Source organism: Dermacentor variabilis, chromosome 1 (genome assembly GCF_050947875.1).
Source record: "Dermacentor variabilis isolate Ectoservices chromosome 1, ASM5094787v1, whole genome shotgun sequence".
NCBI lineage: Eukaryota > Metazoa > Arthropoda > Arachnida > Ixodida > Ixodidae > Dermacentor > Dermacentor variabilis.
In genome coordinates, this window is record NC_134568.1 from 127838012 (window position 1) to 127899886 (window position 61875).

The 61875-nt window shown below is 46.7% G+C and overlaps 1 protein-coding gene across 1 annotated transcript; it reads left to right on the plus strand.

The window, feature by feature from the left end:
- Window positions 1-4452: 4452 nt before the first annotated feature.
- On the plus strand, window positions 4453-51215 carry LOC142584662 (solute carrier family 25 member 35-like). The gene is made up of 4 exons (XM_075694843.1): window positions 4453-4581; window positions 4742-4912; window positions 38550-38864; window positions 50838-51215. Exons 1-4 carry the CDS (start codon window positions 4453-4455, stop codon window positions 51213-51215), a joined length of 993 nt encoding a protein of 330 aa, XP_075550958.1.
- Window positions 51216-61875: the final 10660 nt, after the last annotated feature.

Here is a 61875-nt window from a genome sequence, read left to right on the forward strand (position 1 = left end):
CTTCTGCAATAACGCCGAGAAAAGAAGCGAAATAGATATTTTAGGATTATAATTTCGATTTTACCGCCAAGTCACCATGGGTATATTGATTTGAAATAATATTAGACATTCGTTGTGGCAAACAAGCATTTTCACATTTCCCAGTTGCACACAGTTTTTTTTTTTTTTTTGCTTACACAAAGCTGATATCTAACGGAGGTTAAGGCAGCGTCAGCATTCTTTACAAAGGTGTCGTAACCCTAACTCTGGTATTTCTACGAATTCGTGTTCACTTTTTTGCATAGTGTTTAAGTTTCAGTAGTATAGAAGTGTAGGTTAATTGGTGTAGCGTCGTCAAGAATAAAATAGCGCAATACAGAGGAAGCGGTCGTGCTTGTTTCGTTTTGCTCTCTGTTCTGTCTATTGTGGCTGTTTTATCCTCGGCAGTGCTTGCGTTTTAAGAGTTACCAGAGAAGACGACTCGTGTAGGTCGGAGTGCAGGCTTATTTTAATTAAAAATGAGACATGGAGATGCTACGCGACTACGAGTTTGAAAAGCCACCCCGTTATATTTTTTTTTGTTCTCTGTGATCGCAGTCACCCAGCCTTAATTGCTATATATTGCGGTATACCATTTATGAACAATAATAATTGCCATACTGGATACCTTACTTCTTAAGAAGACGAGTTACTTCACGAGAAATCTTCAGGTGCGCGAAAACATTTTCGGATGGCAGGCTAAGATAATTTTTTTTTGCGCGGTTAAAACGATTAACCTGGTTGAAAAATTAATCGCGACTGAGCCAAAAAACAGTTATCGACTGTTATTTGACAAAATCGTCAAGCCCTAAAAAGTGGGCCTTTCATCGCAGGTTTTCAAGTGACGTTATAAAAGTTATCTGAGGCAGGTGGCTACAAGTGATGTATGTGGGAATTCTCTCTTTACATAATAACCACGTTGTGTAGTTGTGACAGAGAACACGCCGAATATAATTAAATGCCTTGAAGAGTGCGTAGCAGCCCCACAATATTAACGGAGGACGGGAGACGAATCGAAATGGCACATATACAACAGTGTGCGACAGCACTGAAGCATTAAAGCATAATATAATATCAGGTCGGAAATAATATTTTGCGTAAGTACGAAGGGTCAGAAGTTACGACTATAGAAGAACGATGGTGGCCGCTGACTACAGCTTACAATATAGTACAACACAGTGCGCTCAGAATAGCAATCAGAATGACATCAATCGGAACGGATGGACCTACCGCATACACGCCTCACTTGTGTCACATCAAAAGATGAACGTCCCCACGTTGTAGTTACTGTGATATCTTCGACAGTTCAGTTTCAATTTCAGTTTATTATCCATTCAACAGCGGTTCAGTGGAGGTTGTTATCGTATATAAAATATCCCCAAAATTGAGAGGACGCTTCAGCTTCGCCTTTAAAAGTGGAACGCGATAGCTTCAAAGATCCCTGTCTGCTTCTCACGCTTCCCGGAAACTGCACCTTGCGTAAAGGCACGTTTATAGTCCGACGTTATCGGCGCGCGGGCGAGCGTCGTTCGCGGTCAGTCACGCTGGTCACGCTACGTCGGTGGCGCTGCGCCAGCCGAGATGCCATCCCCTCTATACTTCAACGCGCGCCTGCGGAGTTGTGTTGGCGCCTTTTTCTTCGCCCGCAATGCATTGTGGTACGAGAGTTCCGCTGACTCCGACGCGCGAATGGCTCAGGAGCCATATCGTCGTCGGGCCCGTCGGGGCGCGTCGGAAGCCGCCGGTTACGTTGGCTGCGCCGGTGCGCCCGCATGCCGAGCGAATGAGTGGGCGGTGCGAACGGGGTGCGATAACGCTATCGCGTTCCACTCTTGAAGGCGAAGCTTAAGCGTCCTCCAATTTTTGTCTCTGTTTCTTGATTGGCTGTCTTCCTGGTTGATATGACCTGTGTGTGATTGGCTGCCGCCAGAAAGGAGGATTGGAACAGAGGCGTTATAATAACGGTGCGGAAAGAAAAGCTGCTCTGGGCCATTTAAACGAAGCTCGTCCAGATGCTCGTTGCTAAATACTTGATTTTCTCTGTTTTTCCTATTCAACGATGTAAATAAGCTTTGTCCAAGTGTCAGTAAACCTGTTGGTTATCGCTTTCCCAACTTGCGAGCTTCCGATTTCTTTAACGCGAAGCCTCCGCCACGCTACCATATGGAGCCGGGTTCGAGACATAACCTAGCGCGGCAACGGTCCACACAAGCACACGCGCTGCCCCCGAGCTGATCCTGGACTCGAAAGGGGGAAGCAAGTAGACTAGACACATTGTTTCTACGACGACCAGGCAGGGGTCAATGACGAAAGCTCGCCATAAGGTAAGACCACTCCTTGTGCTGCAATCCTTAGCTGAAGTTCTGGGAAACCTTGCGTCGTCTCGTTCTCATGACGAACCCCACCAATTTGCCTTCACTGAAACACGCACAAGCCTCAAAAAGTGAGCTTCACAATGTGACGCACCTTCCGCGTTTGGTATTCCGCTAATGCGCCAAACGTAACAGTGTAGATCGCCATGGATTCTTGTCGCAAATAGGGCAGAAAATGTCTTATTATTATGCGCACTGCTTCTTAAAAGGCAACGAAAATGCTCCCACTTTCCTTATTGCATGTGCTTCTACAAAAGCTGCAGTTCTTCCCTAAAGCATGCTATGCCCATTTCCATTGAAGAGCGGCACATGCCCAGTTGCACATACCGAATAACCCAACTTGGCATGAAAGAGGTCCATTGAAGAGCTGCGCATATCCAGTGACCCAAGTTAGTACGTGGATTGGCTTCGAACCCTGTTCCCTTAGCACCACAGCTCGATGCTCTTCCTATTAGGCCCAGTGACCCAAGTTTGCGTGAAAGAGGTTAGCTGAGGACAAACGGACATTTAGAAATCTGGGTGAAGTTCCCAAAGAATGGTCATCACATTAAAAGGAGATGACACTAACAACACCACTTAAAGGGACACTAAAGGTTATAGAAAGTCAAGTTAAAGTGATAAAGCAATGCTCTAGAACGTCTAAGGCGTCAATATAATCGCAAACAGAGCTTTAGTAACCGAGAAATTGAGGTAAATGCATGACACGATTTGAGACCCCCCAGCGACATCCCGGTACTAGCCCGATGACGAAAGCACTCCTCATCATAATTTATGTCACTAGTACTCAACTACTCGTATTAAAAAGATAATTTCATTAGATTATAAGACGGAAAAAATGCTACTTGTCTACTTCTATTCGATTCTAAGAAAAATAACATTTTGACGTTACTCTTGAATAGCATGGGTGATCGAAAGGTTTCGTTTTCGCTCGACTCTGCGCGCTCGACTTTGCGCCGCGCGCGCTTTGGAGTTTCAGTTGTTTCTTTATCGCGTCGTGCTGCGGTGGTCCTGCTGGCTCGCGAAACTTGTATTTGGAACAAGCAGCGAGAATACCACGTCCATGTGATGTCCTGGGATGCGCGAACGGTCCGCGGAACTTGGCCAAGGGCAGTTGCAGCGGCGAATCCAATGTTACTTATCACTGTGTGCCAACGACTGAACCTCTCCGTTCGAAGTGGTTAAGTGCCGTACCTCTGCCACAGCGCGCTGACAAAGAGCCGAGAAATCACGTAGTGTGCTCGCTGCACTTTCCTCCAGAGTACTACGAGTTCAGCGCCGACTTACTGAAGTCGCGTGAAGTGCCTTTCAAAGCAGGCCGTCGTCGTAGTAGTACGCAACGACGCCGGCAGCGCGAGCCCTCAACAGCTGGTCACGTTCACCAGTGCTTAAATCGCTGAACTCGAGCCCAGCGTCGCAAGCTGATGTGTCGTTGTCAGGGTCATCCATTGCAACGAGCGTCGAAGTTGGCGTCATAATATAAAGAACCAGCTTATCGTCGTGCGCTTTCCCTTCCACTAGCCACCACAGTTCCGCTATCGCGCTACTGTCGGCTCTGTCTTGGCTCTGTTTCTGGCCGCGCATTTGCGTTTTGTGCAGAAAAGCCGTAGCGCCGTCTGCGGGAGGCGTTTTACTCACCGATGGCGCAACGTCACTATGAGACCATGACGTCAATACTCCTCGATCGGAGGGCGGGTGATTTGAACTGCGCTAGAGGTACGCGGACCCTTCAGAACGCATTTTCTCTTAAAATAAGTATCTTCTTCGCACGAAGCAAGCGTTTCGAGGCTTCTGGGATTGTATTTCAACAGTCCACGTTGACTTAATATTAACCTTTAGTGTCCCTTTAACACTGACGTGGAGAAAAAAGAAACACGTCTCTTTGTCTCACGCAGGAAATTAAATAGGGCATCGCACATCTTCGCAAGGAATCAAGGAAGTTTTAAAACACAAAATTTAAGAACTCCTTGAAGATAATCCCGTGCTTAGGCCCCAAAGACAGCCAGTATGAGCGATGCGCGCCTTCGCGGAGGAAAGAGGAAGAAGACGAGGGAGCGGCAGCAGGATGGTGAAACATGAAGCTCAGCAACCTCTCGCGGTAGATGGTTTGCGCAACCTGCTTGAGGGCCTGGTTGGACCAACCGTTGCGACGCTGATCATGCACCCTTTCGACATCACCAGGACTCGAATGCAGGTACAAGTCTCTGAAATGAAAGTTGCGGGTACTTGGCGAGTATTGCAGCTGAGCACGATAAGTGACAGGGAACTTCATGAGAAAGCAACCAGTGGCAACCACGCTGCTTGCGCTTTTTGTGTCGTCTGCGGATAGAAATCTACTCCCGAATGGGCCGCAGGTGCAGGGCGAGCTTCTACGGCGAGGATACTACGTGGTCATATACCAGAGCACGATCCAGTCGCTGCGCATGATGGCGCAAACCGACGGTCCCGGGAGCGTCTACCGGGGCCTCATGCCCAGCATCGCCTACCGGCAGGTCACGCATGGATTACGTCTTGGATTCTTCCAAGTAAAAAAACAGTGTCTTTTTTTAGTTTTTTTAACCTGTACTGCAGTACGTGGCTCAATCCATGCACTTGTATTTTCCTCATTTTCTGCCTGTGTCGTGGTCGTCTCTTGGTCCCCTCACGCCTCCGTAGAATTAATGTATACGGCATATACAGTAACTCGACGACGACGACGACGACGACGACGATGATGATGATGATGATGATGATGATGATGATGATGATGATGATTTATAGGCATCCCCTTTAAAACGGGGCTGGGACAGTCACATAGCCTGCTCGAGCTAATCAGGTATGTTATACGTGGTTTCTACACTGGCACATCGCCTTAATCTTTTTATTGCGGTAGCAATTATATGGACACTCCAGGCGCATTTCGTATGAGTTAGTTAATTCGGGTTTAATGGCGCAAAAGCAACTAAGGCCATGCTGCGCCAGCCATAAGATATTAAGAATTCAAATGTTAAAGCAGTGGAAGGTGCGTTATATTAGAGTCTGTGTAAAAAAACGGTTTCTTCTAGATGAGTGAAATCGTGTGAGGGTGAGCCGACGAACGCGGTTCAATCTCACGTGCGCGAGCGAGGAACGCGGCCCGGATGCGTGCCTTCTCCTGTGGCGCGCGAGGCAGGGAGGTCAGGCGAGGGAGGAGGGGCGTTCTTTCCCGGCGGCTGCTAGGGTGCCTCAATGTCCTCCTCGCCCGCCGCTCCGTACAGAGTAGAGACAACCGCGGCGTATACTACGGCGTACTACGGTCACGCGAATCGCGGACGCCGTAGGGACGCGTTGCCGGCGCTCGTATGGCTTGAAAGCGATCTGCAACGTGGCCAAAGTGCGCGCCCGCGCGGGCCTCATCTTCAAAGCGATTTGCGATGTTTTGAGAGTGCGCGTAGAGCCGGCAGCTTCGTATGCGCTATGCTTTAGGCGTTTCGTTCGCGTTGAAGCGACAGATGTACGGAGGTCAATTGGCTTGCGGCTGCTGCCGCGATTCCTAATTTCAGAATTTTCACAGCGAGTTTCCGCGTTCATAGAAAGATATGTATTCATGTTTACCTGTGCGCGCGTGACACCGTGCTGGTTAATTTAGTTAAAACACGTTGACGGGCTAGTTGGTTTGAATCTATGATAGAATGTGTAAGCGCGACTGAACAAGGACGTAGAAAGAAGCAGACACAAAGACAGCGCTGTCTCTGTATGTCTCTTTTTACATCCTCATTGAGTCACGCTTACATATTCTATCATTGTTAATTTAGTTAGTAAGCGAGTGTTTACAAGTTTATACGGCGGATAAAACTAGTATCCTTACTTTGTACAGCTATGTACTAATTTGCCATTGGAATCCGTGCTTCGCCTTTCGGGCGGAAATGCGAATCATTTTTCTCTTTCCTAAACTTCTATATCTACCTTGACGCCTCAGTGCCTCTGAACACACTCTGCTATCCTCTGGAATCACTGGGCAATATTGAGAAGTTTTGTACACTCCCGCATGCCCTCGTGACGGCCCCACAGCGAGGTAGCTGCTGCGAGCCTGCAATGCGATAGAGACGTGACCGGAAGCGGTCTTTTTACAATTGCTAGTAGGTACAGCTAGGCGTGGCGTCTCTCACGGCGCTCGACGTTTCTGCGCAGGCGCGAGTAAGAGCGGGTGCGAGAGAGCAAATCTGGGGGACTTTGCTTCTTGAATGTGTGAGCCTGCCTAGGCGCTACCGAGGAGGTTTCTTAGGGCGTGTTGTATGCGTTTGTCCCCTACACATGCTGGCATTGCGGAGTGCGGTCCAGTTTACACTCCGCCGCTGGCTGCCGGCGCGGTAAGGCAGTGGGCACGGACGCCTCATTTGGTGATCACTGTGCCTGAAGGGGCAAAGTTCTGACTGGTGTCGTATAAGTCGCGGGTCGCTTTTTTCGTCGCGACGATAGATTGCATTCTTAACAAGCACTGCTCCAGGAGGGCACATGTAGCCGGCAAACGGAGGTCTCAGGAGAGCACCTGAGGTTATAATAAAGGCAGGCGGCGCAGGCCTCCAGGGCACCCAAGGGGTAGCGGAGGGATCAAAGCTGGAAGCAGGGCGACCCGTGGGTTGGGGCCGCGGAGGCCGAAGCGTGCAGCCGATCTTATGCAACCCTGGCACGCGCAGGCCTCGGCGGGCCCCAACCCACGGACCAGTCCGGGTTCCAGCTTTGATATCCCCATTGCCGCTTTGGTGTCCTGGAGGCGCCGCCAATAATGCGAAATAATGACACGTTGTTTCAAGTAGTACAAAAGACGATTGCATAAATATAATTGCGTCCAGTCACCAACTTGCGACGCTAAGTTCAGCACTACCGCGCCCCGCGACTTCTGCGGCACGCCTAGGGACAAACGCATACAATACGCGCTAAGAAACTTCTCCGTAGTGCTATAGGCAGAGTCGTATATTCAAGAAGCAAAAGTCCCCACATTTCCTCTCTCGCATCCGCTCTTACTCGCTCATGCGCGCAAACGTCCGCCGTCTGTGCAAGTGCCACGCCCCGCTGTACCTACTAGAAATTGTAAATACGCACGATGACGTTGGCTCGCTGCGCCGGCAGCTTTCATATCTAGGTTCAGGGTACGGCGGGTTTTTCAGAACAAAACAAGGCGTTGCTCCTTTCTTTCAGAAGAACCACTGTATATGAACTTGATTTGATACAAACCGTCACCAACTTCCTACTACAAAAGTTCATTCAATGAATTTGTCATTAGCTATAGTTCCAGCGTCAATTCAGCTCCGAAAGCATCTGCATGCGTTCAAATGTTCCTTATGAATTATGCTCACCGGTTCCACAATGACTGCCTTCAAGGAGTCTTCGGCGTTGTGAGGTTGCTTATTGGACTCTCTTTTAACGACTCCTCATACATAATAGTCCATCGGGTTCAGGTCCGAAGAGTTAGGGGCTATATGTTCAAAGTGACGTAGTCGTAAGAATTTCCAGCCAGCCACTCTTCCTTGATTGAATTCGTGCGCACCAACGCAGATAGGGTCGCCCCTGGTCGACTACTTCAATCTAAGGGTTTACCACCATCTCCAGCACTTGAACACAAGAAGCAATGTGACTCTGGGGAATTGAGGGAAGAAATTGAACGGCATATGGCTCGCTGAAAATCCCCAAGACCATAACCGACAATGAAAACTTCGAGTGCATGACAGTTGGAACACCTGTAAGGAAGCTGCAAAGTCATCTGTCATTTCTTTCCACATCTATGAAGCGTCGCAATCTTTGAATCGTTGCGGTCGGCAGAAAGTGTAACAGCACATCATGCCGTTTCCTTTCGTGCGTAGGGCTGGAGGCTTCAAATCGAGCACGAAAGTAATAGACAAATGGCCTGCATTTGACTACCAGTTATGGCGTCACGACTGTATGTTCTCAAATACCTACCGCACCCGATAGAGTGTCAAAATAACTGAAAGCGAGTCTGTCAAACTCTGGACGCACGCATGTTTTTTTATTCTTGGTCCTGCGAGTATTGTATCAGAGCAGGCGGAAAATAGGACAAAAACGTCTTCAATGCAAAAATCTTATCCAGGTATCAAAATTAAATAAGAGAAGCAACAGAATAAAAAAATCCGAGGACACCTAAGCACTTCTTATAAGTTGTGAATGCGAAAAAAATTATGCGAAGAATTACTGTCCAGTTGAATACCGCTGAGCGGTCCTTCGAGTTATGTGCTCCTCGCGGGTAAGCGAGCGCGTTGAGACGCTTGGCGAACGCCTCCTAGACAGCGCAAAGACGGTGTACTTCGATCCATGACGTCATGCTACCTCGTCGGACTGCCATAGAATCTAACAGGGACGCTCTCGAGTAAGCCGCAGTGATTTTAACTCGACAGCGTTAAGGAGCTCGTGTCACAGAAAAGCCGGTGTCGTCGGCGTCGGCGGCCGTGAGCGAAAAATGTCGGAAGGGAATTCATAAATAAAAACAACTTTCAAGGTAGTCTGGGGGAGAATCGAACCACGGTCTTCGAAGTGTGAGACGGAGACGCTACCACTCAGCCATGAGTTCGATAGTTCAAAGCGGGACAAAAGTGCCTCTAGTGAATGCGGTGTTGCTTTATAAACGTGCCGTAGAAAGTTATACGGCGGTGTATATCGGTAATTATGAGCATGTAAATTACAGAAGTCACAGTTAAATGCGTAGCGAAGTACGTATCCGCTACATTTCTTCTGCGCTTGCCGCACACGCAGAGCCCTCTTGCGGCAAACACAGAAGACCCCCCTCCTCGCAATGTACGGCGTTGCCCCGACAGGTGGCGCGCCATTCGCCCGCTTCTCGCGGTCGTGCGGGGACCGGTGCGAGGCGCGTCGCGGCCCGGCTGTCTGTGCCGACCACGACGTTTGGCTCGCGTAGATCGTTTCTCCCTCCGAGACACCGAGTTCTTTGGTTCGTTCCGCTTGCTCAGGCGCACGTTTCGTAGCCGCGCCGAACGCTGCGTTGCTCGGCGCTCACCGCGTGATTGGCGGGTGCAAAGTCCGATGCGGGGCGCCTCGTAAGTGATCGCTGCGCCGTAGCGCATTGTCTTACACCACTTGGCGGATCGATGGGAACGCTATCGCGTTCCACTCTTGAAGGCGAAGCTTAAGCGTCCTCCAATTTTTGACGTCACCATTTTCGTCAAGCCGGGCTTGGCAATGAAAATTTCGGTCCAAGTAGTATGTGAACTTGTGAACATTTGGCATATTACATGAAAACGTCTCTGAAAACGTCTCGTGAAAAGGAGGAAAAAGAAAAGAGACATTTTCATGTAATACCATATGTTCACAAGTTATCCCGTAATCTAAAGAAAGTGTCCAATAGGTACCAAATCAACTTAGTGTTTTCCGCTCCCTGCAAACTTTCGAAATTATGCAATGCTATGAAAAATCGGAAACGCCAGAAATGCATCACGAATCACGAGAAAAAATTCACCAAGTGCACTTCTGACATTGTTTACGAGATACCTTCAGATTGCGGAAAAGTGTACATCGGACAAACCGGGCAATGTTTTAACGATAGAGCTAGGCAGCATAAAAACAATGTAGAAGCAAGTACGGTAGCCAATTAGCTGCGCATTGCAACAAATGCTCATGTACCCCAATGTTCAATGACACCAAGTTTCTGAAGCACGCAAAGAGTAAAAAAGAAAGAGAAATTGTAGAAGCTTACTACATTACCAAAGCAGGAGATAAATGGGTTAGCACAGCGTCGCTCAGCCTAACGAAACATTAGATGAATTTTCTAGATAAGCACCTCTGCTTTCAGGCTGTACGCATGCGTTTTAACCTTTTGGTTATTGTTGGTGTTTTTTGACATGTTTGTTAAAAGCTGGTTGATCTTCCAGTAAATTTCGCAGTTGGCAGTACAGCGCGCTCGTCCTGTTGTGTGCACTTTCGATTGTTGTCCGCGTCTTCTTCGTTCTGCTTCAACGTTTACTCCAGGCATGCCCTTTCGCCCGCTCTGCTCCGTCGAGGCTCGCACGTGAAGTGGAGTCGCAGCCAGTGGGTGCTACAGACGCCGGCTTCTTCGCTCAATGTGCCGTTTGATGCTTTCGCATCAGTAATTATTTTTGTAGCAAAATAACACAACGCAAGGTCTATGCGACATTAGTTATGTCTTAGCAATATTCGTGGTAAAATATAACACGTACAGTGGCTCAGCAATTGAAACGCAATACTTGGAGCACGTGGCTGCGGGCGCCTTTTGCGCCAGCCGTGGGCGCCGCTGCGTACACCGAGCTGATGCATCGCTGGTACGCGACGAAAGCGAGGGCCTTTGTTGCGCACTGTGGCTGCATTTGGTCTCACAACGACCGCCCAGCGCTCACGGGCACCACGCGCTCCGGGTATCGCGTTTCAATCGCTGAGCGTGTTCGGGATATGAAATATGAACTAAAACATGCCGATTATGTTTTATGCACAATGACGAGTAAAGTACAAGCAGGGGAGCCAGCATAGAGGGTCAGTCTGTTTTTATTTTCCTTTTTAACTCTGACAGGAGTGTTCGCATAAGATAGCCTACGGTTCTTGAACCGTGGGACCTCCTACTGTATATGTAAACTTTGTAATATTCTTGCAATCATCTGAAATAAATATGAAATCTAATAGCTGCGTTCTCAATCAAAATTTGTGAATTCATCCAAGGACTCAGTGTATGTAATCCACGGATCAAGTTGGTTTCATTCTCTAATTGCGTGCAGGAAAAATGAATATTTAAACGTGCAGTTGTGACAACACAATTCAGACAGAGCATATGTATGCTTGCACCCTGAATCACGAGATTGTTAAAAAGAAATATACCGTGTCGAATCGATTCCGAAGCGGTTGTGTATCATGTGATGCAAAATCTTTGGGCGAGATTTTCTAGCTCTTGCTGAGAGCTTGAAAAGGCACAACTCTGCTAGGACGTGGCTGGGTGAACCTCTGTGTTTATACTTGATGTGAACGATCGTAATTGCTTTCCCTTGTACCCTTTCAGTTTTGAAGGTTTAGTAAGAGTGTATGGGAACGGAATTATGTTCGCGTGCTCTAGTACCACCCTCACAGATGACTTATAAGTTATAAGCTAACACTTATGCTTGCCCTGGAGCTAGCCTTAAAGGGACACTAAAGGTTACTATGAAGTCAAGTTAAAGTGACTAAGCAATGCTCTAGAACGTCTAAGGCGTCAATATAATCGCGAACAGAGCTTTAGGAACCGTGAAATTGAGGTAAACGCATGACACGATTTGCGACCCCCCAGCGACATTCTGGTACTAGCCCGACGACGAAGGTACTCCACATTATAATTTATGTCACTAGTACTCAACTACTCGTATTAAAAAGATGATTTCATTAGATTATAAGACGGAAGAAAATGCTACTTGTCTACTTCTGTTAGATTATAAGAAAAAACAACATTTTGACGTTACCCTTCAGTAGGGTCGAAAGGTTTCGTTTTCGCTCAACTCTGCGCCGCGCGCGCTTTGGAGTTTAAGTTGTTTCGTTATCGCATCGTGCTGCTCTGGTTCTGCTGGCTCGCGAAACTTGCATTTGGAACAAGCAGTGAGAATGCCACGTCCATGTGATGTTGTGGGATGCGCGAACGGTCCGCGGAACTTGACCAAGGGCAGTTGCAGCGGCGAATCCAACGTTACTTATCACTGTAGTGATGCACATCACTGCACACAGTGATATCACTGCACACATGTGTGCCAACGAGTGAACCTCTCCGTTCGAAGTGGTTAAGTGCTGTACCTCTGCCACAGCGCATTGGCAAAGAGCCGAAAAATCGCATAGTGTGCTCGCTGCACTTTCGTCCAGAGGATTACGAGTTCAACGCCGACTTACTGAAGTCGTGTGGAGTGCCTTTCAAAGCAATGTTTTCCCGTAGCGCTGTTCCGTCGGTCTTGCCTGCATTCTCCGAAGCGCAAGAACAACTGCAGGTCGAAGACGGGGCGGTGAGTGCGGCATTTGGTTTTCACGAAGGAAAAGCTACAAATGTGCGAATATGTACAGTCATGACATACAGTTACCCTCGTAATAGTACGCAACGACGCCGGCAGCGCGAGCCCTCAGCAGCAGGTCACGTTCATCAGTGCTTAAATCGCTGAAGTCGAGCCCAGCATCGCGAGCCAATGTGTCGCTCTCAGGGTCGTCCATTGCAACGAGCGTCAAAGTTGGCGTCATAAAATAAAGAACCAGCTTATCGTTGTGCGCTTTCCATTCCGCTAGCCGCCATAGTTCCGCTTTCGCGCTGCTGTCAGCTCTGTCTTGGCTCTGTTTCTGGCCGCACATTTGCGTTTTGCGCAGAAAAGCCGTAGTGCCGTCTGCCGGCGCCGTTTTACTCACCGACGGCGCAACGTCACTATGAGACCATGACGTCACCACTCCTCGATCGGAGGGCGGGCGATTTGAACTGCGCTAGAGGTACGCGGACGCTTCAGAACGCATTTTCTCTTAAAATAAGTCTCTTCTTCGCATGAAACAAGCGTTTCGAGGTTTCTGGGATGGTATTTCAACAGTCCACGTTGACTTAATATTCACCTTTAGTGTCCCTTCAAACATCTCCTAAGAAAAGAAAAGTTCGAAGACGATTCAACCTTAGCTTGAAGTAGATGAAAGACAAAGTCTTTGTGATCGAGTTGAAAATGAGATAGGGGTACCGTCACTGCGCACCGCACTCAATCGCGTCACTCCTCACGTGAGGAAAGTAGAATAAGTGTCGGGCTATAAAAATTTTTGGCTGCATTATCTTCGTGATGGGCCCACAATTCTAGACTGCACTCTTCGGGATCGGCTTCCAATTTTAGAATGCACTATTTTCGGAATCGGCCCACATTTTGACGTATATGATGACGAGTTAATTAATTTTAAACATTTTCCTTGGTTTTACATGCCAAAACTGCGATGTGCTTATGAGGCACGCCGTCGTGGTGGACAAGCGTCAATGGCGTAATGGTTGCATTGTCGGGATTCTGTGCTATAATTTCTCTGTTCGAATCTATCTACTATACAATTTTATTTATTAATTCAATTAAAAATATCACAGTTTCGCTATCAGGGCGAATCAATGAATGCGATATCAACAAGTTGGAATATTGCACGAAATGTAAGGCTCGTAGCTGTATGCTGACAGCATGAATTGCAGTAAACATGTAAGCTGGCTAAGTAAACAAGCGTGGTGTGGCGTGCGTATAAACATATCGACATAGATAATTCGATAATCGGGAGCAGCATCTGTTCGAACTACAGGGCCTTGTCGGCGTTGTTGCCTTGTGTCGACCTCGAGTTCGGGTACTGCGGCAGGCTCACAGTGCGGTACGGTGTGTGCGTCGGTTTCGCACTTTTGGATTGCAGGGTTTTGTCGATGTTGTCGCTTAGCCTCGGCCTCCTGTTCCCGCAGCGCCATGTCAGGGCGCCTCCGGCGTTGAGCTGTAGCGTGTTTTTGCCTCTGGGCCAACAGAGTGGTCTTGGAGCGCGTGCGTTTCCGCCTTGCTTCCGTGTGATTAGCGTTTCGCTGGAGCTCCTCGGCCGTCGTTCTAACAACACGCGGATACAAGTTTCCACGATGTGAGGGACGCGGTGCTTCGCTGCAGAAACAACGCACAGGCTGGTATTATTCTAGGCACCCTACCATGGCGACTACATGTGGGAAAACGATGGCACAAGCCGACAGGGTCTGCATAGTCTGCGTATATAGGCGGCGTTATTATTCGTTCCCGCAACGAAAGCTGTCTAACCTGAGGTCTTAGAATGCATCTTCTTCTGTGCACCAGTCTCTGCCATTGGAACACGAACACGCATAGTCTGCGTATATAGGCGGCGTTATTATTCGTTCCCGCAACCAAAGCTGTCTAATCTGAGGTCTTAGAATGCATCTTCTTCTGTGCACCAGTCTCTGCCATTGAAACACGAACACGCAAGACATCTTTCGCCACCTGGCGTTAAAATTCTTACGTAAAGGGAAAGCGTACAGTTAGTGTGAGTAATGTTCTTCAGAAAACATAAAACTAAATAAATCCGTATTTTATGTATCATTATTAACGACGGCGAAAAATCGCGTGGAGTGTTTATAAAACGGGCCGGCTTGCAAGCAGGAAGTTCTTATGTAATGTTGAACCTACTGAGGCATGCGCCCGTGGCCTTATGGTTATAGCATCGGTTTACTGTGGTAGGGGTCCTCTGTTCCAATCCTGCTGTCGAACAATTTTACTTATTCGTATTTATGATATATATATATATATATATATATATATATATATATATATATATATATATATATATATATATATATATATATGGAAGACGAATGCTTTTTTAGACTCGCGGCCTCTCCCCATCCAGTGCTTTAGCGCCGAGCCTTCTAAATAAAGGTCTCCAGCCTTGTAGTATTTCTGGTGGAGGTGTGGACTTCCACGTCTGACCACGGAATCTTTCCTTCCAAGTGGTCGCCACAGTCGTTGCCTTGCTGGCCGTGTGCCATCGCTACCCAACATGTCCCCCGAAGCAGACGCTTCGATATCATCGCCTCCTGGTACTTACCAGCCGCATAGGGAGCTACGCTCCTACAGAGGAAAAGCTTGGGAAGATGACGATGAATGGCTGACACATTACGAAAGGGCGAGCAAGAGCGACAAATGGGACTCGAAGGACCAGGTTATATATGTAGTGTTCTCGTTAACTGATACCGAGCTCGTCTGGTACGAGGATCACGAGGACAACCTGGAACCTAATAAAGAAACGACAATGAATGAAAGTGTCCAACTCAAGAAATAAGATGGAATTCGCGGAACTGTCAAAACTGATCAACAAGGCGAAAATAAGTGATATTCGAAACTATAACGTGAGAAAGACTCAAGAATAAGCCGCAAGAAATGGACGCAGCCTGAAATCAGTGAGAAAGAAACTTGGCATATTACTAAACAAGATATATGCAGTGAAAGATAAGCAGGGTAATTGCATCAGCAATCTCGAAGATATAGTAAAAGAAGCGGAAGAATTATATACTGACCTGTACAATACCCAGAGGAGTCAGAATACCTCCATTAGGAACAGTAATGAACAGAATACAGAAACTCCTCCTATAACTAGCGACGAGGTCAGAAGGGCCTTGCAAGATATGAAACGAGGAAGAGCGGCAGGAGAAGATGGAATAACAGTCGATTTAATCAAAGATGGAGGAGACATACTGCTTGGAAAACTGGCGGCTCTTTATACGAAGTGTGTATCGATTGCAAGGGTCCCAGAAAACTGGAAGAATGCAAACATTATACTAATCCACAAAAAGGGAGACGTTAAAGAACTGAAAAATTATAGGACCATTAGCTTACTCTCAGTATTATATAAAATATTTACCAAAATTATCTCCGATAGAATAAGGGCAGCACTGGACTTTAGTCAACAAAGGGAACAGGCTGGCTTCAGGAAGGGATACTCTACAATGGTTCAATCCATATCATTAATCAGGTTATCGAGAAATCCGCAGAGTACAATAAGCCTCTCTATATGGCTTTCATAGATTACGAAAAGGCATATGATTCAGTAGAGATACCAGCAGTCATAGAGGCATAATGTAATCAAGGAGTACAGAACGCTTACGTAAATACCTTGGAAAATATTTACAGAAGTTCGACAGCTACCTTCATTCTACACAAGGAAGCAGGAAGATACTTATAAAGAAAGGGGTCAGACAGGGAGACACAATCTCTCCAATGCTATTCACTATTCACTGCGTGTTTGGAAGAAGTATTCAAGGTATTAAACTGGGAAGGCTTAGGAGTAAGGATCGACGGTGAATATCTCGGCAACCTTCGCTTTATAACTTTATAAATAATTTTACCATAGATCATGCAGCATCATTCTTTACCGCTTTTATCATTGAAGCCGCTGAAAAGTTCATTACTCAAACAAGCGGCACTTCATTCAAAAGACCCCTGGTGGAATGACGATTGTAGAGAGGCACGGAAGAGACAAAATAAAGCTTGGGGCAAACTACGTGAATGCCCTACGGCGAAAATCTAATAGTATTTAAACAGGTTAAATTCCACGAAGGTCGAAGGACGTGATGACAGGAAAAGAGGGCACGCTGGCAGAGGTTTCTCTCAGGTATAAATTCGTATACTCTAGAAGCTAAAGTATGGCGTGGGCCGAAAAGGCTGAAGGGACGAGAAATCCATCCTTTGCCCCTAGTGAGCGATGAAGCGAACAGCTTGGAAGACCAAGCTGACGTTCTTGGCGAACACTTTCCGCGCGTCTCCAGTTCTAACCACTATTCCGAGGCATTCCTGAAGCACAAACAAGTAGCAAAACGCAAGGCTATCGACCGAAAATGCAGACAGTACGAAGCCTATAACCTGCCTTTTAACATTGCCCAGTTGAGGGCCTCCTTGACTGCATGTCCGAGCTCTGCACCTGGACCTGACAGGATCATGTACGATATGAATAAACACCTCCCCAGTGATACTCAAATAACGCTACTCGCACTTTTCAACGCTATATGGACTGCGGGGTACCTCCCTACTGCATGGAAAGAAGCCCTTGTCGTTCCGATTCTGAAACAAGGCAAATACCCCACATTAGTAACAAGTTACCGCCCAATCGCCCTCACAAGTTGTATTTATAAACTTTAAAAAAATTATAAACTGCCGCTTTTTACATTTCCTTGAGTCAAACAGAATTCTTGATCTATATCAGTGTGGTTTTAGAGAAGGACGATCCACAACCGACTATTTCGTGCGCATCGAAGCAAACATTCGCGGTGTCTTCGTGCATAAACAATCCTTCTTATCCGTGTTCCTTGATATGAAAAAGGCGTACGATACAACTTGGCGTTACGGAATCCTGCGCGACCTGTCGGCGCTGGGCATCCGCGGCAATATGTTAAGCTTTATAGAAAGCTACCTACACAACCGTACATTCCGTGCAAAAATAGGTAATGCACTGTCGTGTACATTCATACAGGAAACTGGGATACCCCGTGGAGGCGTACTCAGTTGCACGCTCTTTGTCGTTAAGATGAACACGGTTCGTACATCATTACCACCAGCTTTTTTTTATTCCGTCTACATAGACGACATACAAACAGACTTCAAATCCTGCAACCTAACAAGTCTGTGAGAGACAAGTACAACAGTGCCTGAACAAAGTTTCTGAGTGGGCAGACGAAAACGGGTTCAAAGTGAGCCCGAACAAAAGTCCTTGTGTTCTATTCACCAGGAAGAAAGGGCTTGCTGTAGACCCAACTGTCGAAATGTATGGGCAACAAATACCTATGAACAAAGAGCACAAATTTCTAGGTGTTATACTTGACTCCAGGCTTACTTTCATTCCACACATAAAATATCTTAAAGCAAAATGTCTAAAAACAATGAAATTCTTAAAGTCCTATCCCACACAACATGGGGCAGCGACAGGAAGTGTTTACTGAATCTTTACAGGAGCCTAATTCGATCACGATTGGACTATGGTGCAGTGCTATATCACTCTGACACCCCGAGCGCGCTAAAGATGCTCGATACTGTCCGCCATCTGGGTATCCGTCTGGCCATTGGCGCATTTAGAACAAGCCCCGTGGAAAGTCTATACGCAGAGTCAGATGAGTGGTCACTCCCTCTTCAGAGAACATACATCAGCTTCACCTATTTTCTCAAAGTGCACTCTAATCAGTAACATCCATGTTCCACAACTGTCAACGACTTCATGTGTGCAACACTGTTTCGTAATAGAACCTCTATGACACTACCTTTCTCACTGCGTGTGAGAGAAGTTAGGGAAGAAATAAATTACCCAATTCTCGAGAATCGCCTAATTCCTCCAGCTAAGCTATTACTGCCCTGGGAGTGGCACGTGATGGAATGTGATGTATCCTTTGTATAAGTCACAAACCACGCTCTCGAGCTCGAAATCGCTATGCATTTCTGTGAACTTCAATCGAAGTACTCCTGCTCCGAATTCTACACAGATGCGTCAAACTCACTTGCTGGCGTACCTTACCCTGCTGTTGGTCCCTCTTTTTCTAAATCTGACGTATTGAACCCCCTAACAAGTATCTTCACTGCAGAAGCCTATGCAGTACTGTCTGCAGTAAAACATATAAAGAAATTAAAACTTGACAGAGCAATAATATTCACAGACTCGTTAAGTTTTGTGAAATCGTTAATGTATTTACAAAAGCATAGAAACCCTGTTTTTATTGAACTTTACTCAATCTTGTGCAACATTTATTTATCTCGTGGAAATGTAGTGATATGCTGGGTTCCTGGCCATAGAGGAATCGAAAGCAATGTGCTTGCCGATGAAATCGCCAAACCAATAGCATCGCAAGGTATTCGTTCTGCTGCTGTACCTGCCACAGACATGAAGCCTTTCCTACGAAACAAACAACGAAGCCACTGGCAACGCTTGTGGGATGCTGAAACGAGCAATAAACGTCACGTGATTAAGCCGAAGTTAGGCTTCTGGCCCCCAACCACGAAAACACGAAGAATAGATGTCCTATTTACTAGACTCAGGATAAGACACACATTTGGCACTCATAACTTTCTCCTGACTGGTAACGAGCCTCCAACCTGTGGTAGATGTGGTGACTGGCTGATCACCCTCTATGACGTCTTCCTGGAGTGTCGGGAAGCCGCAAGAGACATGAAGAAATATTTTCCTCTTGTATACCGCTATTACGTCCCTTTTCATCGGACTATGTTTTTTGGTGAAGAACCGCTTTTCAAGACCCAATGTAGTCCTAGCTTTCTTGAAAGATGTTTTCCTACATTTTATAAGCCCAATAAATTCTTAGCGCATCATCTTTCCAGAGGATGCCGCTATGATAGTGGTTTTGTGTAGCACATGCCTCTAGGTTTTTTTGCTTCAATGGCTCTGGTGAGGCAGTAGTGCTCTAGCCAATTTTACCATCTGATATATTTTGTATATTCCATCATTCTTTCGCAATGCATTTTAATGCTCATAGTAAACGTCATTAGTCATTGCTATAACCTTATTACACGTCGATTTACGCAATTTACAGCAACTATTTTAGGCGCCTTTACAGCCGCATCACATCAACTTCACAGAACTCATCAGTCCACTGCGAACTCATTAACACTAGCATGGCACTCTTTGGCCATACCTGGCCCTTGCGCCATTAAACATCACGCATTCATTCATTATGCTGGGTGCCCGGGCACAGAAGCGTCGAGGTTAATGTGCTCGCCGACGAAATCGCCACATCCACAGCAACAAAAGATTTCAGCTCTTCTATAGCTACCCGCCGTGGTTGCTCAGTGGCTATGGTGTTGGGCTGCTGAGCACGAGGTCGCGGGATCGAATCCCGGCCACGGCGGCCGCATTTCGATGGGGGCGAAATGCGAAAACACCCGTGTGCTTAGATTTAGGTGCACGTTAAAGAACCCCAGGTGGTCAAAATTTCCGGAGTCCTCCACTACGGCGTGCCTCATAATCAGAAAGTGGTTTTGGCACGTAAAACCCCAAATATTATTATTATTCTTCCATAGCTGTCCCCGCCATAGATTTGAAACCTTTCATTTCTAAAAAAATAATAGACTATTGGCAACGTTTGTGGGACGCCCAAACCTCGAATAAACTTTATCTAATTAAGACACAGTTAAGCACTTCCACATCAATAATAAAATCACGAGAAACCGATGTCTTGTTCTGTCGACTAAGAATAGGGCACACATATGGTACACACAACTTCTTGCTGACTGGTGATGAACCTCCTACATGTAGTAAGGTGTGGTGAAAAACTGACCGTCATCCACGTCCTTGTAGAGTGTCGGGAAGCAGAAATCGAGAGGAAAAGGCACTTTCCTTTATCTTATCGACAGCGTATATCCCTTTACATCTAGCACAGACCCATTATTTGACACCAAATCTGTTTTAGATTTTTTAAATGACGCTCTTACACAGTCCATTATCAGTCCAAAATTTGCTTAGTACGGCCTCTTACCAGAGGCTGCTGCTGCGTTAGGTACACCTATAGTAAAGCACATGTCCCCAGGCCCTTGCATTCAAGGGCCCTGACGAGGCAGTAGTGCTACGTTCACCTACACGTTTTATTACACCATCTCTGCGTAACAAAACATTTATGGCCACAGTTCACATCTCTGTCATTGTGTCATTGTGATTGTTTTAACACTCCTATATTTTGCGCAATTTAAAGCGACTGAGTTTAGGCCTATCTACAGCTATACTACATCCACCATTCAAAGTACAATTCTCCATTTCATGAACGATTCATTGAAAAAGCATCACGATGTGTATGGCGCTCCCTGGCCATATCTGTCCCTTGCGCCATAAAACCCCGTACATCAATCAACGTGTGCTCGTCGCTGGCTGGGAACCACGTGGCTGTGGCATGGACTCGCGTACGCACAAAGCGTGGCCGCCAGCGATGCGCGCGACCCGCTTCCCACGCGACGCGCATGGCGACACGACCGCCGCGCGGCCGCCGGGGTGGCGTTTCGGTGGGCGGTGCAATCTCTGGATCTTCAATTGCCACACTACGCGAAGGTGTTCGGCATCAAAACTACCTGCGCTGCGTATGAAAGGGACTCTACAACCCGTCGCCCTCACTATAGCCATCTCTCTCGCTCGTGTCGCGGTTTTGACGGGGGGTATCGAACGACGAGAGCGAGTGCGTGTACTACAGCGCGGTGCATTCGCTTCCTTTTGAAGTGGCTTAACTCGGGCGCGCATTTCGCGAATGGTGAGGCGATGAGAGGACGGGAACTTCATCAAGGAAAGCAAACGAGAAAGAAGGAAAAGAATATATACGGGTTAGACGGCGCGGAAAAGCGAAGACGACGTGCGAGAGTTCCACTTACGCCTTTGAATTCAGGGGCGCTATAAGGTAAAACTATTCGAATCTCATTACGTCAAATTTACGTAACCGCTGACGTAAGCATCGGGTGGAGACGCGCGGCGTTTGAGCAGCCCAATCAAATGCTCTCCTCGTTAATAGGAGGTCACTTTTGTTTGCTTTCAAAGCGAAAAGCATTGCCTACCTTGACTGGTTTTTCTTATCTAATTGGCTGAGAAGATGCGAGGATAACGCAACAGGGGACAGTGTTTCGGTGGGTCCGAACTAGCGCAGTGAAAGTAGATAACCGGATGAGGAGGGTGGTGCCGGCGCCGGCGATTAACGTCTCCTTTGGGCGCTATTCAGGACATTCCGCTATTTTCTTCGATGCGTGACATAGACGCGACGCGAATAAAATGGCGCTGATGGCCTCATTTTGCTTTCGTAACGTGACGCCAACATGACGTTTTGCCTAAGAAACTGAAATGAAGGAACTGAACGTAAGGTTCTCGGTAAAGCAAAACAGTTTTCCTCCGCATTAAAAATAAAGCAGCTCGCTCAAAGCGCATGATTAGACAGTTTTAGTACTGCGCCATGACGATACGTAGGCAGCACGGAAGTGCTTTGCGGAACGTAGGGGTGCGTGTAGCGTTAGGGTTTTTAGTACTGCGAAATGCCTACGTACGTAAGCGGGCGAGCTTTAGACGCTGGGCGCGTCGGAGCGCATTGGCCGCGTCCGCCAGTACGTCGAACCATCAGTCGAAATATACGCTGTTGATCTCGCTAACGTGATGTAACGTGTGGTCGCGTGCCCGCTTCGTCGAACTATAGACCTTTAAGAGACTCTACTTTTAATATGGATGAAATATACGAATCATATCGAGAAAAATAAAAACCGAGTACTTGCTTTCTAAGGCTGGCACGGTCATTTGCGACGAACTGCGCCAAAAGCAGGTCGATCCTTTCGCGCAAACAGCCCACACTGAACACTTTCTCAAAAACAAAGTTTATATTTTTGCTATGCATTCCCACCGTGCAGGATCCGGGAATGGCTTCTGCGCGCTCACTTCACGCAGCAAAGCCAAATCGTAGGCCATTGAAAAGTACAGTCTTTCGCTGATCGCCTTTGACACTGTCATTTTGGGAAACTCTTTTATCTCGCGCTCTCACGAACAAACGAGAACCACGAGAGCAGCACGCAAGGCTCCCTACGTACGCACGCAAGGATCGGATGCGTGCGTACGCAGCGGCCGCGTACGCATCACGTACCGTTCGTGCTGCGTTCTGCACATGCGCACTTTGCAGAACGTAGCGATTTTACGTACGCAACGCCATTGCGTACGCTACGTACCCAGTACTGAAACTGTCTATTATTCCGTCGAAAACGCTTCTCGCTTCCGTCGTCTGCTGCGTACAAGCCGTCGTCTGCTTCATTAGCTAGGATGCGTGTCCCTGGGAAATGGAATGAGTCATCTTATGTTGGCGCCAACGCGCTTGTTTTCTTCCTTGAGACAACATACGCGACCTACCAGTGGTGACGCGCGCACGTTCTAGGCCACGTTATCACCATAGAATGAAGAACCAAATTTAGAGAAGGGAAACTGTACCTTCCGCAGTGGTTCGAAAATAAGCAGCGGCAGCGCATGGAACTTCCCTAGGTGAACGCCAGATGGCGCTGCTAAAACAGGAAGCGGAAATGCAGTTTTTTTAGCGCAATATTCAATATGGCCGCGTTTCGCCGGTCGTGTACGCTTGTATCCGCTCGTACGCGCCGTGCTCGCCCTGCCGGCTATGCGGCATGCCTCGATGCCTCGGCTGCCGCGTAGCCGGTGCGTTCTAATTGCCAGGAGTCCAAAGAGCCTCTACTGACGCCCATACAAACAAGCCACAAGTGAGTGAACAGAACGTGCGACTTTATTGGCAGAAGACAAGCAGTGTACATTCTCGTGCAATAGCAGAAATAAAATTTGCATGTCGAGATACGCTGGAATCATTGACGCGAGCTCGTAAACGGCTCACCGTCGTCGTCCCACATGGCGGTCTAGTAACGAGCGACAACCAACGGCGCAAGCAGATTGGACAGAGTGTCCCACCTGTTTGCAGCGGCAGTCGCCGTTAAAGATGAGCAACTTGCATTGCGATGCTATCGGGTGACGCAGGCATCTGCTGCCGCAGCCGACACAGCGACATGGACTACCCGGCATTTTAGCGTTGACTCCTTTCCAACCTGCACGTTTCTTTTCTTTCGGGGGCCGCTAATGTGTGGCTCACACTTGGTGTCCCACATTGTCTCAATATGGACAAGTCGCTTTCGTGGGCATCACCTTCATCAGCCACTTTTGCGGGCCTTACCACCCATGTGGCTATCAACTTCATACACGTGGGACCATGTAAGCACGTATGCTGGTCTCCGTTCGCGCTTAATCGCAGCCGAGAAAGGCCACAAGCGCAATTTTCTCATGGCTGCAGCAGGAGAGGGTGAACAGGGAGCACGAATCACGATGTGTGTAAATTGGGAGTCTGTGTCGCTGTGCAGACTGGAGGAGCAAATGCTTGCTTCGAGAGACTGCTTTCCAATGCAACTGATCAGGCTGCCACATCCGAGAAGCATAACACGGCGACTGTAACCAAGTGAGATAATAGCAAAATTAAACACCAATCAATCACCGCATAGAGTTCAGACAATACATTATACATTGGCTACTAACCATATGGCAACAGTGAGCATTCACGTACATGGGTCTCTTACGGTACATTCAGCCACCTACCTACAGGCGTAGTGCTTGCCTTCGTCGCATGTGGTGGTCTGGTAACGAGGGACAACCAGCGGTACAAGCAGATTGGACAGGGCCTCGCACCTGTTTGAACCGACAGTTGCCGTTGAAAATGAGCAACTTCCATTGCGAAGCAATCAGGTGACGCAGGCATCTGCTGCCGCAACCAACACAGCGACATGGAGTATACCCGGCATTTTAGCATTAACTCCTTTCCAACCTGCACGTTTATTTTATTTCGAGGGCCGCTAATGTGTGGCTCACACTTGGTGTCCCATTTTGTCTCAATATGGACAAGTCGCTTTCGTGGGCATCACCTTCGGCAGCCATTTCTGCGGGCCTTTCCACCCATACGGCTATCAACTTCGTACACTTCGAACCATGTAAGCCCATATGCTGGTCTGTTTTGAGCAAATCATGGTTGAGGTAGGCCACAAGCACAATTTGCCCATCGTTGCAGCACGAAAGAACGAACGGGGAGCACCAGACACGGTGTGTGTATACTGGGAGGCTATGTCACTGTGCGAACTGCAGGAGCAAATGCTTACCTCGAGAGACTGCTTACCAATGCAATTGACCAGGCCCCCACATCCGAGAAACTTAACACGGGTACCACAACCAAGTGGGGCAGCAAAACCAGATTCTGCCATCAATCACTTCAATGTAGCTTGCGCAAAGACCCAGGCTATCGAGGAAGAAGAGTAATCATCAACGAGACTAGGAATATGGAAAATGAGAAAGCTTAACCATGAATACTTGGTTTAGCGCAAAACAACAGACACAATAAAGACGTCAGGACAAGGCGCGGATTCGCACCAACTAGCCCGCCAACGCATTGTGCTGAGAAAGCTTACATTCAAGAGAGAAGCCACTCTGCTCTGCAAGCATTGAATGCTTTAAACATCAAGAAAAGTGAAATGGCACATAGCACACGGTGTGTAGGTTAATGCAAGACCCATGCCGATGCTGCATCATTTATTTCAGGAGAGGAATTGTGCATGACAACATACACTAGAAGATACTGCTACAGGAATGTTAGGCCACAAGACAATGACTGGTATTAAGTACCAGCGAAGAATCGGTTGACCTTTATGTTTGGATGAGGATGAATGATCTCCAACGAGAATGGGCAATGAAAAAGCTTGCATGTATAGAAGAAAAATAACATTTGGCACAAATGGAATTGACATGGCTAGGAAGCTGATTAAGCGCAAACTGACAGAACTCTTTTGGCCAACATCGTCTGTGCTTGGTCAGAAGTTGCAGGTGCATCTGAACACGAAGAATTTCTAGAAAGTCCTTTTTGAGTTACCTGGATGACTCAGCCAAATGTCCGTGCTGGTGGAATGGTGGCTGAAGCTCTTTTCAGTTTTGGCACAGTCCTCTGCAGACTTGATATCTCATCCAAATTCTTCTGCATGCGCTTCTTTGTTCGTGGTGTAAAAGCCTTGCAAATTCAGCTCCAGCCCCTTCCTGTTGGTGTAGATAGGAGCTCCTGTGATGAACAAGATGTGCTTGGCATAGACTCTGTTGGGGCAGAACGGTGACACGAGATACAGCACAGATTAGCCAAACTCATGTGTGTTTTCTTTTATGTTCGAACCAATTATACTGAACCATAAATATGAACAATCATGCATATCTGCTGCAAATAGCAAGCCCATACACCATATATCAAGCACATTTATTTCTGAACCATGTGTTGTTTACCTTGTAATAGCAGCCAACGTCCACACAATGGCCTTGTTATAGCAGGCAGCAGCTTCTGTTTAGTGCGTGGAGCGTGTTGCTTTATACTGGTGCTGTACATTACTGCATGTCTGGAACAGAAATTTTGACTGAATCAGAAATTGAAAAAGCAATATTTTGCAATATGAAATGCAAAAAAGTGTGACATATATACTGTAATGGTTTGCAACTACAGAACACACGCAAATGTACACTGTCTGTTCTAGGGTGCTTAAGCAGCATGTTAAATAAATATTGCTATTGTCCATAAAATTGATGTCTGCCTAACTACAATGCATGTCAACAGCTTAAGTATCATTAAGATCACAAATGAGAACATTTGTGCGTTCATTTATACACTAGAAGAGATCACAATGCTGGTTCCACAAAAAAATTCATGAAAGTCATGAAGCTATTAGAACTGATACATTATTTTTCTGCACGAACGCTATGCACCGGTCGATTTTTTCGCCCTCTGTGGCCATTTGTTGAACTTGAGAGAGTGTGCGGGGCCTGTTGTCACTATCTCGTGAAACGTAAGTGACTCAGCCCGACTAGGCTGGCTGAGAAAAGCCGAATATCACCGATAGCGTTGCGCGCGCCAGAGATATCCGCTAGCGCGACGCAAGCGCCGGCGCTCCCATCTCTTGTTCACTTCACTGGTTACTCGCACCGTGGGAGGAAACTTCAAGGCGCCGCCTTACATACATTACGACGTTCTCATAACTTTTGATTGTGCGAAAAGGCATTAATCTTGATTACAATACAAACGCAGCAGTGAAAAGTGGACAAAGTTGCAGAAAGTTTGCTATGTTCAACCAATACTATTTCGTATAAACGCGTTCTTTTAAAAAAGTGGTGGCCCAAGACACAAATACCAACAGCACCCGAAAGTGATGCAGATACTATAAGCACGCGTTATGAACAAAAGATTTTCATGGCGCCAAACGACGGGGAAAATGTGGCGATACGCATTCCTCTCGGCCACCATTGTATATAGCTGCTCATTAGCATAATTCGCGCGGCTCGTCGCACCACAAATTATGGTGGAAAATCTCTGCAATGGCGGCCCAGCGCATCGCCAAATTGACGTTTACGAAACGGCCCTTCCTGTGACGCTCCCCACAGCATATTCCTTCAACCAATCAGCAAGCTGGCATGACGCATATCTTGGATCGCCACCACATATTCGCGAAATTGCAGATGCATTGCACTGGCTTCTGTACGCTACCGCTCACTTTCTTTTTGAAGCGCTAACATCGCAATATTGCTGCCAAGGACCAAAAGATCTACTAGTCGATAAAATCTGCAGCTGCATGCACGTCTCGTTTCGTCATCTTGATGAAAACGCAAAATTGCATTTTGCAAAACTTCCGTTTCCTGGCACAAATTTCAAGGCACGTGAGCTCTTCACAGCCAATCAGAGAGTCAACATGGTGGATAATGACGGCCGTGCAGCCGCCATGCGTGTCGAGAATAGCGCACTTGCTTAGCTTGCGGTGACTGGTAGAAAGCCGCGGCGGCGTGTAACGGAAGGTTAGAAATCTAATGCCGCTGAAACGGATCCTCATCGAAGACGACTTCGCAGAACGATGCCGTATACGTGGCCGAAACGGTTCGACAGCGCTATTTCTACTACGCATTTTTTTTTATTATATGCAGGTAAATCCATTCTCCCCGGCAGCTCCGAGTAGCCAGTTCCAGAGCGATTGGCGGGCAGCCATCTTCTCTTACTTTCGGAACGGGGCACCCTCCGGCTATTCCGAAAAAAAAAAAAATATTGTTTGGCGTATTAATGCGTCTTCAGTGCGTATACGTCACTTTGCCGTGTGAGTTTTTGCGTTTTTGCGACGTAGCGCGACAGACAGGCGAAGTGGGCGCAGCGCGAAAAAATATTGAATGTAGCGGTCGGTTAATGTCGGAAAAGGGGAAAAATCGGAAATAATAACTTTTGTCGTGTTCGGTCTAATCATGCATAATCAGTGTGTACACGTCATTTTCGTAATACCGTGTGACAGACAGTGGGTCTGACCAGAAACATTTTTGACAAATCGTGGAGGGCTGATTGCAGAATTGGAATAGAAGCAGTTTAGAATAGTTTTACGTTATAGCGCCCCAGATCCACGTCACCTGGAACACGGCACATAGCCGTAACGATGGCAGGCGACGGAGCCTGCATTGTTTTCCCAGGCGCACAGTGACGGAGTCTTTCTTGAAAACAGCGCAGAGACGACCAATTAAAGGAACGCGGAATGAAAGTCCAGAAACTTCAAGAGCACACTGACATTACCTTGAAAAAAAGAAAAGAAAACAAGATTAGCCCGGACTGCAGCCATCATTTGTCTTATATTTGAGCGGATTGCCATATTTTATAAGTTTTATGAGCAGCCAACGAAATGCGTTGTTGTGGACAGCCGACGTCATGCCAACCCCGAAGACACGTGCACAAGAAGCGTCCGCTTGCCACTTGTTTCGCTGCTGTAATGGCTCATGTTGTAGAGGATCAAACACAAGATACCATGCAGGTACGTGGCGAAGAAAAAAATATTATGGGGTTTTACGCGCCAAAATCACTTTCTGATTATGAGGCACGCCGTAGTGGTAGACTAAGGAAATTTCGAGCATCTGGGGTTCTTTAACCTGTACCTATATCTAAGTACACGGGTGTTGTCGCATTTCGCCCCCATCGAAATGCGGCCGCCATGGCCGGGATTCGATCCCGCGAACTCGTGCTCAGCAGCCTAACACCATAGCCACTGAGCAACCACGGCGGGTCGCGGCGAAGAGTCACGGACGTGATTGAAGGCGAATGACCCTTTCATTGTCCCGCTACACTCTGCTATACTATTATAACAGCGCTTCATGGGCGTCTATATTCACAGTCAAGTTTGCAGCGTCAAAGGCAAAATAGGGCTTAAATGCTTGCAGAATTTGTCAGTCAGTTATTCAACCAATTGATCAATCAAGCATTATATGCAACATCATCAATGTTGCATGGAGGGCCAGTGAAAAATCTGTGCTAGCAGCTTGAAGAGTACTAGAATACTCGTGTACACGCCATACAAACAACAGTAGACATGATATAACGGGCGCAATTATGCAAACTGAAATACGATAAACATCGAAATATACGAAAACACTATAAAACGCAGTGCGCGCGTTAAGAAGAAAAAAAAAAGGTTTAAATTTGGAAATTACGATCGTTTCATAGCTCTTTGAATGTGACTGTATTATGCTCAATATTCGTTTGGGCAGAAAGTTTGTTTAATGTTATCTGTAGAATGTAACTTAACATCTCTTCTCCGTATCTTGTATGGCATTTATTGACATGTCATGTTTACATCTCCAACCAAGACGCCTCTGCAGTTACAGTCAGTGCTTCTTATCATGCTGCGCACGCTACTGCTACGTATGAACGCTGTGTCCGCGTTCTCACAAAAAACACAACTCGAATACATCAGCATTAAAAGCGACAGCATTATTTAGCGGAGCACTTCCTTGGGATTGCGCGTTGTGTTTGTTGTTTCACGTGCTGGGGCGCTATAACGTAAAGCTATTCCAAACTTTCGATTCCAATTCTGCAATCAGCCCTCCACGATTGGTCAAAAAATTTTCGAGTCACCACCCACTGCGCCTCTATGTCACGCGACGTCACGAAAACTGCGAAAACGCCCCATCTAATATGATATGTGCGCAGTGATTATGCATGATTAGACGGAACGAAAGAAAATAGTAATTTCTGATTCGACGCCTTTTTTCGCCATTAGCGAAAAAGTGTCGTTTGACCAATTGCTATTGGTCAAACGGTTTTGGGCTACGCCCACTTTACCTGCCTGTCGCGCGACGTCACAAAACCTTGAAAGCTCACCACGTCAAAGTGACGTGTAAGCCTTAAAGATGGATTGTTATGCCGAATAAACGGAAAGTTATTTTCTGAATAGCCGGAGACTGTCCTGTTCCAAAAGGAATAGAAGATGGCTGCTGCCGATAGCTGTGGCACTCGCTACTCGAAACTGCCGGGGGGCATGGATTTATTTGGGCATAATATAAGATATTGCGTGACAGTATAACGTTATAGAGGCCTTTCAGCACGTGTACGACACCGCCCTGCCAACTCTATACTTTGCTGAGGATCCGTTTTAACGGCATTTTTAGCCTTCCGTTGCACGCCGCCGCCATTTTCTACCAGCCACTGCAAGCTAAGGGGAAGCGTACCAATCGCAGACGTCGGCACCACCCTCCTGATCCGGCTCTACTTTCACTGCGCTGGCTCACGGCTCCATCAAAACTCCCCGCATTTCAGCACGCTCCCCGCCTCTCCTCAGCCAATTAGATAAGATAAAATACTCAATGTAGGCAATGTTATTCGCTTTGAAATCAAAAGAAATTGACATCCCATTAACGAAGAGAGCGTTTGATTGGGGTTTTTCAAACAAGGCTGTGGGTTACCGCCCGCTGCTTGCGTCGGTGGTTACGTAAATTTGACGTCAGGGGATTGGAATAAAAACAGATTGGAATAGTTTTACGTTATAGCGCCCCTGCAATACAAGAATGCACTGAGTGGATGGGACGCACAAAAGCATTACTCGAGAGCAAACGAGCGATTCGTCCAAGCAACTGACGCCTTTTGATGGTGATGGCCAGCCAGACAGACAGGCCTAACTTCCGGGAGAATCGGGTGCGCCTGCATGTGTGTTTGTGCATGCACGTGTATTTCGCTCACGTTGCCCAAAGTGGTCGTGGCAGCTGACACGATAACTGCCAACAGTGGGTGGTCAGCGAAGAGGTGTATCGGGGAGAAGCACAGGTTACATGCGTGAATTGACAGGCGAAAGCCCAGAAAAAAATGTGGATCGTTCAGTCTCGCAACTTCGGATAACACGACAGTTTCACAACAAAGAAATTTTTAAGGAATTAGGAATGAATCCGGCTGTGATAATACAGTTGTCTGCTGTGTGTGAATGGCTTACAGAGTCGCATGCGATGCATCTTATGATGTGCCACTTTACGAACAGGAAAACCGCCAGCTGGCACCGCGAAGGAGCAACCTATGCGGCAGCCCTGCGTGATCCTGATCACTCTGTATATATATATATATATATATATATATATAATATAGCGCGAGAACAAGACAGGAACCGCGTAGGAAGAGATGGACGCTGCCCCCTGCTTATTCACGCGCTTCAAGTCTAGTAACTATGTAATACCAGCCATTCGGCTCCCACGTCTTGCCTACCTCAGCACGCTTTCACATGTTCTTTGCTGGAAAGCGCGTTCATTTTTTCGCGTCTGAGAGGTTCTTTCGCGGGGGAGCCGCTAGAAGGGGGGAACGTCCGTTCCACGGTTCGCGTTCAGCACGGGAAGAGTATTCGCGTTTTCTGCTCTGTGCCAGTGATAGCAAACCGCGAAGTTTACACGAATCCCGTCAATGACGGGCAATTTCGCCAGTACCTGTTTACTTTATCCGACAAAGCGGCGCAGCACCGTGGATGCAAGACGCTTATCAGCTAATCAAGCACCGAAGCGATTAGAATACTTGTATGCGTGCACAACGAACGGTTAGTAAATGACTTGCGCTTTGGATATCGTGATTGGCCAGCCCGCTGTCACTAAAAAAATCACGGAACTATCCCCACGCCTGACGAGTAAATTGGCGTAAATTTATAGCTGACGCTATAACCATATCGGCCTGAGCACGGCACAGTTTTATTGAGAAATAGTAGACAAGATGACATCGGCTAAGATCTGAAAGGAATAAGGGGAGGAGGAGTGAGTAGGCGGTCGGGCGGGGGAGAAAATAGTCTCGTATTTTCCTGGCTGACAGCAGCAGTGCTTGCCGAAGACAGTATAAGGTACGTTGAAGCGGTATATATCGCCAACCGAAGAAGGCAGGCGCGGACACGCGAAGGCGCGCGTTGTATCTGTCCTTCCAGACAGGACAGCGAGGCCATATATACGTGCTAGCAGACGAACCTTGGCGGCTGTGGCCGGTTTTAGAACGTGCGCACGTCCGACAGGTCACGATTTTCGACGGCGTCCGTCTGCCGCGTCCCGAAGGAGCCTCGCGAGCGCGAACGTGCGAGCGGTCGCGACGTGTGGCTACCTTTTTATCCTCGAGCAGATTAATCATACCTGGCCTGAACGATACACAGCCCAGGAATGGAAGCATGCTGAAATCAGATTCATTCCTCAAACCGGCAAAACGCCTTCACTTACATCCTTGCGGCCCCGTCTCGTATTTCTTGCGCTGGAAAACTCATGGAGAGCATCATACTTGCTCGCCTTACAGCATTGTTGGACAACGTTAGGTACCTACCACACACTTTCATAAGTTATCGCGAGGGCTCTGTGTTTTCGGAGTTTATTTTTCTGGAAATTCGGAGGTTGTTTTTCGGAGTTCATTTTTTGGTAGAAATTCGGAGTTTATTTCTCGTAAATCCTCAATTCTCCGAAATTCGGAGTTTAATTTTGCATTATTCTCAATACTACAAAATATTAGCTGAAATTATATCTGAACACAAAAACATCAGAACACAAGAAGCATATTTTAGTTGTCTGGAAAGTTTGAACGCACAAACACATATATACAAAAGCACAAATACTTGAATACAAAACACCTACATTTCTGCGTATTACAACCTTAAACCTTCTTGTAATAGACGCAAACAAACCTTACGAGGTTGCTGTCACTGATGGAAGGGCGCTCCTTTCGACTGATGATTTTCAGTTTTGAAAATGCACTTTCAACGTTTGCGCTAGAAACAGGGAGAGCCAGAAGACTCAGCGCGCAGCGAGAAAGCACTGGCCGCCGGACAGTGTGAAGCCTCCAAAACAACAGGGGTTCAACAATGTTACTGATTTCATAGTTCTGATACTTCGCAAAATCACTCATGAGCTGGTTCATGTCGGCAGTTTCAAGAAACACTAACTTGAAAATTGGCGCATAAGTTGCGAACGCGCGGGGTAGCTCGTGCTTCACATTTGGATTCACAATTTGAACACCGTACCAAAATGATTCACTGGTGTACTAGAGCGCATTGCAAAGGTTCCTCTCAACTGTCTGTCTGCACTTGTCAGCAACAGCAGCGTAGTATCCATGAAGGCCTGCGACAGTCTTTGAGCGGTCATTCTCGTCATGGAGATCCAACAGAATTGCGACATCTGATGTGGAGACCTCAGGTGGGTCACACCATTGACTGAGGAGCGCGTGCAAACGAACCCCCAGTTTGAGGCAAACCTGGTGTACCAGGGTACTCTCCGCCTCAAGTTGCTTAGTGATTGAGAGCACAGAACACGAATTCGTGTTAAGAAGCCTCAGCTTAATCAGCAATTCGTGCATAACTTCAGGCGATGAAACAAGAGTTTTGAGCTTCTCACACTTCTTTCCCTTGGCATCGTCGCTTCTCAAGAAAGACAAAATGGCACGCCAATAGTCCAGAACATCTTCTGGGGCTTCATAAAAAGAGAACCACCTAGACGGACATACAGTGTTCAGCGACTTGATGGTCATGCTAATGGCCATGCACACAAGACCAAACTTACGGCACAGCTCCCGCGATGACTTCAGCAGGGCAGGAAAGTGCACAACAAAATGAGGGATGCCCAAATGAGGGATGGTGGACTTGTCAAGCTGTCCAATGGACAGCTTTTTTTCCGCCGCCCCCCCATCTGTACCTTACAAGATCTGTACCTTACAAGATGGAAAATAAACTTTCATTTCATTTCAAAATCGTGAACCACCTTCAATGAGCTCATCTTAATTCCATCCTCCAGAGCGTTAAGTAGGTGGTACGGATGCTTGAAGTGAAGTGCGTTGAAATCAGGGCTGCAGAGTTGCAAGTCCTTGTGAAGCTTCTGCATGTAGGAAGCTGAATCGGAGCACAACACAGCTACGCCGGATAAGGCTTTTCCAACCTTCTGAGGAGCGGTTTGTATCAACATGCAAATTAATACTGCGTTACACTGCTGAACTACTTGCAAGTCTATCATGAGGGTCCTACGTCATGGAAGCTCGTCGTCGTAGAAGGTTGCAAGCCCCACCACTGCCGGACGTCAGCGGAGTTCGACGACTCACGGAGTGTGATGGAAATGGGGCGGTGGTTCATCGAAGAGCTTATCGTCGCAATGTCTTTCGCATTGACCTCATGTAGGCACTTCCGATATAGTTGATCACTACCTGGCATCGTGCGTGCCGCCGGACACTTTTGCTTCTAAAGAGGCTGCCAAGAGGTCCATCAGCCTGGTGCAGTGGAATCCCAGCATGACAGCTAGAGTGCACGGAAAAACTGGTGCGGGATGTTATCCGCGTCTTGTCTGTTGGATCGGACCCGTGTGATTCATTCCTGCAGCGGGCTTTGCTGTGACGAGTTGCCTGAGGGATAGGAATAACAAGGCGATGTGAACAAATTGTATTGCGACCGTGTGAAGTCTGTTAAGACCCCTGGCGTAGAAGGAAGCGTGCACAATAAACGGAGAAACCGTGTCAAGCTGTACGAAGCATGCTACATACACTCTCATTTAGCCGTAAATTCAGAGCACCAACAGTTAAAAAGGCACTCCCTTGTGTCTAGACGGGGCTTCTTCAGCTGGACGTGGCGTTGTGATTGTAGATGCTCCGCAATTCTCAAGGCGCCCTTGCCGTTGGAAATGCTGTCACACGACAAAACTTGCAAACAATGACTCCTTCAGATGACGCTGACTCTTCAAAATCACTAAACTCCTTTACGTAATCGCTGGAAAGCTTTCGTTTCCTTCCCATTTTGCTTGCTCAAAATTTCTGTTCATGCGGTACAGAAATGTGCGTCAAGTAAGCATGCCATGCTTTTCGCCAGCAGGCTTTCCACGCTTGATTCGGTCCTCTGGTTCTCGAGCGCTGCCAGGGGACCGTATATCAATATGTCATCTCGCGCTCCCGGGGGCGCCAAGCCTTTTGTTAAATGTGCGATTGGTGCGGTGTACGAGATGCTGTTGACGTGAGGTATAAGTTTATATCGGCCAAACCAGCCGATGTATCGATGACCGCCTAGAACATGCCCTCTATCACAAGGCTTTCGATAAAGAACGGAACAGGGTCATATTGGCCGTTAAAATCGGAGTTTATCGGATAAATTTGAATTGTCAAAAATTTTACCGGCGAGTGATTATCGGATTTTTTTTCGGATTTATCCGAAAACATGGATCCCTACTTATCGCGCACATATTCCAACGCAGGACCTTCTTCTTTCAGATTTATAACAGCGTGCTTATACACCCTAGCACCGTCTAGCTTCATGCTATTCTCACTATAGATCTGAGGAACGCATTTGACAACGTGGCTCATGACGCTATGCTCTGAGAACTGGCCCGCACAAAGTGCGGTGCCCGCGTTTACAATTATGTCCGCGCCTTTCTTCGGGCATGCACCTTCTTCCTTCTCATAGCAGACGCCGCCCTGTCACCCACGTTTCCACATCCTCAGGGCTTTGCTCTTTTTCTTCTTCTTTACAATTTAGCAATTTGTGCCATTCATCGGGATCTTTCTTGCCGTCTGGTTCCTCATAAGAAATATATAACATACGGCCAGCATAAGTGTGGCATCCCACCTGTTGTGGTTGCTGATGCGTTCGTACCACATCAATAATTCTTTTTCGTCGGCGTTGTCGATGCCAGTGAAGGTTCCCGGGCTAAGTGGTTAGGAGAATTCAACTTGCGGTGCTGCCTGAGTGGGTGGGACAGCGTCCATGGCAGCAGAACAGACGTGACATCCACTGCGGAGGTCCATATCCGGGTTGTGGCGAGTTTACGCCGCACCTCCACCAAATATTACGGGGAAGAATATTTACAGGGATATGTACAGGGAGAATGCGCAGCTCGATAATACAAGGCAGAACGAAACCACTGATCGATGCCGGCGTCACATTATCTTCGTCTTCTCCTCACAACGACTTTCCATAGTGACGCAAGCTACAACGTAACAATATAGATGTGAACGGGTTCATTAAAGCAGTTTCAAATTATTTTATTTGATACTAAAATATATAACTTCGAAAAAAGTATTTGAACTGGACGAAAAATGACCGGACGTTCGCACGAATGTACCAACCACTCGCAAAAGCAAGAGAGGTAGAGAGAGAGAGAGAGAGAGAGAGAGAGAGAGAGAGAGAGAGAGCGCTACATGCAGATAAATTATTTTCTTATGGTTGGGCAACACTGCATCTCCGCTAACATGTGCAGGCTCAAAGCGTTGACGCCACCAGATCTTGCAGACTTTGTTGCAAGATTGCTTGCAACAAAGCTTGCGGGCAAGATTGTTTGCCCAAGATTGGCAAGATTACTTGATTGCAAGATTGGTTAAGCGGTGACACACACACACACACACACACACACACACACACACACACACACACACACACACACACACACACACACACACACACACACACACACGCGCGCGCGCGCGCGCGCACGCACGCACGCACGCACACACTAGTTGTTGCGACGCTTAGTTCTTCAAGCTCGACCGGCGTTACTATTGGGTAGCGTGGCGTTGTCGGCGGGCTGCAGGCGTCCGGTAGGCCATGGCGACCAGGCAAGGACGAGATGATTTTTAGTGCGAAACTTGCACTGTTTATTCAATGGTTGGTGAAAGATGAGGAGAAGAGAATGAAGTGGAAAAAGGTCATTGCGGGGCACTATAAGTAGGCCCACTAAAATCATAGGCGGGATCTTGCTCACGTCAACGTCACGTGACATGCACTGAGTCCCACGGTGCTTGGCGGCGGCACCCACTTTCCCAGGAGGATGTTTTCCCGAGCTTGCCTCCACGGGTGTCAACCCGCGGGTCCTGGGGATCGTAGGCAGCTGATCCCTTCTCTTTCGCGCGTCGTTGGCTCGCGGAAAGGGCGACTGGCTGTGGATGGGCGGCTGATCCATTCTCACAGTTGACGTCTTCAATAGCGTGCTTCTGCTGGCGGCAGCCCGGGGGTCCTGTCTGGTTCGCGGAAAGCGTTCTCCCTTAGAGTTTGACAGTTCGCGGAAAGGGTTTTCACGCACACACACAAAGTGGGCTGTAAGTACTGCGGTGCACCCGCCAGACCGGTAACCATTTGAGACAGCCACAGCAAATTAGGAATCCACCCTGCGTTTCGATGAGGCATGGTGGTTGAGCATCCTTTTTGCCCGGGGTGTTACACGCCAACCGTAACAACACGCACACACATACACGCACACACACATACACACACACATATACACTGGTAACTGCATGCTAGGGTACGTACGACGTAACTTTAGTGGTGCTCCTGCAAGTCTGAAACTAACAATGTATAAAACAACAGTGCGCCCAACACTTGGAATACGTACGCTCTATTTGGGACCCCTCTCAATCGCACTTATTCTTTTGAGATGATACATAATAACGCAGTATGTTTTATATTATCTAACTACCACCGCACTAGTGGCATCACGTCGATGAAACACGCCCTTAGCTTGCAATCACTTGTTTCACGTCGCAAAGCATGTCGTCTTACGCTTTTCCGCAACATATACCATGATCCAGTTTTGAAAGCTCCATTCATTACGATCCCATCTTGTTGTTCAGGCCGCTTAGATCACACTGTAAGGTACACGTTACTACTTGCCGCACTAACACTTTTTTTTATTCTTTCGTCCCATGCACGTCCAATGACTGGAACCAACAACTTCCCTCCGATATCGTTTATGTTTCGAACCATGACTTATTTTGTGCACCATTCACAATTACTTATTTATTTGCTCATTCACAATTACTTATTACTTAATTGACATACATCGATTTCCTCAGTATGTGGGGTCAGCGTAATTTTTTTCTGTTTTGTAAGCGGTGATCAAGCCGTCGTCGTCTTCTTTTTTGTACTGCTGATGTTTTTTTTTTTAAAGAAGTCTGCTTCTTGTCGCACACACTGGATTTTACTATTCATAAGTTACGAGCTTCAGACAATGTTACATACTTGCTTTCGTCATAGCCATATATATATATATATATATATATATATATATATATATATATATATATATATATATATATATATATATATATATATATATATATATACATATATATATATATATATATATATATATATATATATATATATATATATATATATATATATATATATATATATATATATGGTGCCGGAAAACCTGAGGTATAAGGCCCAAGCGGTGTCTATATTTTTGAAGGGTACTCTTATTAAAAAATTTGTCAGTAGGTCAGTCTAGGCTCTGTTTAAACGGTATTTTTGGTGCGGGTATGTCAGGGGTTCCCGCATACTGTGGTATCTCATGTAGCCTCTGAGCCGCAGGCGTTCTCCGTTATGAAGACACTTTTTAACGTGCTTCTGGTACTAAGCAACGGAGTCCGCGTTCAGGATACCAGGAGAGGCGTCTCCAAGTTTGGCACGACACGACGTTCCCTGTTCCGTACATTTCGATCGCACTGTTCGATTCACAGGCGGCCGCAGCAAAAGCCCAACGCTATAGCCGATCGAACCTATACGAACTAGCAAAGGTGGCAGCACCGATTTTTTTTTTTTTTACTACTGCCACCTCTCTGATGGCATATACGACATTGCTATCGAACGCAACCGAGAGTTTTCAATCTGTATAAGATGAGACAATACCTCTGTCAGCGTAGCGGCATCGATAATGCGACAGGTGATGGAATAAAAAAGAAAAATTCTGGGCTTTTACATGCAAAAACCACGTCATGATTACGAGGCACGCCGTAGCGGAGGGCTCCGGATTAATTTTGACCAGCCGGGATTCTTTAATGCGCTCCAAATTCACGGTACAAAACGGACGTCTTTTGCATTTCGCTCCCATCGAAATGCGCAGGTGATCGAAGACTACGGCATGACGTTGGATGAGAACCTAGAGCCCAGCGTGCGGCTGAGCGCCATCTCGGGCGGGCTGTGCGGCGCCCTGGGCGCGTTCCTGGGCAGCCCCCTCCAGCTGATCAAGTGCCAGCTTCAGGCGCGCGCATCGCCCCAGATCGCTGTCGGCTATCAACACCACTACCCGTCGAGCTTCGAGGCGTTCCGCACCATCTACCGCGCGCACGGTCTGAGGAGGGGCCTATGGCGCTCTGCGCAGGCCAACGTCCTCCGGCTTTCCATCGGCTCCGCCATCCAGATGGGCGCCTACGTGCAGGTTTGCTGCGTCTCTCTTTTTTTTTTTCATTTATTCTATGCTTTTTTCTTTACCCCGTACCACTTCAACTAGTATTCTGTAACATTTTTGTGGGTGCACCGAAAGACAATGGCAGAGCACAACGACGGAGCTCCCTTAGCACGAGTCTGCGGGCTAGCTGGTTGGGCATTCTTTGGGATGCATTGTGCATTGCACAGAAACAGGGAACATGGAAAAAGGACACGAGACACAAGCGCCCGTGTTGTGTGTTGTTGTCGCGCCCCTGTATGTCTGCCTGCGCTGCGCTGCAGACCAATAGAACGATTCTATCGTTCTTATGATTTTCATTGTCTCCACAGTTTAATTCATTATTAATTGATAAATAAATAAATAAATAAATAAATAATAAATAAATAAGAGAATAAATAAATAAATACATTCAACATACTGCTGCCCCTTCATTGCAAAGATGGAAACAAATATACAATGCAAAAAAAATTGTTAACCATATATAAAATTATTTTAGCAGACGATAAAGATCGGACATAACCAGGTAAAGCGTACCAGTGTTCTATAGGGTAAAAACAAAAGAACTTTGTTCAAACACCTCGGTACGGCAATGCAAAGGAGACCCATGATGGTGACAAGTGGCTCTAGGGCTAGCGGGTGTGATGTAGTTGCTGAGTAAAGTGAGTAAAGGAAATCGGGTAGAGTTAAGAGAGTTAATTCTGGCTTTGGTATTATTTTGTGGCGTACTGCAGCTCTAGCGCCCTGAATTCACGACTGCATGCGTTTCTTTGCGGAAGTTCAGTTGATTTAAAGAAATTTGATATCACAATATACGAAATTTTCGATTTGCTTAAGTGCCTATTCTATAGAGCCTATTGCTTTGAAAACCTTGAAGCAACGAAGTGAACTCGACATCTCGTCCCATTTCACCATGTTTTAAGAGCAAATATGGGTAAAAAAGAAAAAGAAGTGATAGGAAACCTGCTGTGTTCGAAATAATTCGAAATTTACTCCCGTGTTGCGCAGTAAATGATATGCCAATACCGGCGGCGCGGCCATTTTAAGGCGAATAACATTCTTGGCATTGTCAAGCTATTTTTTTTTCCGGCTATCTATCCAACCGTTTTCGTGGGCCGGTTACGAAAATGTGGCCTGCCCACTGAAAATGTGGGCAGACCCCGAAAATACTGCGGTTTAAGTATGTGGGCCTAATCTTGTTCATCACGCTATTCAATCGAAAAAAAAAAAAGAACCTTTCCTTTTCTTGTCGCCCCACGCGACCCACGTGATCTATGCGACCAAGTATTAGATTGTGGGATCGCCCCACTTTTCATCATGCCATCTTCGGGATTAGCCCACTTCACTATTGCACCATCTCTAGGACCGGCCGAAGGAGCCGACAAAGACGCGCCAAACCCAGCAGGAAGAAAGGCCTATAGCAAGTTTCGCTTTGATAAAGGAATTATGTATTTGTCGAAAGCGTGCACCTGTTGCATTCAGTATGCACTGAAGCCGCTGATTACAGTACGCTACTCCATTAAGAGGTTGGCGTAGATGCCTATGAGCCGACATGTTCATATTTTATGAGGAATTTATATAAGCTTCGTATATGCACACACAAGTATACGTATACGTCGAGAAACAGACGACCCATGCGCCAAACAGCGGCGAAGAGGCGAAGAAAGCGTTGCTCCGAAATTCGCGTGCCACCGATTTCGGTGAAAACGCGCGCATGGTATACATTCGAAGAGAGAAAATCGCTTAGGCATGGTGTAGAACTGCGAACCGTTTCGTTTTACACTTACATTATGTCGAACAAAACCAAAACAAAAAAAGAAACGTCACAGTTTCGCCTGACAGGCGAAGCACTGATTGCGAGAGCAAATCATGGGAAGCTACACGAAGTTGGATCACGAAGTAATTCGTTTATCAGCTGCATAAACTGCTGGAAACATTCGTTTACGAGCTAAATTAAAAAGGACGTTGTCACGCTCGCACAGGCAAACACGAACACATAATGACCGCGGACACTCGCTGTCAGAGCGCTGGCGTGATGAAGAGTGATGAACAGCGGCGAGCGAATTACCGTTCGTGCTGCCTCTCGCTTCTAAGCGAACCAGGCACACGAGAACACAACGCACATGAAGCCATCAGGTAACTCGGATTTCCTAGACTTCGAACACACCGCACATTACCTCCAAGATAGCGCGGCCGAGCTCAGCCGCCGCAGCTGTACTAGAAGAGTAGATGCGCACTAACATGCCTCCACCCCTCTTGCGCGCGTGCGCGCGTGAGAAGACGGCGCGCACATTCCCCGCCTTCTGACTTGCGAGCGCGAGAAGACACCGCCGCATCAATCCATCATTCTTCTCGTCTACCCTCACAAGCTTTCGCTCTCACGTACAGCATACGGCGCTCGGCCGCGATGCTATCACACTTGGACTTTATACGGAACATCACGGCGACGGCGTAAATTTGTCTGTAGTGGCCATATAATTGCGATCGCATTAAAATGAAGCTTGAAATTTGTGCATGCCTTTTTACATGTCACTCATATAAAAACATGTACGTTCAATGTGATCGGCAGGAAGGGGCAAGAACCGATTCTACAACTGAACATTCACAGGTCAAAGGTTTATTTTATTATTGCGACAGCAATTATATGGATAGTGAAGGCGCATTTTCGTTGTCGCCGTGGCCGTGATGTTCCATAAAGTCGAAGGGCGATAACACCGTAGCCGCACGCCGCATTCTGTATGTGCGAGTGAAAGCGCGTGAGGGCAGACGACAATCGCGGCTCAATCTGGCGCTCGCGAGAGAGGAAGGCCAGAGCAAACGGACCGTGTTCGGTCGCTGTAAAGGCCGCAGGGGGATGAGAGGGAGGAAGGGCGGGGGCGGCGTTGGGCTCCGGCAGCCACTGCGTATTTTGCGATCGGGCGCAAGGGGAACTGGCGATTGATTGGCGCGCAAAACGGAGGAAAGTGGGGGGTGGGGGTCAGCACGGGAGGGAGGGGGAAGGGCTTCTACTCCACCAGCAACTGCGTACTTTGAGCGGCGGCGCGCGGTTGCGCGACCCTTATGTTGGAAGCGATCTGCAGACGGCTCATACCTTTGTGCGCGCTGTTTCCTCGCCGCTGTTTGCGTTAAAGCGATTAACAGCACGAAGTACAGCCGCGTCCACGTCTGTGTAGAGCGCGCGAGCAGATGGCCTTGCTCTGCGGGGCGACACCGTGCGGCAGTTGCGAGATCTGACGCACTGTGCCCAGGGGCATGCGCGGCGTAATATACATGCAGACCTGCATTGCACGAGTGGCAACGTTGAAAACGGCCGCTGTTTAACCGAATATGCGCGCTTCCTCACGGCGCTCTCGGTATCTCCGTGCCAAAAGATTACGCGTTTCAGCTGATTACACGCGCCCGACTCTCACAACAAACTATGCGCGCTTTCTGGCCGTTCCGATTAGGCGGTGATACGAAAAAATTAAAACGCCAACAACGGCATAAAAAGAAAATCGAGGCGTTAATTTATTGATGCCGTCTTCTGCCTGCTCTTGGCGCTTATAGATAATGCGTTATTTTGTACTTTGGTTCAACATTATTTATTACAGGACGTGGCATCCACAGCCATTGCCGAAGAAGAGAAGCTTCGGCCTACGGACAACGTTTCCACAAGGTGCCTTGTGATTAAAACTTTGCCTCCTTCCGGAGGTTCCCCTTTGCTGAAGCTTCTCTTCTTCGGCAATGGCTGAACGCACCACGCCCTGTAATAAATAATGTTGAGCCAAAATACAAAATAACACATTATCTATAAGCGCCAAGGGCAGGCAGAAGACTGCATTAAAAATTAACGCCTCGATTTTCTTTTTATGCCGTTGTTGGCGTTTTAATTCTTTCGTATCACCGCCTAATCGGAACGGCCAGAAAGCGCGCATAGTTTGTTGTGAGAGTCGGGCGCGTGTTATCAGCTGAAACGCGTAATCTTTTGGCATGGAGATACCGAGAGCGCCGTGAGGAAGCGCGCATATTCGGTTAAACAGCGGCCGTTTTCAACGTTGCCACTCGTGCAATGCAGGTCTGCATGTATATTACGCCGCGCATGCCCCTGGGCACAGTGCGTCAGATCTCGCAACTGCCGCACGGTGTCGCCCCGCAGAGCAAGGCCATCTGCTCGCGCGCTCTACACAGACGTGGACGCGGCTGTACTTCGTGCTGTTAATCGCTTTAACGCAAACAGCGGCGAGGAAACAGCGCGCACAAAGGTATGAGCCGTCTGCAGATCGCTTCCAACATAAGGGTCGCGCAACCGCGCGCCGCCGCTCAAAGTACGCAGTTGCTGGTGGAGTAGAAGCCCTTCCCCCTCCCTCCCGTGCTGACCCCCACCCCCCACTTTCCTCCGTTTTGCGCGCCAATCAATCGCCAGTTCCCCTTGCGCCCGATCGCAAAATACGCAGTGGCTGCCGGAGCCCAACGCCACACCCTCCCTTCCTCCCTCTCATACCTGCGGCCTTTACCGCGACGGAACACGGTGCGTTTGCTCTGGCCTTCCTCCCTCGCGCGCGCCAGATTGAGCCGCGATTGCCGGGTGCCCTCGTGTGCATACGCACATACAGAATACGGCGCGCGGCTTCGGTGTTATGGCCCTTCGACTTTATGGAACATCACGGCCACGGCGACGACAAAAATGCGCCTTCACTATCCATATAATTGCTATCGTAATAATAAAATAAGCCTTTGACCTGTGAATGTTCAGTTGTCGAATCGGTTCTTGCCCCTTCCTGCCGATCACATTGAACGTACATGTTCTTATGTGAGTGAGTGACATGTAAAAATGCATGCAGAAATTAGGTTTATTAGACGCGGAACAGATTGCGGGCAGAGAAGTTCACCGAGCATACTCAGTTTCCAGATAGAAGGAGTTTCGTTTGTCACAGAAAGTAAGCAGGAACTCCACTGGAGTTGTCTGAGTATGCGTAAGCATACCCCTAAATTTCTGTTGGCCCACCCCCAAACTTCAATTTGACCCATCCCTACTATAGACCGTTTTTTCGTAGGCGCCGCCATATTGTGAACGCAGTGGCGCCGCCTATGAGCAGCGCCATACTGGCTTGGGTGAAAGCGGTCTTTTGTATGGCAGGTATACGCTCGGCGGCAGGTTCTGGCGTTTGTTTTCGCGGTCGTGCGGTCTGCTTAGTATGACGTACGTGCGTCTTCTACGTGGTAAACGGTTCTGTGAGACGTGCTGAAGTGGTTTAAGGAGTCATGGCCGGAATTTGTGCTGGCGTTGAGGAGGACGGAACACGCAGCACGATGTGTGCGCGCATATTCGAGTCTACAATCAGCCTCGGAGATGAATTGTGTATTTCTGAATGTTCCAGTCACTAACGTGACCTTATTGCAGTATTATCCTCTATTTCTAGGCTGCGGTTTAGGAGCCGTGAAACATACGCGACGACCGCAACAGCGTGAGCGTGGGTACCGTTCTACTGCGATAGGAGCTGTGTTGTTATACTTTGGCAAGCGTTCAAACTGTTCGCTGCAGGTTACATTGCGTGACTACTTGGTTCGATGGATGAGGTTTCCGCCCCTGAATAAAATAGTTTTGGCAAGTGATAGCAGCATACCTTACAGTCTGAATTACGCTTGTCCAGCAAAGGGACTGTTTACGAATTGCGCGAGCGTCCTAAGCAGTGGTAGGTGATGGATTACATATATCTTTGTTCTATATACCGCATGGTCCAAGCATACCGCATCAGCGGTTACATATTTATAAACGTTGTGCGGCGTGACTATGCGAGGCCCTATTGCGGCGTTAGCCCGTTTTCTCTTGCTTTTTCGAGAAAGAGGATGATAACCGAATTTCTTTTTCGGTTGTGCTCGTTCCATTCTCTACGACGCACTCACACGTATTACGGAAATTTTGTCCTCAAAAATAGGCATCGCATCCGTTTTATATGCGATCCCTCATATATTATGGCTGTATGCAGGCCAAAAAGGCAATGCCGAAGCGCACAGCTTACATATGCACCGTGCTGGTTCACCAACCGCAGTGACCGCTTTGTTGAGCAGCGCCATCGGCCTGATGCAGGAAGGCTAGCGTAGACGTATGGTAATTTGAAGCCTACTAAACTTGAAATGCGCGAGAACGATGCCGGTGTATCACAAATATTTGATTGCGCCTGCCGCTTAGATGTTTCGTGGTTGCCTTAGGTTGGCCGTGCACGAGCATGCGCTCTTATGCTTTATGTTTTGCTCCCTACGCCAAGCGATCAGATATTGAGCAGATTTACCATTTCATGCTGCTAATACAGACACACCGCTTTTCTTTGTTGAATTAAAACCGATATAAGCAAAATGGTTCACAACACATACACACACCGCGACTGATAATGTACGTACACCGCGGCTGATAAAACGCGTCACATTTTTGCGCCCCCAAAAGATATTTCCGCCTCCTGTAGTTACCGATGCACCGAAAAGCTTCCCTGACGACCCTATATGAACGGACACGGCGTAAATTTCACAAAGTACCATCTAAAACATCTCGAAATCGTTCCGCAGCACACGACAGCAATACTTTCAAGCAGCGCCGCGCCGGATAGCCCAAGCCAGAGAGGAGGAAAGGCTCTCCGCGCGCCCTATCCTCCTCGCCCGATGAAACGGTCTATAGGCTTCCCCGTGCATATTCTATGGAGCCTATGCCTATGGGTATGCATAAATCTGATCATATGGGTTTTCTCTGATCAATTTTTTCCCCAATTGTTCCTTATCGCTTATGAAGCTACCAATCATCTACATTTACACTATTATAACGATTAAACATCTTAACTTCTCAAATTACGCATTTTTGTGCAGATACAAGGCACACACAAGATACACTTCTCGCGCGACAGACACACTTTGCTTGGGTACTCGCCAAAGAATGCTTACGCATTAAAATAATGAGAGGTGGTTAGCTTACCAGCAGAGGCATTTGTGCACTTTACAATATCGAGCTGCGCGCGATACGTTCTTAATACCGCTTTTTATATACAGCCGCTCGTCTTTATTACACATGTTATGAATACGATGCCAGAAAAAAAAAAAGAAACACCGAGTAAACCAATGCCACATGACCTACTCGGTGTTTTCCTTTTTTTTTTTTTTTGATGTGACGATTTCTGTTGACATGACTAATCAAGTTTGACATTCTAACTAGGAAAAATTGGTTGGAAAGCAAAGTCGTCGCGCCACACCGCTCATTTGCGCCGTACAGCTTCAGCCTCGAGGTGCCAGCTACATGCGTATTTCGAGGTCAGAACAGGGTAATTGTGGTTCTCGCATTAACATTGGCATAAGAAATTTGAGCCGACAGCTAAGCTGCATTCACTGACGAGCAAGCGGTATATGTTAGGTGGGGCAAATAACGCATCGCAGCAGTCATAGACAAAGCACCGTCCATGAAGAGAGACGCGACTGCAAGACACAAATACACAGACTCATTGAGGTCCCTTTTACATTCGCGCGACAAGTTTGCCACAAAGCCTCAGAGTGTGTATATAAAGTACATTTGCCGACGGACAAGCGGTACAGACCAGTTGGTGCAAGCGACGCCTCGCAGCAGATGACACGCGATGCGACTTAGATGCGACGCGACTGCAGCGCCGGTAGTTCCAGTGACAGCCGCTGCGGCCATGCCCATATAGTTTCATACAATAATTACTAGAGGGAATTCGGCTAAAGTGTCTACAGGAGGTGCAATGGGAGCGGTTGTACCAGCATGTGAATTATGGGAAGTACACGGATTTGCCTAAACTTCGTCTTTCTGGCTTCAGACGGCTTCGTGACGTTGTGAACGCGTAATTTTCAGCAGTGTACTGCTGCATAATTATACATTATTAAAATTGCCCCATGGCAGCATTCGAACACAGGACCTCCAGCACAGACGCCCGATACTGAGACCATTACGTCACGAACGCATGCATCGACAAGCGACATATAACGCCCTTATAAATTTATCACGGGCATGCCAGTGCCTTGAGACGCTTGGCGCATTTCGCTTTGGCCACCTTGGCAAGCTGAATCGTTGCAATTAGTAGCGATTGTGCCTGTTCACAGCGCCTTCTGCACTTCCAAGAGTGTAGATTGCTCTGAAATTTACGACAATGAAGGCATATAAAGCGTAATGTAAAAAGCCACAAGAACGTCTGAATCCACAAGCACGAAGGTAAGACAAATCCATATACTTCCCATCATTACCATGGTGGGTCAACGACTGCAGTGCCAGAGTTCCCTCTAGTGTATTGTAGGAAACTCCGTGGCCGCGCCGGCCAGTGGGCTCGTACAGACGGTTTCGCTGGTTTCGCTCGCGCGATAACAGCAGGGAGAGTGCGGCCCCTAGGAAGCTCCGGTCAAGGGCCTTATCAATCTACTGCGTCAGAACACAAAGCGTGTATTTAAGTTGTTTCACTGCGTGGAAGGTGTATTTTTATGTTTTGAGATAAAAGACATGCGCATTACGCCTCAAGACTAATACCTGACATTTTTGGCATATCATACGACAACCTTGACTTGTAAAATTGTCGTTATGTACAGAGGTGAGGTGTTGAAAATCTTTGGGCTTAGATTTTAGTACATTTTACTTCTCTTATTCCTGGCTATTCCGCTGATAACCAAATGTTACTAATCACACTCTTTGTTCTTAACTTGTTAAGATGAAGCTTTAGCTCAGGCCCAACTCCGACTCGGCCTATTGAAATACATGTAAAACGCAAAAACGTTTTTCTGAGATAACCCTTGGTCCGATTTTAATGAAATTTGTTGCATTTGAGAGATAAAGTTAAATTCTAGTGACTGGCGGGAGCGAAATTTCGATTTAGGGCCTGAATTTTGTTACCAGAATTTTTGAGAAATTCCGAAGTTTGAAAAAAAAAACAGAAACACGAAGTTTAAAAATTCATAGCTCTGCATCAAGAACAGATATCGCGGTTCTGTGAACGGCATCCATTAGATCATTGAAAGCGGACAAATTCAATATGTCAGTTTACATCTTACTTGACTCTGTTACGTTACGAACAAGGGTTCTGCAAAAGCTGCATTTACATATTAATAATTTTTTATATTCATGTGTAACATATAACTTTTGTCCGCTTTAGATGTACTATCATATGCAATTCACAGAATTGTTTTATCATTTTTCATTGTTGAGTTGCAGAGTTATAAACTTGATAGTTTCGTTTCCTGAAAATTTTTAGTTTTTGCCAATTGTTAATAAAAATTCACAACCGAACTCAAAAAGTCGAAACCAACAGTCACTAGATTCTAAGTTTTTCTTTTAAATGCAGCAAACCTCGTCAAATTTGGTGCAGTGGTTGCCGAGAAAAACGAATTCTCCTTTTACATGTATTTAGATAGGAGCACCCGAGCTGAAGCTTCTTCTTAAGTTCAGCGGGCGCCCGATGTCGCCGCCAATGCCCTTCTTGCTCGCTACATTTAGAAGGCTGCGTCAGTGAGCGAAACCGGAAACCGTCCAGGGCCTATATTTGTAAACAGTGAAAGAGTCTACGGGGAGCTGCGAAAGTGATACAAGCTATGAAAACGTGTCAACAGCGTTAACGTGCCATTGCACAATCCTGGCGCGCCTGGATCCTAAAGTACTTTCTACCTCCTCTGAAAAAAGTATATTGTGAAACAAACATTTATATAAAGGAGTTTTGCTTCGGACGAATTCATTTGCAATTCTTTGGCGATCTTTTGGCTCAGTGAAACGCTAATTGCTTTAAGGTGCTGTCGACTAACATTAGTAACCGTGTCAATTTGCCTGGTCAAATTGTTTAACGTCTGGCAAAAAAGAATTGGAAAACCCGCATTCACAACCGTTAAAACAGAACTTCTCCTTGCGCTTTTTGAACAGAAAAACAACATTAATAATTATAAAGGAAGGTTGTATATTCTCATTCGCCGGCGTTCGGCGGTCGAAAAGTAAGTGCTGGCGCATGAATTTAAAGCAATGATGAAGTTAACACGCGGCTTGTGTGCTATATAACGGGGATGCGAAGCAAGCGCCATAGTAAACAAATGTTTGCTGATCACGACATATATCTCCGGGACCGACCGAGCAGGCATGGAAAGAGGTTGATAAAGCAATTACATTTACGCACTTGAAGACGCATGTTTGTTGCACTGAAGCCGCTGAATACAACGCGCTATATTCCATCTGGAGGTCGGTGTCGGTGTGGTTTTGATACCCATGAGCCGACATATATTCAAGATTTATGTAGGAATTAAATTTTTATTGCGCACAAAGGCGCGCTTACTTGCACAACTTTTGGTGTGAGCATGCAGGATTTATATAAGTAGATTGCATTCGGTGTGCATATCAGCTCCGTATATACGGGTTGATCAATTTTAAGTTTTCCGGAATGTTTAAATATCTCCTGTTGCAGATAACATAATTCTAGTTCTAATTTATTTATTTATTTATTTATTTATTTATTTATTGGTTACCTGCATCGCCCCGTAGGGCATTACAGCAGGGAGGTTACAAACTTGAATGAATACATGAACAAATTATTTCAACGCGTGGAAAAAAAGCATCATTTTCTGTGATGTACACAATGCTCGATGGCAAACTGTTCCAATCTCGAACAGTTCTAACAAAAAAGGAATAACGGAAGACGTCTCCCCTACAAGAAGATTCCCTGACCTTCAAACAGTGGTCAAGTCGCTTAGATATGTAATGTGATGCCTGGATATATTGTTCACGGTTTATACTTGTTTTAGAATAATAAATATCGTGGAAAAATTTTAATCTGATATGCCTTCAACGATCCTTCAGCTCTTGCCATTTAAGTTTAAGTTTGCTTAGTGTAATTGTGCCAGCGCTAACGTTACAAATGCAATTCTGTGTGTTAATGCTTTAAATCATAAATCTTGCCAGAGTTGAAAATTAAGCAGAGTCCAGTGGGCTGACTGGCTCTGGGGGCCCACGGTAAAAGCACAAACGAGGCAGAGTAAGATGATATGGGTTGGGCTTCTTTTGAAGTCACACAAGCACACAAAAATTAGCTTTGAAGAAACACTAAGGAACATGGATTAAAAGAAATGGCCGCATAAAGTGCGCAAATATCTTCGAAAGCGCGGACACGGAATGGAGGAAGAGGTCATGAAAGTTGGCAACCAAGTACAGTGCAATTGAAAGTGTAAATAGACAACCAGGGGTCATAAAAAGAAGTGAGAGAAACAGAGGCGGTAAACTGCATGCTAAGGATGGAAAAAAGAAAGACCACGGAGATTTACAAAAACGGCAAGAAACGAATTAAGATGGAAAATCTGTATGATATCGCAAAGGGCAGCGCCTTGCTATTTGAGGCCCGAGCTGGCTGCCTGAGGGAAAAAAAAAGGAGCAAATGGTCACCAGAGGGTGTCATGTGTGTGGTGTAAAAAAAAAAGAAAGAAAATATCCCGACAACGACTCGGTGCATCGTAATGGAATGCCAAAATATGCACCCACCGAGACGCGTAGTGAATGTCCACCTTCCAGAAGCGTTCCGATTCAAAGAAGATGGAAGGATAAACTGGTCAGCAGTCGAGATAAGTAAGAGACGTTTAGACTACTGATGGAGACAAAAACAGGGAAGAAATTGATGGAAGCGGAGTCATTACAAACGTAGGTAACGGTACAATATAGCGATAGAGGCCTTAAAAAGTTAAAATCGAGATCAGATGGGCAAGAGGCTAGATGGCGACATATATAGTAAAACCTGATTAACTCAAGGAGGTTAAGTGACTATTTGTCTCCGTCTCTATTCAAAGGGGATGCCAACAGACATCGTCATCGAGTCTATTTGCCACTCATTTCTATAGAAACAAGTACGCGAAGCACAGAGGCAAAACTAAAGCTCGCGGCCAAATCGTACACGCGTTGAGATATAACGGTGCGTTGTAAAGCCAGCTGTCCGAGTTCAGGATGTAATGGTTGCAGCCCGATGTGCGCGCGCTGTTGCGCAGGCTAAGCGGCAGCTGTCGCACTTGGATGCCAACGGGTTGCACCACTTCATCACGTCCATGGCTGCGGCGGTCTACTCGAGCATCGCGGCTGCGCCGGCCGTCTCCATGCTGGACATGATCAAGACGCGCATGTACCTGCAGCCGGTGGACAGGCACGGCCGCGGCATCTACTACGCTGGCGTGCTGGACTGCATTCGCAAGATATACATGATGGAGGGCGCCGCGGGTTACAGTCGCGGCATGCTCATCGCTTTCTTCTATTCCATAGTCAACTCGTCCATCACGCTGCTCTCGTGGGGTGAGCTCAAGCGGCTGCGCATTGAGTCTCGCGAACATCGCGAGTTCGTCGTCGAGATCATCTACGAGAGGGACCAATGAATGGCGTCATATTTCGGCGGCTAGCCTGCATCTTAGTATGCGGCCGTCATCTATGCGCCTTGAATTGTTAGAAATAAAGGACGATTCCAGCCGATTCACAGCCTTATTTGATCGGCTAGAGGGTTTGCGTGCGTTTCGCTCTGATATTAATTAATCAATTAATTTATTTGGGTTTTACGTGCCAAAACCACGATATGATTATGAGGCACCCCTTAGTGGGGGACTCCGGAAATTCGGACCACCTGGGGTTCTTTAACGGGCACCCAAATCTAAGTACACGGGTGTTTTCGCATTTCGCCTCCATCGAAATGTGGCCGCCATGGCCGGGATTCGATCCCACGACCTCGTGCTTCGCAGCCCAACGCCATAGCCACTAAGCAACCACGGCTTGCTTTTCGCTCTGATGTAGTTGCGACATATGTGAGCTGTGCCCGATATCCATGTGGAGTTACTGATTGTGACTATCGCTTTTTTTTCTTTCTTTTTTTCGCTACCCATTGCTTCTCTGTCCTGTATCAGAGGTCGTGTTCAATGGCCGTTGAGATCGCTGTCACTTACACTGATTTCGTTTCTTTTTCTCCGGAAAACAATGATAAAGAAACGTGATAATCCGTTGTGTGTCTGTTTCCAAAAGTGCGCGCGCACACACAAACACACACACACACACACACACACACACACACACACACACACACACACACACACACACACACACACACACACACACACACACACACACACACACACACACACACACACACACACACGCACGCACACGCACACGCACACACACAGGCACGCACGCACACGCACAGAGAGAGAGAGAGAGAGACGCGCAGAAAGATGTCCTATAGGTGTCGAAATTGCTCCAAAATGTTACTCTTTCACGCGAAAGTGTTTATTATATATGCTCAACGAAATGCATTCTTTCCAGAAGCTTCGAGTAGCCAGTGCCAGAGGGTTCAGCGGGCAGCCATATTCTACTCCTTTGGCAACAGAGCAGTCTCCGGCTATTGCGAAAAAAAATTCTGTTTTGTACGGTATAGTTAGGTATCTTTAGTGCGGACATGTCACTTTAATGGGGTGAGTTTTCCCGGTTTTGCGGCATCGCGTGACAGACCGATAAAGTGGGCGAGTCCCGAAAATTTTGGACCACTCATGGAGGGCTGATGGCAGAAATTCAATAAAAAATTACAGGGTCTCTTATGATCTCTCTTAAGAGGTGAACGGCGAAAGCCTACTCTTCCTCCTCTTATCATTCGCCTCATTAGTAATCATTTTAGTCATTTGTAATCAATTGTAGTCGTTACAATTCGTCGTTAGACATATTGGTCATTAGTTGTAATAATAATAATAATATTTGGGGTTTTACGTGCCAAAACGACTTTCTGATTATGAGGCACGCCGTAGTGGAGGACTCCGGAAATTTTGACCACCTGGGGTTCTTTAACGTGCACCTAAATCTAAGCACACTGGTGTTTTCGCATTTCGCCCCCATCGAAATGCGGCCGCCGTGGCCGGGAGTTGTCATTACTAGTCATTTCAGTCATTATTAGTGATTGCTCCTCACTACTAAGCGTTTTAGTCATTTGTAATCAATTGTGGTCATTACAAGCCGTCGTTAGACATGTTGGTCATATCATAGTCATCAGTAGTCATTACAAGTCATTTCACTCATTATTAGCCCTTACTGGTCATTAATAAGCATTTTTAGTCATCTCTAATCAATTGTAGTCGTTACAATGTGTTGTTAGACGCATTGATCATTTCGTAGTCATCAGAAGTCATTACAAGTGATTAGTACTCATTTTAGTCATTAGTACTCATTACTAGACATTTGTAGTCATTTCTAACCAATTGTGGTTATTGCAATTCAAAGTCAGACATATTGATCATTTCGGAGTCATTAGTAGTCATTACAAGTCATTAGTAGACATTATTAGTCATTACTAGTCATTATTAACGTCTACCAATCTCTATGATAACGTTATCATTCACTAACTGTTACTATCAATCATTTTTCATTCTTTAATCTGTCTTCATATGGCGGGATGACGCTTCGGCGGACACTCCGGCGTTCGGGTCTGCTCACACAAACTTTACCTAGAGCCTAGAAAGGATTTCGCTTTACGTTATAGCGCCCCTGATCCCTAACCCAGCCATGCGCCACCGCTCCCTATGTTGGAGGTAATCTCCGGCGGGGCTAAACGTTGGGCCAGCTGAGATGGCTGTTGGCTGCACATGCGCTGTTTTCACGCGCACCTAGTGATCGCATGATCTCAAGTTTCGGAGACGGGTTCGCTCTCCTAGGTTCGCACTCTTCATTATGGCAGCGTTGCGACAGCGTGCGTTCGCGGTCAAGAAGTGAGATCGGTTCGTGTGTGTCTGTGTGCGCGCGACACCATACTTGCTAATTTAATTAGTAAAGGAGTGTTCACTGCAATCATATGGCAGATAAAACTGCGAACCTTACTGAACTAACGCAGAAGAGCGACAACGACCCAGGAGCAGAAAGGAAATTGACCTTATTGCCAAGAACGACTTGCTCTTATACAGAGAACGCTATGACGTCACAGGGCCGTGTGCAATCTTTAATCGCACCCTATAGTTCGATATCACAAGACGTCACACACAAAGCTTGCACTACGACACTTACTTTGAGCAGTTGTGTAATATTTTGGTATCGCTATCAGTGCTTCGCCTTTCGCGCGAAACTGCGACTTCTTTACGTATGCACGGGAACACTCGCGCCCAGAAAGAGGGAATCGTCGTCCGAAGCATGCGCTGCCGTCGGTGCTCGGTCATCATCGGTGGGCGTCCTGCTTTCGAGCACCGCTTGCACTATACCACACGCGGTGTGCGGTAGAGAGGAAGAGCGAAGGCTTCGCATTTGGTTTGGTCTATAGGTTGCATTTGTATAGGCACAAATGCAACCTATAGACGTTTAAACGCGCAGACACGCTCGTTCATGTTCTCCGCTGGAAACACGGGGCTCTTAGCATTTTCGAGCGCTCTATATATGTCTTCATTGCCGATCAAGCGATAACTGTGAGTACAGGAGAGTGTGAAAAGTAAACCCTTCGTATAGCGTAAGCTTGCCATCGAAGTATGAGCTCGTTAATTATTCATGTTCTGCAAGCATACGATACGGACTATATGTTTGCATTCAATTCTTTTCCTTGCTATAATTGCGACAACTTAAGCGCGCGATGCACGCTGTATATGCACGATATGCTCGCTGTGTATGTTGAAGTGAGTTCTTGTAGATGCGCCGCACCAATTACGTTCCTTAATTTCCGCGACATCAGGCCGGATGCGAACTACTTTTAATATTGTATTTTAGTACAATTTGACTCAGTACGCACGCAGGCAATGTTCACGCAGGCGACTCAGAGGTCCAAGCTATTCTACAATATGCGGAGTGGCTGCAGGTGTCGGGGACGTGTTGCACTTCTATGTATTGTACACTGGAGATATTTTGCCAACAGATCACTTTTTTTGGTGCGCTAGAAGCTAGGACACATAATCAAACACGACACAGCGCTTTGTGGAGTTTCCTTTTGTGCGGCATTGTTCTAGCGCCATGGAAAACCTGTGCATGATCAACTATGGACGTATGTCTAACGAAAAAAAAAAAAGATCAAGTGCAGATACAATGACTTAAAGCAAGGGTTTGGTTTAGAAGCTGTCTTATTGCATTTGCCACGCTCACCAGAGGCATCTTGATCAGCGGTTGTTTGTACTATAAAACGGTAATGTGGACAAAGCGCCATAAGAAACAAATGTTTTCTCTGTCTGCCTTCGCAATGTTTAAGATCAAGAAAGGGGCTGACAGATGGAATAGCACACTGTGGTATAAAGTTTGTAAACAGGTATAAGGTGCCTCAGAAAGGCTGGCCAACGTTTCGATAGGAGGACCTATATTCGTCAAAGGCGGCCTCGTCATCCTCGGAATGTTAGTTTTAAAGGGTTAGTGCAGTGACGTCACGTGCGGGTGTTGTCGCTAGCGGCTGGTTTTAAAGGGAGAGACTTCAGAGGAAACGAGCGCTGTCGTCCGACGTCTGTGAGCTTCGTTACCAAGACGAGGGGACACGATCGGGAGAGTGGGAACGCGGGGAGAAAAGAAAAGAAACAATGGCAGAGAGAAAAAAAAAGAAAAAAAGGGGGAAGCAAGGGCGACACCAAGACAGAAAAAAAGGAGAGAGAAAGAACAAGAAAGAGAAAAAAAATCTGAGGCACCTTATCCCTGTTTACAAACTTTATACCACAGTTCGCAATGTTTAGAAATTTGTCTATAATGCGAAGCCTTGCCGTTGTCCAAAAATCTGCGCGATAATAAGTAGTGTGCGTAAAGTTTCCAAGCGACCAGAAGTAGAACATGCAACGTTCACGTTTCGGAAGTTGGCGCTAAGTGACTGTGTGGCTGAGTATGGGTAAGTGGGACTTCCCATTATGCGTCAGCTTCAGAACGACGCGACCTGTCGGATACTGCGCATTCAGTCTTAATTGTTAGTGATTAAACGAATAAATGAGTAAATGACTAAAAAACTGAATAAATGACGCAGAAACATGTCCCTATCAAAGACAACAATTTGCACGGGCACTGACGGAATTTGGCTCCGTAAACTTGCGCTAAAATTGAGGGTAATGTTTTGATTTTAGAACGCACCATGGCATGCGAAAAGCCCATTGGTGTGGCGTAGTGGTTTGGGTCATTTTGTAGGCAATAATATATTTTTTTGCTCGATCCAAAGGCGTCGCTGATCCGCAGTTACAGAACCACCGAAGCTGGGCGTCAAGTCCAAACGCTACGTATCCCAGTTTCTCATTCTTTTTTTTTTTCTTTTTAGCTTTCGGTAGTTGTCTCTGTAGCCTATGACTCGGCAGTGATTTCCCGGGGAAATGGGACGTCACGATGTAGCAAACCATGACCGTACGCTGAAAATTAGAGTGAATTTGAAATGCTATACACAACCTGTCAGCACAAGGCAAACGCCAAGCGCGTGGTCTCCCAATCACTCTATCCAGCGAGGAGAAAAGAAGTTCGGCGGCGCATGCAGAGGTGTTCGGCACACCGAGTTGGAGAGTAGTTTGCTCCTCGGGTTAGAAAAGGTCTATTGCGAGACAAAAAAAAAAATATTAAAAAGAATTTGTCTTCAGAAAGATTAATCTCCACATGTTTTGATATTCTTTAGGTTCTGTATACTGTTAGTTGTTTTAAGGTGCTCGCGACTAAGATAAGCAACCGTGTCAATACGCGTGGTCAGACTGTTTCGCATCTGTAGCAACAAAGTTATATAGTATTCGCATTTGCCACTCTTAGAGAAAGTTGTAATGCTTCATTAGAATACGAACAATAATAATTCTACGAATGCAGTAGATTGTCGCTTGCTGCGGTGTGCCTACTCTGCGTTACGGTTTCTATTCGCGGCCGGTGGCTTATAGGTGGCTAGGACGTGGAGGCCGTATTAAAATATGGTCCTTTCTGTAATTTTGATGGTAAAGAGCCCTAGATAGTGAAAATGAATCCCAAGCCATCCACTAGTGTCTTTCATCACAGATTGAGTAGTATTGGGACGTTAAAACCCATAATTTGTTGTGTAATGCAGGTCTAGATTCACGACTGCGTTCTCTGGCTTGGCAAGAGTTAATGTTTTCTTTCAGATGCTTCCGACAGTAGACAAGCCAGGATTTAAAACCGATTTTAGGAAATATTCAATTTAACAATTCGGCGACTACTAAAAGCGACGACAGATCTTACGGCAACTTGCCGAGGGCAGCTTTTACTGTACAGATATATATTAATGCAGTGAACGATTCGTGGAGGAAAGCAAGAATGCGTCGAAAGAGCAGCAAATGAACGTCCTATCCGCAAACAGAGCCAAAGTGCTGTGAAATGCCTAGTTACGGGTTCCGGCGCTGCCAGATCGGGGCAGATGAGCGTCACCGGCGTCGTCTGTTTCACTGCACCTGATCGCAGTTCGATTAAATTTGGCGAATGTTCACGTTCAAAACACGCACAAGACACCGTTTCAAGGACCATTACCGTCCCCGCAGACTCAGTTACGTGCAGCACTCAAAAAGAAGCGGAGGAGGAAAACGGCACGAGAGCAACGTCGAAGGACGGGCGGTAGTTGACCGAGGGCACTGCGCCTGATGGTGCGCGTCCAAACGTGAGTGAAATGCGTGAAGTAGATGGATGCATTTGCTCGCAATGTGGCAAGTCCTGATTACCCGCCACAAGAGTCGACGATGGATTGGCCGTGCCCCGAGAGATGCACTTCGTGTTGGCCGAGAGGTCTTGTCACGTCCATGACGTCGGGTTGTCAGGGCTTGTTATACACATCCCTTCGTGGCCCCTGTTGGCGTCTGCGCGACTTCCACTGACCGCGCCCACGGCATATGCTCGACATTCGCGCATCCCGAGGCATGTTACGGTATGTCTTTATTTCATTCGCCCTTCTGTGCGAACCGCGCTCGTCGTGACAGCACTGACGCGGCCGAATTTTGTCGCTCAGCCGCCACGTGCTCGAAGATGGAAGATATTCTGGCCCCGACGTGAGGTCGCGGTTGCGTCACCGCCTCGTCGCTTCCTTGAGTGCAAAGGCTTGTCGCTCACTCGCTTGGGGGAGCCAAATTATGTCGGCGAAATGTATGACACACAAGAAACGGAAACGCTTGCATCAAAACAAAACAGTTCCTGGTCGCTGTAACACTGTAAGCGCTTCCGTTATTTCAGTGTTCCGACGAATAAGTGCGTTCAGTATAAGAACAGTCACATGGGTGTGTGCATTGTGGCACAGGAAAATCGCTCCATCCGTCGGAATCGAGGCTATTTTTTCAGCGGACGGGTTTGTTTCACCACGAACAAATCTTTATTGAGACAAGGTGCTGAAGCGGGCTGATGTAACTGCATGATATTCTCACTCTCAAATGGATGTGGGAACAGAGAAATTTTTTATAACTTCATACTTTTTACACCGTACCTAGATAGCATTTAGGTGGAACTATAATAAATTCAATTCATCGCACAGAGGGGACAGCGCAAACAAAAATAACAAATTTGGCTTTTGAACGGAAGTCCGAAAATGGACCATTTTCTTCATTTATAAGTGTACCTTAAAAAAAAAACAACTTTTCAGGATTGTTGCTCTGCGTGCTTTGCTTCATTGTGAAAGCGCATCAAAACATATTCAGTCTCCGTTGTGTACTGTAGTCTTGAATTTTGGCGGCAAATCTGAAAAAAAAGAAAGAAAATGCCGAACATCGAGCTTGTGTCAGCTTAAGGGCAGAAAGAAAAAGAGAAAAGCAGTCACCTCAGGGTTCATTGAAATTCACACAGCTTTATGTGCTGTCATCGGCAATATATGGCTGTCTTCTACTATAAAGTGCTGCACCATTTTATTCCGAGTGCAAAAGAAAGCGGTGAAACGTGAGGCCTACAAGCTACGGCGTTTGCCGCTCTGCCGTATCTTAGAACGTTGCGCTTCTGTACAAGGTACAAGTGGCAGCCGTCGTGGAATCTGATGCTTCCGCGGCGCAAAGCCTAAGAGGCTGTGGGGCAGCGAATATAATAGTTTGTTGAATTTGAGCCCGTAACAGCAACGACTACTACTATGTTCGTTGCCCCGGTGGTCTCGAGCGTTTAGCTTCTTTGTTCGTACAAGTGGCAACCATCTCAGCGAACACAGTAAGGCAGTTGTATTTGAGGCCGCCGCAACAATAACTACTGTGTTCGCTGCCCTTCAGTATTTTAAAGCGTTGTGCTTCTTAGTTCATGCAACAATTGGCAGCGAACACGGTAGTTGTATTTGAGGCCACAGCAGCAACAACTACTGCGTTCCCCATCCCGTGGTCTCTTCGAGCATTCGTGAAATCTTATGCTTGCATGTCGTAGCGCTCTGAGATCGCGGACCAGCGTAGCTTTATTTGAGGTCACAAGATGAACAACCATTGTGTTAGCTGTCCCGCGTTCTCTAAGAGCTTTACGCTTTGTAGTTCACGCAACAATTAGGTGCAAACCATCGCGAAATCCGATGCTTCCATGTTACAACGTTCTGAGAGACCGTGGACCAGCGCAGTTGTATTTGACGCCCCAACAACATTAACAACTACTGGGTTCACTGCCCTGCGGTGTATTAGAGCGTTGCGCTTCATAGTTCATACAATAGCTGGCAACCATCTCAATTAACACAGTACTAGTTGTTGTATTTTAGGCCACAACTACTGTATTAGCTGTTCTGCGGTCTCTAAGAGTGTTGCGCTTCGTAATTCGTGCATGAAGCGGCAGCCATCTCAGCGAACACAGTATACGGTGGTTGTGTTTCAAGCCACACTACCAACAACTATACTGTGTTCGCTTTCCCACGTTCTTTTAGAGCGTTTGCTTTTTATTTCATGAACGAAGTGGCAATCATCTCGGAGAAAACAGTAGTTGTATTTGAAGCCACAATAAACCACTACTGTGTTCGATGGCCTGCAGTCTCCAAGAGCGTTGCGCTTCATAGTTCATAAAATAAGTGGCAACCATTGTAAAGTCTGATGCTTGCATGGCGAAACGCTCTGAGAGACCGCTGGCCAGTGAATACAATAGTTGTTGTATTTGAGATCACCACAACAAGAACAACTCGCGTGATCACTGCCCAGTGGTCTTTTAGAGCGTTTCCGTGCAATCTTCAGGTTTTGTAATGGCTACCGCTTGTTACGTGAACTAAAAGCAAGCAGCCTGCAGAGTTGCAGAGAGAATAGAAGCGTCTATAAATGCAAAGGCGTGACTAATTTCGCTGCCTCAATCGATATGTCGCAATGTGCTGATCAGCATGAGGGCGGAAGTTCGATTCCCAGCAGCGGAGATCGGATTCCGATGGGAGCGAATCAAAAGATTCGCCTGAACTGCGTTTAAGTGAAAGTGCGTTACCGCCAGCAGGAGCATGCATCGCAGGTTCCACGTGCCGACTTCATCAGTGGCGCTGCACGGAAATGGCGAGACAGTGTGTAGTAGTGCTGTTATGTGGTCAGACTTTGCCCTTGGTAACAGAGGAAAGAAAAATTGCATCGCACTTGCCCGAAGAACGGGGATCTATATTTCTTCAAGAATACGTCATCGATATGTCGGTTGGCTTCTTATTCTTGCTGTTGCGTTGGCCGTTCTTATATTCATATCGCATGCTTGATGTTTCTGTTGTGGTGTCAGCACGACTTGTTGCGAGCAGTAATAATATTGGCACATTGGAGATTTTACCCCGAGACATCTTTTGCTCGTGAATTCGTGGCACGTTACTGTTGAATAAATAAAAAAAAAGGCGGAAAGTATTTGGCGTCGCGTACTGGCGCTGTACCATCTAATTTATTTGGAAGCATCTAAAATTGAACGCGCGTTACGTACGTATCCTTGTTGTTCTGTCTGTAGCGTACGAAGTTGCAAAGAGCGCGGAGGGTACCAACTCAGAGCTGTATTATTACTGCAGACCTCGTGCAGAGACCTGCACAGTAGTGCACTAGAAGTGCACGTGTCTATATGCCCCAGATCGGATTTTCCACGTCCACTCTTCTTATCTGTCAAGCATATCCTATGCATTTGATCTTTGTTAGTAGTTTTGCGTTGGGGGCTACATTACTTCAGATTGGCTATTTTCTGGATTTTTTGGCATTTGAAATGTGAGGTTGGCTCCCTGGCCACTTCTTGGCTACTTTTTGGCTGCCTTTGACTTATTTTTTATAAGTTCTCAGAAAGGTGACAGTCACACAGCGCAGTCACACAATGAGGTGACTCCGGAAAGTGAACACCGGAAAACGACGACGACGACGACGACGACGACGACGACGACGACGACGACGACGACGACGACGACGACGACGACGACGACAACAACAACAACAACAACAACAACAACAACAACAACAACAACAACAACAACAACAACAACAACAACAACAACAACAACAACAACACATAGATTATAGCTTCTCAGATATTCAACCCTCATGCATATGCTGCGGAAGCCTGCAGCAATAGGCGATGCTCAGGCTGGCTGTACTTGCATACAGTAATGAACATTAGGTCCAAGTGGTATTACGCCCCGGTACAGTTGCACCTTTCTCGCTTTTCCTGTTCTAATTTGTTTAATTATTATTTTTTTAGCAACGTCATAAAAGGTCATCCGTTTAGCCTGCCGCGCAACACATAATGACCTCGAATTTATGATTTGAGCCTAAAACCAACCACTATCGCTGCTCGAAAGAAAGAAAACAGACATTTAGCTTGAAATCCTGGGTTTAGGATCTTCAATTTCACCTGTGGCAGATAGCATAATTCTTGTCCTTGAGCTGGATTATTCGAAGAGGCGGACATTACTAGCACTAGAAATCGAAACATACTCAAATAAGTAACAAACATTCAGTAATTAACTTCTTAATTAATTACTTTATGGTACATATTGCAACTTACGAATTTGTGAGTTTGTGAGACGTATCCGCTTGAAATGAATTTCCAGTATGACACTAATTTTGAGATATTGTTTGCCAAAGTGTGGGACAGAATACATGGGTGTTCCAGTTACTTTAGCGCTTCAATGCATAAAAGAGCGGCCTGTTGAAAACATAAGCGGAACAGCACATTTTTACGGCGGGTTTGACGGCGAGCCTCTCCAAACTGGCGCCA

What these genes read in the sequence shown, in the direction of transcription:
- LOC142584662 (XM_075694843.1), top strand. Translation starts at nt 4,453, where the DNA reads ATGGTGAAACATGAAGCTCAGCAACCTCTCGCGGTAGATGGTTTGCGC. An exon ending in TACGTCTTGGATTCTTCCAA is followed by an intron (nt 4,913 to 38,549) that starts GTAAAAAAACAG and finishes CGAAATGCGCAG; the next exon opens with GTGATCGAAGACTACGGCAT. An exon ending in AGATGGGCGCCTACGTGCAG is followed by an intron (nt 38,865 to 50,837) that starts GTTTGCTGCGTC and finishes GCTGTTGCGCAG; the next exon opens with GCTAAGCGGCAGCTGTCGCA.